The 72,089-nt window shown below is 39.6% G+C and overlaps 1 protein-coding gene and 1 long non-coding RNA gene across 3 annotated transcripts in view; both read left to right on the top strand.

Annotated features, from left to right (window-relative positions):
• Window positions 1-5,531: 5,531 nt before the first annotated feature.
• On the top strand, window positions 5,532-50,909 carry RWDD3 (RWD domain containing 3). Of its 2 annotated transcripts, XM_058177761.1 has the most exons (5): window positions 5,550-5,690; window positions 27,484-27,971; window positions 32,663-32,778; window positions 32,881-32,966; window positions 50,773-50,909. In XM_058177761.1, exons 1-5 carry the CDS (start codon window positions 5,684-5,686, stop codon window positions 50,838-50,840), a joined length of 765 nt encoding a protein of 254 aa, XP_058033744.1. In that variant the 5' UTR covers window positions 5,550-5,683; the 3' UTR covers window positions 50,841-50,909. The 2 variants fall into 2 exon arrangements, with proteins under 2 accessions (XP_058033743.1, XP_058033744.1); XM_058177760.1 differs by lacking the exon at window positions 50,773-50,909 and having other exon boundaries at window positions 5,532-5,706; window positions 32,881-36,558.
• An 8,246-nt stretch (window positions 50,910-59,155) lies between these two features.
• Window positions 59,156-72,089, top strand: part of LOC131195667 (uncharacterized) — a 15,914-nt gene continuing 2,980 nt past the window's right edge. The window contains exons 1-2 of the long non-coding RNA XR_009154524.1: window positions 59,156-59,290; window positions 66,287-66,368. This is a non-coding gene — a long non-coding RNA (uncharacterized LOC131195667). The remainder of the gene's footprint in view (window positions 59,291-66,286; window positions 66,369-72,089) is intronic.

A 72,089-nucleotide genomic window follows, 5' to 3' on the forward strand; every position in this document is an offset into this window, starting at 1 on the left:
TAGACTTCAAAGGATAGGTGCAATGCTGGGATCCAGGTTAAACGAAACTGGGAACCCGTATATCTCCCAGCTGATCACTGAAGACATCGGCGAATTCCCGGGTGATGACTTCCCAAGAACAGGGGGTAGTGGAGTGGACCCCTAGGACATTAAGTTTGTGGGCGTCAAACCAATCCAACCCCAAAAGAGTGGGCAGGCGCCCCCTAACCACAATGAGAGGCAGATACCCCGAGAACTCCCCATGGTGAATATGGAACTCGCAGCACCCCAAAACCGGAATAGCCCCCCCCCCCGATAATCATTTAGGGTGATGGGGCATGGCCACAATTGAGATTTCGAGAAATTTGGCAAAAGTCGTTTGACGGTGGACCAGGAAATTAAGGACTTGGAGGACCCAGTGTCCACTTCCAGCTTGCAAGGAGAGCCTTCCAGATTTACAGTGAGGTAAATCTTATTACCATGAGGGGCCGCCGATGCATGGCCAATGGTAAAACAGTCTTCCCGGCGGGAGGCGGTCTTCCAAGTCATCTTCTTACGGGTTGCAGGTTCCGCTGGAGGGTCAGAAACCGGCAATGCGGCACGGCAGACGCGGGCGAGATGGCCCTTCTTCCCACACCGCAGCAAGTGGCAGCCTTGAACGGCAATCAGATCTGCCGTGGCTCCTCCGCATCCCAAACAACCAGCGGGGACGGTTTGGGCAGAGGCCACCCTTCTTGAAGTGGCCTTAAGACGGCGGACACCGCTGTCATCGCCAGAGGAATCTGATGGGTCCGGCGACCTGAAGGACAGCTGAGCCTTTCCCGGAAATAGCGGGGGAAGGTTGGAATTTATGGATCTCCGTCGCAGACTTCTCAGCCATCTCAGCTGCTCGGGCTTCATCAATTGCCGCGGCCAAAGTCACATCTGCGCGCGCCAGCAGCCGCCTTTGCAACCGCAGGTCGGCAACACCGCTCACCAGCTGCTCCAGGAGGGCCTCGTCTAGATCGTGGAACTCGCACTCTAAGGCGGCCGTGCGCAAAGAAGCCATATAGGCGTTAATCGATTCGCCCGGTTGCTGAAACCTTCGCCGAAACGCGTGCCTTCGGGCAATACGGGAGGGAGTGGGGGAGTAGTGGCTCCGCAGCTTGCCTAGTAGAGTGTCCCAAGGCACCTCAAACACAGGAATGGGAGCGGCCAGAGCTCTGGCCGTCCCAAACATGTCTCTTCCACAAAGGCTGAGGAAATAGCCACGCTTCCTTTCAGCTGACAGCTCAGCGTAATCATTTGCCCGCAGGAAACATTTGAAACGGTCGAGGAATGCTTGCCAAGTTTCAGCGTGAGGCTCGAAAGGAGCGAAAAACGGCTGAGTTGCCATCTATGAATTAATTCAATTGCAGGAGACAACCTTGCAGGTCCGACTTGACCCTCGTCGCCAGTATTAAGTCTGGTGTCCGATACCAGGAAGAGTCCAGTCAGGAACTGCTTTTACAACTTTATTAACCAACGGAATAACAACAAGAGAACTCTGACTAAAAAACTAGGAAACCCTTGACAGCTCTTATATACCGGCTGCCAGAGGGGCTGCACCAATGACAGGGCTCCAAATCTCCCGCCTTTCTTGTGGCGCGTCTCATCCAATCAGCGGACGCCTGGCTGTTGCCAGGCTAGAGACGCGTCGTAACTCTGAGGACTTTACAGACTTACTTACTAATAATTCAGTATGAAGATCAAGAATAGATATTCATCTCAAATTTAAATATTTAACATTTTCACAAGTTGGTGGCTACAAGAAAATGCATTACATTTAGATGGGATTTAATCTTTGACACGAAGCTGATATTTGCATAGGGTGACAAATATCAAACTGACATTATGCTGTCTCATTTGATGACTTCCAAATGTCATAGTGCAGGAACTTACGCATGGGGACCTCGGTATTTTTAGATAGTGTCAGTTTAAAAGACATTTACATTGACTGGGTTTAAAAAATATTGAAATGTATTAAAGAAAAGAAACCCAAAGGACAGAAAGGAAAAGCAGGAATGCAACAGTAAAAAAAGTTTTTTGTGAAAGTTTCAATTCTTTTTTATACAGAAGATGAATACTTTTAGCGCTTGGGTTACCTGTTGTTTTACAAACTTAATTCTCCTTCTCCTACATCAACTTCTGAATTGTTCATCTGACATTAAAAGAACTTCTGTTATCTCTACCTTCTCCCTGCCCAAGCAGTCCATACTGATGTTTCACTCTTACCTTTAAACAGGATTTAAGTTCTCCAGTTACTGCATATTTTTATCTATATACAATGCAACCCCCCCATCCTTTTCCTTTTGAATAATTGTAATTTTACAGTGTTATGTGCCAATAGTGATAGTCATTTCACCAAGTTTCAGTGGTGTCTGTATCATCGTATTGTAAGTACATGCCAGTTGCCTGAATTTTAATCATGTGACCACATTGATGCTGTTAAAGTCAAATGTGCAAAGACCTTAAGTCACATTTTTCAGTGCCATTGTAATTTTGAATGGTCACCAACTGAATGGTTTTGAATTTTGAATGGTCACCAACTGAAGGTTTGTGAGTTGAGGTATATACATTTCTTTCAGAACGAAAGAAAAGGAATAATTGGTTTTTGTGGTCTCTGGGCAAACTCATTGCTGAGTTCTACATTTGTGAAAATATCTTTCAAGCCCAATCTTTGTTAACTGTCCCGGCTGAATTATCCAAGATGGATGCCCTGAGAACATCTTTATGATCGTTTCCAACAATTAATAATTTAACAACAACACAACACGTTGTTCAAGGATTCTTACACAGTTTGAAATATAAAATAAGGCAGAGATTGTTAATGTATCAACTTTACTCGGATTGTTAGCATTGAACTATTCTAGCATATTTCAAGATGCCTCATATGACTATTTATTTTTATCTTGCCTTTATTATTTTTATAAATAACTCAGGGTGAGAAACATACCGGTACATAATCCTTCTACCGCATCCTACTTTTCCCACAACAACAACCCTGTGAGGTGGATTTGGTTGAGAAAGAGTGACTTTATGCAGAGATAGATTTATTTACTTGAACAACATTTCATGAACATTATCCTTGTAATTTCCTGTCTCCTCTCAACAACAGGTTCTGCCTGCTTCTTCTCCTCTTCATTCAACAGAATGAGGATAGTTTTCAGCAACAGCCGTTAGGTAGATGTGGACCAGGGAAAGCCAGGTTTTGAAGAAAGACCGCCCACTTTGCATAACTGAAATCTGAACATATCTCATGTACTAATCCTATTATTTTAAGCACTGTTCCAGCCTCCCCTCCCCCAAAGATGGGTAGGATTACAATATCCATAATCCAGCTGCATTGGACTTCCAAAATGTTATGGAGTGTGTTGTCCAACACCTCTCAAGGATCTCGTGTTAGGAGATGATAAAATAAAGAATCCAGGTAGTTCTCGATTTATAACCACAATTGAGGCCAAAAATTTTGTTAAGAAATTTGTTGTGAGTTTTCCCCCCTTTTACGACCTTTCTTGCCACAGGTTTTAAGTGAACCACTGCAGTTGTTAAGTTAGTAACACAGTTGTTTAGTGAATCTGGCTTCCCCATTGACTGCTTGTCTCAAAAGGGGATCACACAAGGGTGAAATCTAAAAACTTTCCCTACTGGTTCTGTGGGTGTGGCTTAATTGGTGGGTGTGGCTTGTTGGTCAGGTGACTGAATGGGCATGGTCAATAATAATAAATAATAAAAATAATAAAGTATATAAAACTTGGGAGGCCCCGGTCTACCAGTTGCCTTTTACTGAGAGGCACCAGTCTACCAAGTGCCTTTTTTTGGCAGGCACCGGTCTACCTTCTTTAAAAATAGAGGCACCTGTCTACCAGCCACCTAAAGTGCTGATCAACTGTAGTGCGGCCCTTTGAAGCGCCGCGGCAGTCATTTAAGGCCGTTTGCAGCTATATCACCACTGAGAGCTTCAGGGACAGAGAAGAGGAACAGCAAGGCGTGGGCGATGGGGGTGCAGGGATTTTTGCTACCGGTTCTCCGAACTACCTGCCCCCATCGCTACCAGATCGCGGGATCCTGTCCGAACTGAGAGCATTTCACCCCTGGGATCACATGACCTCAGGACACTGCAATCGTCATAAATATGAACCAGTGGCCAAGCGTCCGAATTTTGATCACGTAGCGGTGAGGATGCTGCCACAGTCGTAAGTGTGAAAAACAGTCATAAGTCACTTTTTTCAGCACTGTTGTAACTTGAATGGTCACAAACTGTTGAGTCGAGGACTTACTGTACTGATACCGATGCACTAAAGCAGTGTTTCTCAAACTTTTTTTTTTACTTATTTATTCATTTATTTATACCTTGCCTTTATTATGCTTACTAATAACTCAAGGTGGAAAACACATACAATACTCCTTTCTCTTCCTATTTTCCCTACAACTATAACAATAACAACAATTCTGTGGGCTGGGTTGGGTTGAGTTGAGACAGTGGGGCTGGCCCAAAAAAATCACCTAGCCCACTTTCGTGGCTTAAGGCAAACCTTGAAATCACAAGTCTCCCACTCTCTTGCCTGATGGTGCCACTAGACAAAAACTTTAGGCTCGGTAGACTTCTGCAAAACATATAATTCATCATTCCTCTCATCTCTTCCCTGAGAACATCATCAATGGGGGGATTAACATGTTCCGGTTGCAATCTGTGGCTGTTAGTGAACGTATCTTTATTTTATTTTATTTATTTTATTTTGTCACAACAATATATGTAGGTATCATACAAAAGATTATATAGTATATAAACACATATATGAGAAAATATAAGGAGGTATAAGCATATATATAGGAAGAAGAAAAAAATAGGACAGGAACGGTAGGCACGTTTGTGCGCTTATGCACGCCCCTTATGGTCCTCTTAGGAATGGGGTGAGGTCAATAGTAGAAAGTTTTTGGATAAAACTTTTAGGATTGTGGGAAGAGACCACAGAGTCAGGTAAAGTATTCCAAGCACGGATGATTCTGTTACAGAAGTCATATTTTCTGCAATCTAGATTAAAGCGGTTGACATTAAGTTTCAATCTATTAGTTGCTCTAGTATTTTTGCAATTAAAGCTGAAGTAGTCTTTAACAGGAAGGACATTACAAGAGATGATTCTGTGAGTTAAGCTTAGGTCATGTCGAAGACAACGGAGTTCCAAGTTTTCTAAGCCTAGGATTTCAAGTCTGGTGGGATAGGGTATTCTATTGTTTTCAGAGGAATGGATTTTCTTTTATGTACACTGAAAACATATGCACCAAAGACAAATTCCTTGTGTGTCCAATCACACTTGGCCAATAAAAAAATTCTATTCTATTCTATTCTATTCTATTCTATTCTATTCTATTCTATTCTATTCTATTCTATTCTATTCTATTCTATTCTATTTTGCAACGTGAGGCTCGGTCCTCAGCTTCAAGACATTTGAAACACCCTCCTCCCGTTCGGGCTGGCGAGCGTTGAAAGCCAGCGCAGCGACCCCTGCTGGGGAATACGTTTAATTTCTGGTTTTTCCCCGCGGGCGGAAGTGGAGGCGCTGCTCTCGCCTGGTGGTTTGGCGGCCGGAGCGGGGCGACAGCGAGAAAGTCGCTTTGCTGCCATGTCGGCGTTAGCTTTGGAGGAGCTGTCTGCCATCGCTGCTATTTACTGTGGGCGAGAAGAATGCGAGGTGCTGGAAGTGTCAGGTGATTGCTTTGCCCCGGTGGCTGCCCTCTGCGGCGATTTGGTCGCCGCCTTTACCTGGATCCTTCCTAATCGTGACGTGCTTTTTGTCTCGAGGAAAAAAGAGCTCCCCCCAAAAAAAAACAAGGCTCACCATCGGGACCCTCCCAGATGTTTGGGCTGCTGATATTCCTGCCCCATCTGCAACCCGGAATGGGGATATTGGGAGGTCCAGTTAGGGCAGGGATCTCCAACCTTGGTCCCTTGAAGACTTGTGGACTTCAACTCCCAGAGTTCCTCAGCCAGCTTTGCTGGCTGAGGGACTCTGGGAGTTGAAGTCCACAAGTCTTCAAGGGACCAAGGTTGGAGACCCCTGAGTTAGGGTAAACCTCCCTACAAGAGCCCACATCAGTAGCTGCCTCCAGTTTTGCACTTACAAATATAGTTTGTTTTCTTTTTTCAATCCCAAACGGGCTCCTCGTTTCTCCCTCTAATTGGCATGCGATTCTTTGTGTGGTGGGGTGGTTTACTATTAATCTACTATTAATACTACTATTTATTTATAATTTATTTATAATTTATTTATAAATTATATAAATTTATAATTTATTAATACTTATTATTATTATTAATAAATAATTATTTATAATTATTAATAAATTATTAATAATTATCAATAATTAATAAATTATTAATAAATATAATTTATTAATTTATTAAAATTATATAAATTTATAAATTTATAATTTATTAATACTACTATTAATCGTCTCATCGTTCCCATCACCAATCTCTTTCCACTTATGACTGTATGACTATAACTTGTTGCTGGCAATCCTTATGATTTATATTGATATATTGACCATCATTTGTGTTGTAAATGTTGTACCTTGATGAACGTATCTTTTCTTTTATGTACACTGAGACCATATGCACCAAGACAAATTCCTTGTGTGTCCAATCACACTTGGCCAATAATAAAAAATTCTATTCTATAAAAAAAAATTCTATTCTATTGAATTCCCTCTGAAGAATCAGTGATTTGAAGCTGAAGGGGATCCAGTTTTTAGCCAGGTTCTTTGCCTTGTCCCTGACTCTCACTCACCCATTTAGAAAGGAAAGAGTTTAAATTATATAGGTTCAGTCAGAACAGCGCTGGAAAGGGCCTTGGAGGTCTTCTAGTCCAACCCCGTGCTCAAGCAAGAGATCCTGAACCATTTCAGATAGGTGGCTCTCCAGTTTTTTTTTTTCTTAAAAACCTCCAGTGATAAAGCACCTAAAACATCTGAAGGCAAGAGTTCAATAGAAACTTTAGGTCTAGGACATATCGTATTACACTGATCCTAATTCAAGGACTCTAGACAGATCCTAATATACTCTGTCTTGAAGGAATTCCCAGGTAGAGAGATTTCTATTTAATGGTGCTACTATCAGACAAGGACTAGAAAATAACCTTGAAGTTTCCCAATTCTCGGCTACCATTTGTATTTATTTATTTATTTATTTATTTATTTATTTGATTTTTATACCGCCCTTCTCCCGAAGGACTCAGGGCGGTGTACAGGCAGAAGTAAAAAAGACAATAACAATGTACAATTTAAAATGCAAATTTAAAAAACTTATTATAATTAGCCTGAAAACTTTAAAATATATAAAAACTAAAATCCCATTTAAAATTAATAATAAGAATTTAAGAAATTTAAAAAACCGATAAAATTTTAAGCCAGCCCCGCGCGAATGAAAAGATGTGTCTTCAGTTCGCGGCGGAAGGTCCGAAGGTCAGGTACTTGGCGTAAACCCGGGGGAAGCTCGTTCCAGAGTGTGGGAGCCCCCACAGAGAAGGACCTTCCCCTGGAGGCCGCCAGCCGACATTGCTTGGCGGACGGCACCCTGAGAAGTCCCTCTCTATGGGAGCGTACGGGTCGGTGGGAGGCGTGTGGTAACCTGATGTACAGTACCATTACTTAGGATTGGAAGTTCTTTTAAGAGTATTTTATTTGGATTTATTTTAATAACTATTGTATGCTCTTAATTATTTTTACACTCAATTATATCTATTGTTTTTCTTTTACACATGTACACATATATTCTCTTTGTCTGTCTATCTGTCTATATCTATCTGTCATACTACTTTTATTCAATATTTTGTTTGTATCTGGCGTTAGGGCTGTAAAAATTTAATTTAATTTAATTATATAGAGAAGGTCACAATCTCTCCATGGATAGCAGGATTGCCTTTTGGGGTGGAAGGAGTAAGATTTCTAAAAGCAGTAAAGCTGTTTTCTCTGCTCTTGCACTCTCCTAGTCAATGGCTTTTTAAAATTGGAATTACTGTTGCTACAGTTTGCCACTGATGGATTTGCAGTGTTTTCTGCAAATTGGAAAGCACCATTGGAAAGACTGTGTGTGTGTGAACAACTATTATTGCCCTTATTTAGTGAGTACAGTTGGGACCAGCAACTCGGCCATTAAGCAAAAAGGTTTCTAAGTGAAAGTGTGACTATAGTTATGATCTTACTTCAGTTTCTATACAGACCTGTGAAGGTCACAATCTGAGGACAGGTTGCAAAGTTACTTTTTCATCATGGTTGTAACTGCAAACAGTTGCTAAACAAGATGATCAATAAATGTGGACTATTTGTGTCGTGTTTTTTAAATATTTATGGTGGTGGTGCTCTTAGAGTTACAACATAAGAGATAAATAATCTGTACAGTATTATATTTTATGAGGAATGACTGGCATTGTAAAACCTCATTTAGCTGTTTTAGACCAGCTCACTCTTTGATCAGAAGGCTAAATTCCAAAACAGCTCCTTCATTTTTTGTTGTTTTTGTTTCCCCTCTTTAGCTATATACAGGGGATATAAAAAAGTCTACACACCCCTGTTAAAATGCCAGGTTTTTGAAATGTAACATGATTCTAATTTTTTATTCATTTTTTCCTCTAAAAGATTTCAATTTGTCTTTCAATTGAATTGTACAGCTTATATGTTATATTAAAAGAGGAAAAGAATTCTGAAGTGATTCATTTTAGTCTGACTTTTTTTTTTACATCTCAAAACCCTGGAATTTTAACAGGGGTGTGAGGACTTTTTATATCCCCTGTAGCATGCATCTTTTATGTCAAGCAAGAGGTAATACCAGTTTCCTCTGATATGTGTTTTCTCACTGTTTCCCCCCCCTCTCTCTTTGGCATGGGGATAAATTACTCGATGTAAACTTTATTTATTTATTTCCCCTGCTCTCAGCTCAAGCGTCCGTAAACATGTAAAATGTTCCCATCGCATTCCCTTTCCTCTTGTAAGCATTGCCCTTCCACCTTGTCTATCTGTCAACACCTGCTGGTAAGCTGAACCAAACAGTCTCCTCTGCTGCCAGTAGCCAATGAAAGCCCCAGTACAGCTCTACAAGAGTTTACCATCAGACTGCTAAATATCGCTAATGCCAATTAAATATGCATTCCGGTATGTTGCAAAAAAACAAAACAAAACACTTTAGCTTCTCCAGTCTGGGATGCTATTGGTGTATACTCTCTGTCAGAGTTTTGTTTGCATGGTACAGTGGTTTTAAAAAATACATTTGTGGGAACTGGGGGTTGCTTTAAGGCAGTGATTAAAACACACTTATTTAATTGCGCAGGACTGAGCTAGATTTTAAATTTATGGGTTTTAAATTGGGTTTTATTTTATATTTTAATTTTTGGGGCTTTAGAATAAGTTTTTTAATTGTTTTTATATTGTATTTATGTGTTCATGTGTTTTTTAAGTGCCTGTAAACCGCCCTGAGTCCTTCGGGAGATAGGGCGGTATATAAATACGATTAAATAAATAAATAAATAAATAAATAGTGATGGCTAATCTTTTTGCTGTCACGTGCAAAAAGAGGGGGGAGCGCGGGTGGTGGTGGTCAGTGTGCGTTTGCCCACACCCATAATTCAATGCCCCTCTGCACCCCCTGCCCCCCACATGACCTTCCTGCGCTCCCCCCACTTTTGGCACATGATGGCAAAAAGATTACCGCTGGGCCTGGTAGGCTCGTTTTTCACCCTCCCCAGGCTCCAGAGGCTTTCTTGGAACCTGGGAAGGACGGAAACAGCCTCCCCCATCCCCCTGAGGCCCTCCAGAGGCCAGAGCCAGTGTGCCCGGAAGGCCCGAAAATCAGCTGGCTGGCGCATGCATGCGTGATGGAGCTGAGTAACGCTTGCGTGCCCACAGATATGGCTCCACGTGCCACATGTGGCACGCGTGCCATAGGTTCGCCATCATGGCTCTAAGGCAGGGGTGTCCAAACTTTTTTGAGTGAGGGCCAAATACAGAAAAATAAGCAAAGGCCCGGGCCACGGGGGGGGGGGGGAATGGGCGTGGCTTATTTTGGGATGTGGCTTGGTGGTCATGTGACTGGTGGGCGTGGCTAACTGCTCATGTGACTGAGTGGATGTGGCTATGGGCATAGAAACTACTCAGAGGGCTAAAAAAAGTAATTTTGACCAGTCCTCACACTTATGACCATCCTCACATTTATGCCCATTGCAGCATTTTTAACAACCATATCACTCATTTCACAACTGCTTCTCTTCACCACGGTTACAAGATAGGGTGCAAAATGTAAAGATAGTTGTACGTGTGAGGACCAGTCAAAAGTGTGAGAACCTGTCAGAAATCACTTTTTTCAGCCGTCTGGGTAGTCCCTATGCACAGTTTAGGCTTAAGTATACTATATGTGTGTGAGTTATATATATGTGCATGTGTATCTCTATGTTTGTGTACGTGTGTTTGTGTTATGTTGATTTTAATGTAATATTTTTAAATATAATTATTCAGAAAGGCATGCGCCTGAAAACCTGGGACATTACAATACAGATGGATACAGTCAGTCTACTAAAAGCAACAATATGTGGATATCATCTTCATTTAAGGGGAAAATGTTTCATATTCATTCATCTTGGCCAGGGTGTCAAACTTGGTCCCTTAAGACTTGTGGACTTCAACTCCCAGAGTCCCTCAGCCAGCAACGCTGGCTGAGGAACTCTGGGAACTGAAGTCCACAAGTCTTAAAGAGACCAAGTTTGGACACCCTGATCTTGGCTTTGTTTTGTATTTGGTATGAACTTGAAACTCCTTCGTTATTCCTGCCCAAGGGGTGGAGGCGCGAGGAGCCTCACCAGGCGGCCCGAGGAAGGCGAGATAGAACTGCTGGGCCGGGCACGGCCAGCAGCCTCTTTGCGCTTGCCGCCGCCTCCTCCCCTCCTTCGTTATTCCTGCCCGAGGCGAGATAGAACTGCTGGGCCGGGCACGGCCAGCAGCCTCTTCGCGCTTGCCGCCGCCTCCTCCCCTCCTTCGTTATTCCCTGCCCGAGGAAGGCGAGGATAGAACTGCTGGGCCGGGCACGGCCAGCAGCCTCTTCGCGCTTGCCGCCTCCTCCTCCCTCCCTTCGTTATTCCGTGCCGAGGAAGGCGAGGATAGAACTGCTGGGCCGGGCACGGCCAGCAGCCTCTTCGCGCTTGCCGCCGCCTCCCCTCCCTTCGTTATTCCCTGCCCGAGGAAGGCGAGGATAGAACTGCTGGGCCGGCCACGCCAGCAGCCTCTTCGCGCTTGCCGCGCCTCCTCCCCTCCCTTCGCTATTCCTGCCCGAGGAAGGCGAGGATAGAACTGCTGGGCCGGGCACGCCAGCAGCCTCTTCGCGCTTGCCGCCGCCTCCCCTCCCTTCGCTATTCCCTGCCCGAGGAAGGCGAGATAGAACTGCTGGGCCGGGCACGCCAGCAGCCTTTCGCGCTTGCCGCCGCCTCCTCCCTTCGCTATTCCCTGCCCGAGGAAGGCGAGATAGAACTGCTGGGCCGGGCACGGCCAGCAGCCTCTTTCGCGCTTGCCGCCGCCTCCTCCCCCCCTCCCTTCGTTATTCCCTGCCCGAGGAAGGCGAGGATAGAACTGCTGGGCCGGCCACGGCCAGCAGCCTCTTTCGCGCTTGCCGCCGCCTCCTCCCCCCCTCCCTTCGTTATTCCCTGCCCGAGGAAGGCGAGGATAGAACTGCTGGGCCGGCCACGGCCAGCAGCCTCTTTTGCGCTTGCCGCCTCCTCACCTGTTTCTCGATGGCTGTCACTGCCGCGACGCGTGTCCGACATGGGGAGGCGCGAGGAGCCTCGCCAGGCGGCCCGAGGAAGGCGAGGGTAGAACTGCTGGGGGCAGGCACGGCCAGCAGCCTCTTTCCCGCTCGCCGCCTCCTCTGCCCCCTCCCTTCATTATTCCCCGCCCATGGGGAGGAGCCGCGAGCCTCGCAGCGCGAAAAGGGCCATATTAAATTATACTTCCAGAATTTGCTGCGGGCCAATAAAAACTGACCCGCGGGCCGCAGTTGGCCCGCGGGCCGTAGTTTGGACACCCCTGCTCTAAGGCCTGTTGTAGGTTCCAGTGAAACAGTAGATAAACTTCTTTAACAACAGGATCATAAAAATAGCTTAATTTCTAGGGGAGGGTGAGAAAAAATGATCATTGCCACACTGGCCTCAGCAAATGGCAGTGGCTGGTTGATGTTGTCTGGATTTTGAAGCTAAGCAGGATCTTTGATTAGTATTTGGATAGGAGGCAACCAGGTACTTACCAGGGCCACAGGTTAGCTCTGAACATCAAAAACTAATTCAGAAGGTGGCAGTGGTAAAACCACCTCCATCCTGCTGCTAAGATGAGAGCATGGATTCATTCATTCTAGAAGTCAAACTTGACTTGAAGGATATTTTATTTTCTTGAGGGCATTTTCTCTATTTGAGACCCTAGCACAGGGGTCTCCAACCTTGGCAACTTTAAGCCTGGCGGACTTCAACTCCCAGAATTCCCCAGCCAGCAAAGCTGGCTAGGGAATTCTGGGAGTTGAAGTCCTCCAGGCTTAAAGTTGCCAAGGTTGGAGACCCCTGCCCTAGCAGAACTAGGTTTGGTGCTTTCCAGGAAGTGAAAGTTCTCCATTGTGGTTTTGAATGGATAATGAAGAACATGAGAAAATGATCTCTGGGATCTCCAGGCATTTGTACTTGGCCTGAAATCCCCCAATGCTATAAATTGAAAACGACCCACAGATAGGAATGTAAACTTCTTCAGATGCTCTCTTTAGCTACTAAAATAGAGAATTGATGGTGTCAAATCTTCAGAGGAGGCTTAAACACCACCAGCTGTTTTCTAACATCTCTTTTTCTGACAGAAGCTATCGAATCAGATCCGCCAAGGATATTTTGGTGCCAGCGTTACATTGCAATAGACCCAGAAAAATTGGTTTCATCCAAGCGTGCTGGAGTAGAATAACAGCCCTTAAGTATCCTGTCTAACTCCTCAAGCTTTATTTATTAAAGATAATCTCATGCAACTGGATCAGAAAGCGTTTTTGGATGCTTCAGTAGAAACCACTCTTAATGTTGATTCCACTGTCAGCAAATATGAGTGAATTTATCAAAGAGGCTAACAAATTAAGCATGGAAAGTTCCAGACTGTTCTGATGCCTCTCTCTTGAGGTTTAGTTAAGATAAATCTTTTATCATTGAAAGGGCTCCACTGAATGGTTACTTGATGCAGGGGTGTAGAGAATGAATTTCGTACGTGTAGGAAAACTGTCCCTGAAAACAGTTTGAAAACCACTGATGTGCAACATATTGTGACAGTTTATCTAGGTGTGCCTCTCTGGATTGCACGCACTCGTACACTCCTCACCAGTTATTCTTCAGTATCTAATTTTATTCTGTTTGCATTTGTATTAGCAGGGGCAAATTCCATTCAGCATCTTTTTCCTGACAGTTGTAGAAAGTCCTACATCTTTACCGTTGGCAGCTTTTGACACAGCAGATTCTAATGGGTATCATATTTCCATCACTGTTTTTTTAACCTCCTTCAACTGAAGATGGGGAATTATGATGGGTGAATGAATGATGGTAGTCAGAAGAACTGGCTTGCTAAAAGAGACCTGGAAATCTGCAATAGCAATTCTTTCTTCCGAGCGTAAGTTCTAAAGATTGAAAAAGAAAGAAAAAGTAATAATGTAGTGTTCATTTTTCTACCCTGGTGATCTGATTATTAAAATGAGGCGTTACTTTATACTGATTGTGTCTCATGTTTCTTAGCTTGTCAAAACACATTTTGTAAATGGTCCTTTGTATTGTTAGAGTCTAGCTCCATGTGATACTAACCGTATGGTGAGCAATCATGTCACTTAGAAAAATATATATTTCATTATTAATTTAATTGAATAATATAGCCACCTTTTTCTTTCCAAGCAAACAATTTAAACTGGTACCTAATTTTTTACTAAGATGGTAGCTGGGAGAAAGTACTGCAGTGCTGTTGATTCTCCCAATCCAGCATCTCTATTTTTGGCACGTACATGATGTGACTATTCATTTATATCCTGTTTACAGGTAGACCTCGACTTACAACCACAATTGGGCCCAAAATTAAAGTTGCTAAGCAAGGCAGTTAAGTGAATCATGCCCCATTTTATGACCTTTTTAAAATCGTGGTCATTAAGTGAATTACACAGTTGTTAAGCAAATCTGATTTCCCCATGGACTTGCTTGTCAGAAGCCAGCTGGGAAGTCACAAATGGCATTCACTTGACCATGGGACACTGGAACTATTGTGAATACATACCAGTTATCAAGTACCTGACTTTTGATAATGTGGCCATGGGGCTGCTCTGACAGTTATAGCAATAGCACTTATATACCACTTTACAGTGCTTTTATAGCCCTCTCTAAGTGGTTTACAGAGTCAGGATATTGCCCCCAACAGTCCTGGCCTTCAATTTACTGAACTCGGAAGGATGAAAGGCTGAGTCAACCTTGAGCCTGGTGAGATTCGATCTGCCAAACTGCAGTCAGCCAGCAGTCAGCAGAAGTAGCCTGCAGTACTGCACTCTAACCACTGTGCCACCACAGCTCATAGAAGTGTGACGACCAGTCATAAGTCATTTTTCAGTGTTGTTGTAACTTTGAACGGTTACCAAATGAATGGTTGTAAGTCAAGGACTACCTATATAGTGGAAAAGGACTTAAAAGTAGTGTTTGCCAACCTGGGGTTCCTCCAGATTTGTGGACTTCAATCCTGAATCCATATTGTAGACTAAACCCACATTAATCCCTATGGTGGATTGGGATATAGGTAATGTGATCCTCCTGTCATGTTTGATCTCTCAATGACCTTCTTCTGAACTACCTATAATTGTGGGAATGGGGGTGTTGCTGTAGTTCTGGGGTACCACAAAAACCAGTATTCTCTCTCTTATTATATAACATTTGTGTTCTGACCTAGGCTTCCTGAGAAAGCATAAATCACAATCTTAGTCCCAAAAAAACCTCTTTTATTGAGATGGTTGTGAATTATGGTCATTCACAGCCTGTAATGATTCACAAACTGTCTGTGAAGATTCAGACAGATGTCTGCTCGAGTTAACACATCTTTCAGGGTAATGTCGATAAGCACCCACCTTTATCTCCCTTGAAACACTGCCAAAGACCTAACTGTCAATTAGTTTTGCAAGGCCAAATAGAGCACAGAGTCAAGCGGACTTCTCAGAGCTTGAATTGACTATATGAACGAATTGCTTCCTGCAAAGGCTCACATCCGTTTGCTCCTCTTTTATATCTTATGGGAGGGGGCCAATCATCTCCAAGCCTTACTCCCAAGTCACACTTTTTTTCTTAATTGTTCTTGCCTTCTGGCAGCTCTATGCATGCACATAGTGGGAACAGGCTCACATTGTTCTTTTGCCTCGCTGATGTCAGATTCCGGAGGCAGCACATAACTACCAGATGGCCCTGGCCCCCTCTCTGCCTCCGATGCAGAGCCCTTGTCCGAGCCTTCCCCGGACTCCAGGACTGGCCCACGTTCCTTACCAACCTCCTCACTGTCAGAATCTGCTGCCAGCTCTGCTGACTGCTGGCGGGCCACAACAATTTGCATGAAGTTACTTGGGAAGGTCATTCACCACTGTGGAATCAAGTAGCATCAATGTACCAATGATAATCACCCATATGTCTTCATTTCAAATGGGGCAGAGACAAGGTTGGGATTGTGTTTTGGTGCCTGGAAAGTGTTAGGTTAATGGGAAGAAATATGCTCAGCTCAATTCCACCAAAACAGAGGATACAAAACCCCTCTAGTTCCAGAGATGGTTGTAGTGTCATGGGAGTATGTGTGTCATGTGATCCCTTTATGCGGCCTTCTGACAAGCAAAGTCAATGGGGAAACTAGCTTCACCTAACAACCGTATTGTTAACAATTTAAGGGTTTCATTTAACAGTTGTGGCAAGAAAGGTTGTAAAATATCACTTAACCACGTAAGTTTTGAGCTCAGTTGTAGTCCTAAATTGAGGACTGTCTCTAAATATTCATCGAACTTGGATTTCTCTGGATAACTCTGAAAAATGTAAAATGAGTGTTTGACATAAAGAGTTTGTAGAAAGTGTTTTATGAATAATCATGCTCACCATGGCAATCATGTTCTGAAAGCACTTAATGATGTGCTCTCAAAATGCCCAACCACCCAAATAGTTGTTTACCTCTGTCTTTCGCTATCAGGATTTTGACTGTCCATCTGTGTGCCCCCAAGTGCTACAAATCCAGTTATGAGGTATGTTTCAGTGCATAAACAAGTTTGTGGAAGCAGATTCAAATATTGCAAATATATGCAATTATGATATATATTTCAGTTTTGCAAAACAAAACAATAATTTTGTAGCGGTAGATCCCAGAAGCATCTTTGTAGTATCTCAATTAGATGTGAATAATTTATGAAACGATTTTCTCTTAAAATGCAATTTAGTTAGAACAATGTTCATTCATGTTTAGGACTGGGGGGAAAAAATCACAAATACCTGTACATTTAGAAACCTAAAATCTATTACATTTGTCCCATTTCTAAATATTATGCCCACTAGGGCATATCCAGATTATTCCCTTGGGGTTAATTATTGCCCGTTTAGAAAGAATCACTGATGGAAGAGTTAAAATCTTGCTATAAAGCCCAATCATGAGATCTAGAAACATGAAGCACATTCCAACCAATTTAATTTGGGTGCATTTTGGACCTGATGACTGTAAATTGGAATTATATGGGCAATTTGATTGTTTTCTTAGATTTTTGTTTTTAATTGGTGTACAGGTGAAAGGGGCTGGTAATCTTCTTAAAGCAGCAGTACAGTACAGTTCAGTATATTTAGTCATCTCCCTCAGGCAAAATTGTTGTTCCACTAAGTTGTTGTGACATGCAGGGGAAAATATGTCATTCCTCCAAATAAGGAATAGTTAGCTAATTTGCTGGTGTGTATGTGTATATGTATTTATGGGTGGATGGATGGACAGATAGATACAGATATAGAAATAGAAACATATAGATAAGGACACATGGCATCAGGAAGGGCATCCACTCCATCCAATCGTCCCGACTCTACCCCGAAATTAAGGGATTAGAAAGTCGTAAAAAGGGAGATAGAACAGAATATTTATAGCTCAGGGTTTAACTGTGGAGTCCTTGAGTCCCTGAGCGTGGTTGTTTTCTTCCAGACATTTCATTACCCAACAATGTAATATCTTTCTAGCACCGATGATGTTATCTAGTTGGGTAATGAAACATCTACAAGAAAAAAACCTGAGCTCAGGGAGCACCAAGGACCTCATGAATAAGTAAGAAATGGCATAAGGAGTTGATTCCCGAAGAGCGTCTGCCTCCAGTATTGTCTGAACCAATTTGGCAATTGGCTGGGCTACATTGAGAGGGAGGGAGATGGTAGAACAGGAATGATTGCTTGCACTTTGGCTATTTAGGTGCCTGTGATATTTTTCTTGAAGCTCTCCAGGTTTTCTGTCCCCACTGGATTTTTAAAGATTTGTGTAATTAAAGCATTAAATTAAAACATGAATGAGTGGGAAGACAGCATGTTGCTAAGGAGCAGTCTTAAGCATAGCCCACCTTATTCATGTTTTAATAGCGCTATGGGATCAGAGGCCTTCTTAGAAACTAAAATACTGGTGATGTAGCTTGGTGCTGTGTCCACTAGCTCAGAACTGCTGCACCCCCCAAAACCCTCCAAAATGAGAGAGAACATCCCAGAAGCTAAAGAGGATGGTAGAGATCAGCTTCTTTAATTTTCCTGCTGGTAAAAAAGGTTATTTTATGACCAGCCAATTAGATTAAAATGTTTGTATGTTGAAAATGAGAAATGGAAATTGACTTTCTGGAAAGGGATCTCTGTTCTAATCTCTTTAGATCCCCATATTGCCAATTGCCCTGAAACTGGTATCTTGAAAACAGTGCTGAAATCCAATTTTTTTTTATTATTGGTTCTGTGGGCGTAGCTTGGTGGGTGTGGCAGGGGAAGGATACTGCAAAATCTCTATTCCCATCCCACTCCAGGGGGAAGGATGCTGCAAAATCTCCATTCCCACCCAACTCTGGGGCCAGACAGAGGTGGTATTTGCCGGTTCTCTGAACTATTCAAAATTTCCACTACCGGTTCTCCGAACTGCTCAAAATTTCCACTACCGGTTCTCCAGAACCTGTCAGAACCTACTTGGATTTCACCCCTGCTTGAAAACCATTTTTATTTAAAAGTCAGCTTATGTTTGGCAGATACTTTTCTAAAAGATGGCTGAGTTAAATAAAGAGACCTTGGAAAACCAGAAGACAGATGTCTTGAGGACTGGTGACTTGGGAGGGGATGTGAGGGGCTTTCCCTCTTCCACTCGTGGTATATAAAAACAAAGCTTAGAATTACATGGTTAACATTCAGAAGAAGATTTATTGAAAACGATGTCTGTATGAATTTAAATAAGCTAATTAACGAAAACTTGTTTTTCTTTATTTGCCTAGTCCCCAAAATTAATGCTGCAGATAGAATGACATAATTTACTTATTAATCTGTTCTCTTCTCTGCTAGGGTTTGCTCATCCAGCTTGTCATATATGTAAATGTTCATCAAAACTTGGATTTCTGTGGAGCAATGCAGAATGAATACATGACACAGAAAGTTTGCAGATGTGGAATCAGAAGCCGACACCAAACATGGGAAACCATTTTAAGTGTGCAGGCACTATTTGCTGGGATAAGCATGCGTTTGCAGCAGTGTGAAAGCGTGTGCAAGAATTCAGCTTATTAGCACCCTAAATGTCAACAATATGATAATATACTGCTCTCTATCTCAGATAGCACTTCTGCTGACAGAGCAGGCCGATATAATGTGTTATTAAAGTGAAATACATTTCTGTCAGGCCCAAAACCAAGAATGACACGCAGGGGTGATTCTTCCAAGCTGAGTTCTTTATTGTTTTCACACTTATAGACAAGATCTTGCCAGACTGAGGCCTTTACATCTACAATATAGTTTTGTGAACTATTAGGGAGGGGTATTTCTTCACCCGCTGAGCTGAAGAAGCTTCTTGAATGAGAAGTGAAATGTCTTCAAGGAAAACAAACAAACAAAGGCTTTTTGAAAAGCACTTTTGGGACAAAAGGAACTAAGAATAATAAATTCAATTGTCAAGGTCAAGCAGGAGTCAAGATGTTTTAATGGATCATCATGATAATAATATGTGTTGAATGACTTTGTTTATGAAATAAGTAAAAAAAGCACAATGCTTTTTCTTCATTCAGACTCTGCTTATATACCTGTAGGATGCACATAAAAGTCTGATAACATTCAGTGACAAAGAAATACAAAACTACAAAACACCTAAAAGGAAGCAATGTTTTTTTTCTTAGAACCTTAAATATTACTCATATATATACACCTTAAAATGAAATAGTTGTTCATGTTTGCAAGGGAAAAATAAACTAATGAGTTGTGATAAGAACATGGAAGCATCTTGTATCATCTTAAAGATGGCCCAAAGAATATGCCTACATAGATTAGAGATTATGTCATCCAAGGCACTTAACAAATGCTTATATTATTAAGTTTTAGTTTTTAAGGTGCAATGCATTTTTTTTTCCATTTTGGGCCACCATAACTTCAGTAGGTATTGCTGCTGTAGTGTCTTCTAATCTTCCTCTCCCTCCCTCTCTCCCTCTCTCTTTCTGGAAGTTTTTTATTGGCAAGGTTTTTCAGAAGTAGTTTGTCATTGCCTCCTTCCTAGGGCTGACAGAAATTGATTGGCCTCAGGTACTCAGCTGGATTCGCACCTAAGGTGGGACTAGAACTCATAGTCTCCAGGTTTCTAATCCGATGCCTTAACCACTATAAGTGGACTGTAATGACTTCTTAGCTTCACTTAATTTATTTGCTGCCTACAGTAATGGGATTGTGGTACCATCATCATTGGTACAGAAAAAAACAAAACAACAAACAACCTCATAGGCACAGCTGGTCATCTTGATTTCTTAAAGACCATAGAATTATTTGGTTTCCCAGGGACCCAGTGGCATCGAAACTTAATGATGCTGGATGTGCTGAGTAATTAATTGCCAGCACTCCGGTAGTTTGAGTCCTGCTTTGTAGGACAGGGTGAGCTCCCCTCTCTGAAAAATACTGCACTTTAATACTACATTGTGTGATAAACTGTATAGAGTTGGACAACCTTGCTGCTGTGAAAAAGGCAATCTTGATACCATTTCTGAGACGTTAATCAGCAAATCAGCAAAGTTATTTCCAATTCTCTATATTAGTAGACCTGTATATAATCAGAAGGAGTGAATATGGACAGAGGACAGTTTCCTTCCAGGTCCATGCCTGTGAACCCCATCTTGCCTTACTAAGATCAGATCTATGGCTACATCACTGTGTAGATGCAGTCTTCTACCTCTTCCTGGTGTAGAACTGAAAATGGACCTCCTGGTGAGTTAGATCCTGTTCTTAGGGAGCATTGAAAGATAGTCAAAAGTTAGTTGACCCAATCCCTTTGGACAAACCAAGTATCTAAGATGAATATGCTTCCACCATAATGCTTGAAGCAGTCTTCTGCAGCCTGGGTGGAGATTTGGAGACTGGTTGTTCAAAGATATCTGTAGTGTATGAAGAATAAGGAAGACTGGTTGATAGATCAGTGGACTTTTTTCATTGGCGGTATCGCTCCCCTATATAATATATAAAGGTATGCCTGTGAAGGCTGTTTGAAAACGTTGCCTTGCCTTCCATTAGTCATTCTCAGAGCTGCCTAAATCATTTCAGTTTGTGTCACTCATTAAATAGCTTTGTCTGTTGTTTTATAGAGGGCACTGAAGGTCGTGAAGCTGTTGCAGTCATGGTGGGGGGGCGGGGAGCGGGGGGGGGCTGAGATCAGTGGAAAAAGGATAAAACTTGGGAGGTAGGGCAGAGACAAGCCACTTCAAAAGAACTCATCTGAAGCTTGGGACAGCTCCACTGAATCTTTCAAATCTGTCTTCTCCCCGAAGAATGAATCAACTTGACATTTTAGCAACTTTTTGAAGAAATGGGGTGAAGTAGTTGAAAAAACATCAAAGAGCGAAAAACAGCAAGGATCTGAAAAAAGAGCATCTTTCATCTTGCTCCCTAATTATTTTTCTCTTTTTAGTCAGAAGCAGATGAGGTCCCTTGTCCTCTTTTAATTTCACAAAAGGACTCTTATGGTATTGTTTTACGTTAGCTACATCCCTGTCAGGAAACGGTACATTACAAATCTTGTACTGTGATCTGCTTTTAAAAAGTTGTCTCTTGCTTATATGGATTTATCTTGATTGTTGCCTACTTTTGAAGTCATTTTTAAATATCCCCACAGGTTTCTCTAAAGTAGTCAATATGGACCCCAAAGATCAATGGGATTGGTTCATTCCATATAACAACAAATTATCTATCTATCTATCCCTCTCTCTATATCTATCTATCTATCTATCTATCTATCTATCTATCTATCTATCTATCTATCTATCTATCTATCTATCTATCTATCTATCTATCTATCTACCTACCTACCTACCTACCTACCTACCTACCTACCTACCTACCTACCTACCTACCTACCTATCTAATATTAATCCATTATTGTTTGTGGAATAATTAGCCAGATGTTTAGACTGGATTTGGCATTTTTATTCATTTATAGTCCTTTAAAAGCTGTGGGTGGTGTGGTGGTTAAAATGCAGTATTCCAGGCTAATTTTACTCAGTGCCAGCAGTTCGATCCTAACCGGCGGAAGGTTGACTCAGCCTTTCATCCTTCTGAGGTGGGTAAAATGAGGACCCAGATTGTTGGGGGAAATATGCTGACTGCAAACAGCTTAGTGAGGGCTGTAAAGCACTGTGAAGCAGTATATAAGTCTAACTCAGTAGTTCCCAACCATTTTTTGGGCCATGCCCCACCTAAGCATCTCTAAAATCCTGATGGCCCCCTCCCCGGTGACATATAATTCTTACTATTCAAAAAGTGAAGTCCTACTCACACGGAGGAAGCCTAAAAGGCCATTAACTTGGTTTAAACAAGGCTCCAATTGCCCCCATTAAAAATCAAACTGCCCTCCTGTGGGGCGTGGGCCCCACGTTGGGAACCACTGGTCTAAGTGCTATTGCTACACTGAAAAAAAGTGACTTATGACCGTTTTTCACATGACAACTATTGTAGCATCCCCATGGTCACATGATCAAAATTTAGACGCTTGGCAACTGACTCGTGTTTATGACGGTTGCAGTGTCCCGGGGGTCCTGTGATCACCTTTTGCAACCTTCTGACAAGCTAAGTCAATGCGCAAGCCAGATTCATTTAACAACTGTGTTACAAACTGCAACCATGGTACAGCTTAATAACTACAGTGACTCACTTAAGAACTGTGGCAAGAAAAGTCGTAACGGGGGCAAAATTCACTTAACAACTGCCTCGCTTAGCAACATAAATGTTGAGCTCAATTGGGATCATAAGTCAAGAACTACCTGTATAGTACTTAGGTTTTTTTTTAGTTGCAGCAAACTCTCATGGAAGTGTGATCTGGGCAACCTATTTACTACAGCTAATATGTGACCTAATACAGGGGTTCAAATATGCTCCTAGCATGGAAGGTTCTGCTTAATTTTGTAGCCTATACAGGTAGTCTTTGACATACGACCATAATTGGTCAAACATAAGACATATGATCAAAATTTCTGTTAAGTGAGCTTTGCCCCATTTTACGACTTTTCTTCCCATAGTTATTAAGTGAATCACTGCAGTTGATACCATGTTTCCCCGAAAATAAGACTCTGTCTTATATTTTTTTGAACCCCAAAATAAGCACTTGGCCTTATTTTCGAGGAGGTCTTATTATTTTGGGGTGCATGGGGCAAGACAGGGTACCTCTTGCCATCTTGGCTGATTTCCAGCTCTGTCTCCCTAACCCTACCCAGAGGAAATGGTGGGGACCAGCTGCAAATGCGTTTAAATATTTTCGGGGAGGGCTTATTTTCGGGGAAACAGGGTATATTAGTAAGCCGGATGTTAAATGAATCTGGCTTCCCCATTGACTTTGCTTGTCAGACAGTTGCAAAAGGGAATCACATGACCCTGGGACACAGCAAAAGTCATAAATATGAATCGGTTGACCATGGGATGCTGTAAAGATTGTAACTATGAAAAAGGGTCATACGTCACATTTTTTCAGTGCCGTTTTTAACTTTGAACGGTCACTAAATAAACGGTTGTTAGTCAAGGACTAGCTGTACCAACAGAGAGGGTACGCAACGGGCGTTCTCCTGGATGGATGGCTGTCGTTTGAAGACCACCTGGCGGCCGTCTCCAGGAGAGCCTTTTACCAGGTTCGCCTGGTTCGCCAGTTGCGCCCCTTTCTGGACCGGGATGCCTTATGCACGGTCACTCATGCTCTCGTCACTTCTCGTCTGGATTATTGCAATGCTCTCTACATGGGGCTACCCCTGAAGTGCACTCGGAGACTCCAGTTAGTCCAGAATGCAGCTGCGCAGGTGATTGAGGGAGCTTCACGTTGCTCTCGGGTAACACCACTCCTGCGCAGTCTGCACTGGCTACCTGTGGTCTTTCGGGTGCGCTTCAAGGTCCTGGTTACCACCTTTAAAGCGCTCCATGGCTTAGGGCCCGGGTACTTACGGGACCGCCTGCTGTTACCTTATGCCTCCCACCGACCTGTACGCTCTCACAGAGACGGTCTTCTCAGGGTGCCGTCCGCCAAGCAATGTCGGCTGGTGGCCCCCAGGGGAAGGGCCTTCTCTGTTGGAGCACCTACCCTCTGGAACGAACTTCCCCCCGGTTTGCGCCAACTACCTGACCTTCGGACCTTTCGCCGTGAATTGAAAACTTGTTTGTTTATCCAAGCGGGACTGGCTTGATTTTTAAATTTTCAAATTTTGAATTTTTAATAATTTTATATGGAGTATTTTAGTTTGGGTCAATTTGACGGTTTTAATTTGGCCATTATTGAATATGTATTTTAACTGATATTTTAATCTTGTATATTTAATTGTTTTAATCTTGGCTGTACACCGCCCTGAGTCCTTCGGGAGAAGGGCGGTATAAAAATTTAAATAATAAATAAATAAATAAATAAACTTAACTTACCTCACAAGACTGCTCATCTGAGGATAAAAACGAATGGAAATTCTCATATAAGCTACTTCAAATTCCTGGAGAAAAAGTGGAATAAGCCTGGCAAACTAATAATAAGAAATAAGTCTTGTATTAGAATCATGGCTGTTATTTTGACAAGCTATTTATTGTTGTAGAAAAAACTCACATATAGTAGTATCTCTAGACCAGGCAGCATAAAAATCCCATTTTTCGATTTCATTATCTCTTGTCCCATCTGAGACCATTCTTCATGCAACAGGACAAGCACCAACTCTTCCCTCTAGTATATCTCCCTGTACAAAAATTCAGGGTTATTCCTATCTGTATATACAGAATTTCCATTTAACTGGCTGGATGAGATACCCTGACTGTGGCCAAGTATAAAATTGGCCTCTTGTTTTAAGTGTCACGTAGACAGCAATAGCAATAGCACTTAGACTTATATGCCACTTCACAGTGCTTTTACAGCCCTCTCTAAGCAGTTTACAGAATCAGCATATTGCCCCCAACAATCTAGGTCCTCATTTTACCCATCTCGGAAGGATGGAAGGCTGAATCAACCTTGAGCCTGGTTAGATTCGAACTGCTCAACTGGAGGCAGCTGGCAGTCAGCAGAAGTAGCCTGCAGTACTTCATTCTAACCACTGCGCCACCACTAATTAAGACTCTGCAGAGTAGGCATACCTGCCTATTAGTGAGAACTATATAAAAAGTGAATTGGTTAGGCAATGGAGGAAGTTGCTGGACACTGTGGATGTCATATTTCTGCTGTGTACTGTAGACTGGAGGCGCTATATAAATCCAGACATGGTTAGAGGAGGAGCTGAGCACCCAGCGGGAGCATGCAGGATGAGTAAGAGATATCTGTGGCACGGAATAGCAGGTAGAAGAAACAACTGGTTTGGAAAGAGCAGCCCAGACGTCAGAAAGGACAGCTTGACAAAGGTGAAGGACTTCTCAAAAGTTGGAGAAAGAGTGATCTTTTTTTACCTCTTGGTCCTTCTTCCTCACTAGGCTGAAAGCACATCCAAGAAGTGGAAGTTCTGAAACTCTCTAATGGAGTTCTGTGAATCAGGGAAGTTCTGATCAAAGTTCTGATGAGGAAAACCTGCTTGAATCAAGGAAGGAGGGATTGACGTGGTTAAGAAACCATAAAATGCTTCAATGAGAAATATCTGTGTGTAGATAGCAAGTGGGGGGGGGGGTTTAAGCTAAAGCCATGCTATCTAAGAGAAATAAAAATATTTACTTCAAAAGCATTGTCTTTACTTAAGAAACGTCGTAATTTGGAGAAGAACCATGTGTGTTTGTGTGTGGGTGCATGCATACCGCACCTGGAAAGTTCCCATCCCTTTCTTAACTTTGACATGACTATTAATCATTGCTAGATTGTTCTCCGTGACGTTGTCTGATTGTCCTTTGAAACCTTCACTCTGTTTGATGACAGCATTTGCATGCATATGTTGTGTGAAGGTACGCTTACTTTATCTGTCAGAAATGTGTCAGTCAGTTTCACTGGATGATGTCAGGTTCTAACATTTTGAGTGGGATAACTCTTGATTCATACTCTGAATATTTATCAACATTTTTCTGCACAATCATTTTCAAAGTATGAACAAAATTAATAGTTTCTTCACAGCTACCCATCCCTGCATATTCTCACTGTTGGTCTCCATGCAACTCTAGGATTTTGGTTTTACTTTAGATGTTTAATAATCTATACTTATTTCTTTATTTTCCTAACTCCTTACCATCTTTAAAATAAAAATACGAGGTGGGTCTGACTGTTTGTTGATGTCTGACAACTAAAAGAACAGTTGATAAAAACACAAGCACATCTAAGTATATAAAGACATCAAGAGTTGTTCAAGTGAGCCTTATTTAATCTCACACTGTTTATTATTTTTAACATGTACAGTAGTTGGCTTCTTGGTTGTTGCTTAAAACAGACATTTGAAAATGCAGAGACCTAAATTAATCATAGTTAGATGCAATGCAACTTGCAGTTTTCTATATTTATATTGCTTTATTATTTCTACCCAAAGTGGGTGATATGGTATTTGGGGAAGTTAATTTAAAAAAAAAGGATGAAACAATTAAAATCCTGTAAAGAATTCTTAATCCAACTCATAAAGCTTTGGATGAAGAAGAAATTTTGATTTTTAATGGTGGAAAGTGTATGAACTAAGTGTGACTCCTAATGGAAGATAGTCTATTTCAGGGGTCTCCAACCTTGGCCACTTTAAGACTTGTGGACGTCAACTCCCAGAATTCTGGGAGTTGAAGTCCACAAGTCTTAAAGTGGCCAAGGTTGGAGACCCCTGGTCTATTTGAGGTTCACACAGCTGTTTCTCTCTCTTGAATAAGTTCACATTAAGACAAGCAGGTTGTTTGAAACCAAATTTTAAACTAATTAAAATTTCAGAGTTAAGACCAAAAAGGATGACTGAGTTATGCCCAGAAACCAGTTGGCAACCAGTAATTTTATTTCGCTGCCTTCCCAACAAATACTTGGGTACTTTAGTATTATTTCCTGGTTTGGTACTTGTCATAGTAGGCCAAGAATTTTATGTTATCTACTTAAATTTACTCAGAGACAAAACTCACTGAATTCAAAGGGTTTATAGACAAGTCCTTGACTTGTGACTGTAATGGAGCTTGCCTATCATGGTTGTAATTCACGACAGTTATGAAGTAGATCAATCATGTGACTGACCTGATTTTACAATCTTTTTTGTGATGGTTCTTAAGTGAACTCCACAGTCGCAAAGTGGCATTAAGTGAATGCTGGGATTATTAAGTGAATCCATGGTTTGCTATGAGTCAGTTTTGCTAAAAATTGGAATTAAATGCTGGTTTATGACAAAAAGTCGTAAAATGCAATCACATGGCCATGGGATATTGGAAACAACCATAAATGTGCCTGGTTGCCAAGCACCCAAAGTGCAGTCACATGACCATGGGGAGTGGTCTGACCATCAGAACTTCAAAACCAAGTTGTAAGTACCCTCTAGGTGGGTCCATGGGAATTTTGAATAGTTGCAAAGCAATCGTTTGTAAGTCAAGGACTACCTGTATTTTTATATTAACTTTAGCTATTGTAACAGATCATTTAGCTATGATGCATTAATTGTTATGTATCATTACCCCTGAATCCCCAAATCTGAAATAAAACATGGCCCTACACAAAAGAATCCATAATTGCATAAAGTATTGATTACTATTTGAGTTTTCCTAACAACAGATAACTAACAAATTGTTGAGAATATTTCATCTGATCCTCAATCGATTACTGCTTTTGAATTCTTTTCAGAAACAAACGGAATCTCATTCAGGATCCAGACCAGCGTGAAAGGACCTTCGGGCACAGACATATTGTTAAAGTTGTTGTTTCATCTACCAGTCAGCTACCCATCAAGCTTGCCAAACATTTCTCTTAATTCTGAACAACTTACAAGGACACAGTGTCTGGCTGTGAGAGCAAGATTGCTCGAAGAAGCAGCAAGTCATCTGTCTCAGCCCATGGTACATGAGTTGGTCCTCTGGATAGAGCAGAATTTTCAATCTGTTATTGAAGAAGCTGAAATTCCAGCCTGTGGTGGGCAAAGTACTCTGTCAGTGAAAACACCTGAGGATGATGAGGTCTGGAATGTCCTTTTGCATTTAGACCATATGAGAGCCAAAGGAAAATATATCAAAATGGTTGAAAAATGGTGTAAAGAACTTGACTTGGCGGGAAGACTGATGTTTATGGGCAAGATGATTCTCATACTACTTCAAGGAGACAAGCGGAACATTAAGGTGCAGGGGTTGCTCTTTGTAGCTGGTTATGTGGCTGGCAGACCATTGAACGAGAATGAATATTTGAGAATTTTGCTCGGTAGCATTAACCATCGGAGATACCCTGGTTGGTTGCTCCCTCAACACAAAATTTCCACACAAATCTCAACCTTCCTCTGGTTGTTTTCTCCCTCTGTCCCGTGGGTTCCCCTTCCATAAAAGTTACATCCACAGCAATGATTAATGTTGGGTTTGCAAGGCTAGCCACAGTTTGCACCAAGAAAGGGTCAGCCATCACCAACTTCACCACCGTCCCTTCCGCTCCGGTGAAGAACTCCAATATGCTCAGTCACAGCAGATTAGACAGAATTTTCTCCTCTTGCTTATATTAGCCTCGCATGAGGGTGAGCAGATAACACGATAAGAGAAAGTTGGGTTTAGCTTTGCGACTGTTCACTCTATGGGGAGTCTAGATTAGTGTTTCTCAAACTTGGCAACTTGAAGATGTGTGGACTTCAACGCCCAGAATTCCCCAGCCAACATGAGCGTTGAAGTCTTCAAGTTGCTAAAGTCAAGAAACGGATTTAGATGGTCTAGATATGTGAAAGACCACACATCTTCCAGCTGCCAAGATTGAGAAACATTGGGTCAAGACAATGGCTATTTGAGATACAGTGGTAAATGGGCTTTTTTTCTAGTTAATACGGCAGCCTCGCCACCCAAGTGCCCTTCACACTTTCTAGCAGTAAACTAAATACTAATGCATTAATTAATCATGAAAAAATTGCTGCCCTTTTATGACACCCCATTTGTGCTACCATAGGCAGCTACTTCACTCGAACTAATGGATGCTATTCCTGTAACCAAGAATGGATGATTATACATAGGCCAACACGTATCTTCCATTGTGATATATGGAATTATGGATGAATCATGACAAATTTAGTATTCTGTCATGCCTTCATGGCCAATGAAATGTAACTGGTAGAAATTTGTGTTCAGAAATGGATTATATTATTTAGATCTGGATAATAATTACAGTCCTATGAGTCAGTTGGAATTTTATATGGAAATATATATGCGAACTGACAGATGGGAAAATTGAACAACTCCTAAATGTGAATTATTCCTAAATGTCAAAGTGGAACTTTCTGTTTTTTAGTTTAATGCCATTTTGTGAGCAATTTGCATTCACAAAAGCCTTCAGTTACCACAGTTTTGGTTTCACTATTTTGTTCTCCAGTCAACTCTGTAGTATACTCAGTCCTCATGGCAAATCTTAATGAGAATGGATGCCATTGTTCTTTTTTTATGCTTTCTTAGCAGGGGTATAAATTTGCACCGCTCAAGTCTTATTAATCTGATCACTAGATAATACATGAATAGAATAGAATGTCAGAGTTGGAAGGGACCTTGGAGGTCTTCTAGCCCAACCCCCTGCTCAAGTAGGAGGCCTTATATGATTTCAGAGAAGTGATGGAGCATCCACTGGTTGATTGTTCTCGCTGTCAGGAAATGTCATAAGGATGCAATCCTGTTTTACTTAAAATGAAGTATGGCTATTTTAAACCTCCTGGATCTGCCTCCTAAGTAAACATGAAGAAGTCAGTATTGGTTACGTAGTCTTTATCTGTAATTTATCTGTAATTAGCAGATTTTCAGAGAATTCCAGATTGTAGGCTCGAAAGTCAAATATAAAAAAAAAAACAAGCCAGTGGTAAACCTGTTTCAGATTATTTTATTTCCAAGAAAATTGCATGGAAGTATCTATAAAATCACCAAGAGCTGAACTTGGCTTGAAAGAGAGCAGATTTATTTTTAGTTGCCACAATTTAATGCATGGATGTATCGATTAAGTCACCAAGAGCTGAACTTGACTTCAGATAAACTTCCTTCCTTCCTTCCTTCCTTCCTTCCTTCCTTCCTTCCTTCCTTCCTTCCTTCCTTCCTTCCTTCCTTCCTTCCTTCCCTCCCTCCGTCCCTTTCCCCATATATATGTACTGTATTTTTTGGAGTATAAGACGCACCTTAGTTTTTGGGGAGGAAAATAAGAAAAAAGCTGATTGGCAGATGGATCTTCCTCCAGGAGTACCCCCAATCAGCTGTTTCCAGAGGTGAATCTTAGCAACAGGTTCTTTGGTTGTGAGCTCTGTGCCTTCCTTTTTTTTTTTTTTTTTTGCTTTTTTTTCTGCCTCTGAAAGTTCCTTTCAGAAATTTTTTTTTGTTTCTGCCTCTGAAAGCCTCCAAAACAGCTTCAGAAAAAAAGCCTCTGAAGCTCTTTTCGGGGGCTTCTTTTCTGAAGCTGCTTTTCTGAAGCTTCGTTTCTGATGCTTTTTTCAGCCTCTGAAACCTCCGTTTGAGAAGCTGGGCGGGGCTACATTTGGAGTATAAGACGCACCCAGATTTTCACCCTCTTTTTTGGGAAAAAAAGATGCATCTTATACTCCGAAAAATACCGTATCTTATTTCTATCCTGCGATCACAAAGGTTCTCTGCAAATTACACAGACTAAATAATATAGTTAAAACGTAGGGTACAAAACAAACAATACTAAAACAAATGTTTTAAAATACCCTTAGTGACATGTGTAGTCTCAGTTTACTGTGGTAACACAAGTAGTCCTTGATTTATGATTGTGATTTTACGACCTTATTTTATGTCCTTTTTGTGTCAATTGTTAAGTCAATCACCATAGCTGTTAAGTGAATCCACACTCATTAAGCAAATTCCCTGGTTGTTAAGCTATGGGGCGTTTTTACCAAAAAATGGAAGTAAACCCTGGCTTTCAAAAAAAATATATGACTGTAAATGACTATTAAATGCAGGCCGGTTGTTGAGCAGACAAAATGCAGTTGTGGGACTGTGGGGCAGGGCCCAGTTGTTGAAAGTTCGGTACTGGATGGTAAATGCCTTTTGGGGAGGGTCCAGTGGAACTTCAAATGAACATTAAGCACTGACTGTAAATCGAGGACTACATATAAACATGCTTGATTTTTAATTTCTATACATTTATAGTGGTGAAAATTTATTTTATTTGTAGAGGTTTTTTTTTGTTATTATTTGTGACCTGTTTTTGTTCTCAGGCTATAAAAGCAACGCTCACTAAATGGACCCCCATTCTAAAAACTTTGGCAAGTTTGAATTTGTATGTGTGTGAGATCTAAATTTGGAAGGACTTTGTTGTTTGATAATAAATTAAAGTCATTCTGGGCTCTTCATTATTTCAGAATTGAATACAGTAGCTCTGAGCTGAAGGACTTGCTATAAGAGCTTTGTTGCCTTTTTTGTTAGTCTTGTTTGTGAAAAAGATGAAATCACGTGGCCAAACCATGCAACATGGTTTGCGCCGAGTATTAAATGAAAGGGCCTTGCGTTGTTAGAGCAGATGAATGGGAAGAGCTTTTATGTCATAGCAAAATAAACCCCACATCTTTTCTCTAGGCCCTAGAGCTAATCTTTAACAAAACACAAGGAAAAACCGAGTGTGTTAATATTCAAGTAGATTTAATTCATATAAGAAGAAAACAAACACTTGAAGCAGAAAAAAATTAAGCTGACATCACTACTACACCCACTTGGGTGTACTAGGGGAAAATGTGCATTGGGGAAAAAATCTTTGTGTGTGTGTGTGTTTACACAAGTTGCCTATCCTTGCTCTGGGAGTATAAGTATATGAAATACATCTGTGGCTTTGTGAAGAGACATTTTAAATATTCACTGCAGCAGACTGTGGGGAGTGTAACTCAGAAATTAGTTATATAAAACTGTTTATTTTTCACGTGAGTTAACGTATGAACTAGGATAAATTGGAAGAGAACTGCATCAGGTGTAATTCTGCTGATAAAGATGCTCAGGGAAGCTGTTTTGGAAATCTTGGTGCAGTTGTTCATAAGCTTGTACAACTCAAGTGTGTGCCTTTCACACATCACATGAAAATGTAAGTGCAATGTTGCCATACTTTGCACTGGTAGGGTTATTTACTGGCAAGAGTGATCCTGCCTTTAATAAAATGCGAAGAGTTGGCTTACAGGTTTCAGCCTGTAAGAAATCCTGTGAAAATATTTACAGATCCCTCACATCCTGGACATAAACTGTTTCAACTCCTACCCTCAAAACGACGCTATAGAGCATTGCACACCAGAACAACTAGACACAAGAACAGTTTTTTCTCCGAACGCCATCACTCTGCTAAACAAATAATTCCCTCAACACTGTCAAACTATTTACTAAATCTGCTCTACTATTAATCATAAATAAATAAATAAATAAAATAAATAAAATAAATAATCTTCTCATCGTTCCCATCACTCATCTCCTTCCACTTATGACTGTATGACTGTAACTTTGTTGCTTGTAACCTTACGATTTATATTGATAATTTCCTGATTGCTTATTTGTACCCAAGACTATCATTAAGTGTTGTACCTTATGATTCTTGATAAAGGTATCTTTTCTTTTATGTACATTGAGAGCATACGCACCAAGACAAATTCCTTGTGTGTCCAATCACACTTGGCCAATAAAAAATTCTATTCTATTCTATTCTATTCTATTCTATTCTATTCTATTCTATTCTATTCTATTCTATTCTATTCTATTCTATTCTATTCTATTCTTTCTGTTTTTTCCTGTCAGTAATATTTGTCCTTGGGCTATTGTGGATGATGTTATATTAATGTTGTTGAATTCTTCTTCTTCTTTTTCTGATTTAGGAATACCTTATCCTCCAAAAAACTAGCAAAGTGGATGTGGATTCGAGCGGAAAGAAGTGTAAAGAAAAAATGATGAGCGTACTCTTTGAAACAAAAGTACAGGCTGAACACAGAAGGTATGATTTAGTTGTGTTCAGCTAGAAAACCAGCTTTGAATTGATAATTATATTCTGACAAAGAAGTTGGCATATTCACAAAGTTTCTTTGGTACAATATAGGTTTCAGGCATTTGAAGTCAAAGAATATTCAACGTTGGATGAGCTACAACATGAATTTGAGGCCGCAGGACTTGCCAAACTGTTCAGTGAGTTTGTGTCAGCTCAGTTGAAGTAATTTTGAAGCAAGCCCACAGGACTGTGACTTAAACTGTCACTGAATGTATCAAATGGAAGAGGAAGATAACACGGAAGGTTTGGTGATGAACAGGTCCTAAAGGTTTTCTGAAGCAAACTGTCACAAAAAAAAGCCATCTCCTTACAGAAAGCGCAAGGCACTTTTCACAGTAGAACAGATGTTACTTTGCTGTGTGCCCTGACAGCATTTTGCTAGTAACTGTTGAAAGTTTCAGCAGTTGATGTTTAAGAACTGTAGGTCAGGTGTGAAGGGATTGCTATTGTCCTTGGGATTTGAAAACCTAATTTTGCATATTTTTATATATATTTTTTCTGGCTATTAAAGTTTTTTTTGCATCATATTTTCAAAAAGTAATGCTTATATGGTTTAGAGTTTGCATTATAATTTATTAATTGAAAAATATAAGGGATGAGACATAATTTTAAACTTTGCTCTTTTTTTAAAATTTTAGGAAAGTGAAATAAAATAACTGTAGCATTATTTCCCAGAGGTCAGTTTTGCCCTTTCATAAAAGTAGAGTTTCACCTTCTACTTATAAATTGGATTTAAAATTCACCTTACTTCAGAAGTTAATTTTCAGTATCGTGCTCTGGAAATAGCATCTAGTGTGGCTAAAAAGGCCAATTTGAGAGTAGCAATCCCTTCCACACTGAGGGCAGATACATTATGTTCCCTGCCCAGCCCCCAGTTTTCGCTGGTTTCGGGACTGCCTCTTTGCCTCAGCCTGCCAAACAAGTGTCTCTTCGAATTGGAGAAGGTTATGCTGCGTCTTTAGCCTCCAAGCTAACGGATGGGAGGTGAAGGTTTCCCAGTTGTTAATGTCCATTCCCAGGGCCTTTAGGTCCCTCTTGCAGATATCCTTATATCGCAGCTGTGGTCTCCCTCTGAGGTGCTTTCACAGCACTAATTCTCCATACAAGAGATCTTTCGGAATCCGACCATCAGCCATTCTCACGACATATAAAATATATAAAATATAAGATAATAAAATTCATAAAGTTCTTTTTAAAATGTGAATGTGGTAGACTCACACAACCACTTCTGTTTTTTTCTATATGACCATTGGTTCAGTATAATGTCTGCTTACTGGCTTATGAATATCCTGCAGGTTTCTTAAGCTGAATAAAAGCCCCATTGCCTTTCACCAAAATTATTTCTTTTTAGCTGTTTGTTGAGTTTTGTATATATAATCATTGTAGAGATGTCTGAAAAAGATGTCATACCTTTGATTAGGAATCTATTTTTTTTCAGTTCCTATTAATGAGGACGGTAGTAACTTTCTCAGTACTGTGGAAATTGGGAAGAATACCATTCTCCTAAAGATAGGGATGAGTAATTTGTATTTCTCCAGATGTTACTGAATAACAACTTCCAGCTTACTGAGTAAGGCTACTGGGATTTGTTCTTCAGCAAGATTTGAAAAAAAACTGCATCCTTGTTTTATATTTTCATCTTGTTGACAACGGAAATTAAGAATTGATCCCTTTAATGTAGAGTTTTCTACTTTAATGTATAATATTTAACAAAAGTAGATACCAAATGCCACCGTTCAGGAGTTGAGCTTTATTCTGTGTTCCATATTTAGGCCTGGTATGCTTGCTTTTTTTTGCACTAATATTATTACTCTTATTTACCAAACTTGGATAGAATAAGTTGATTGGAACAACTTATTCTAGAAGCCTCATGCTACCATTTCTTAGGTAAGTGCATCAAAGCTAGAAAAGCCAGAGGACTATGTTGTTAAGATTTTTGTCTATACTTGGCAAGCTTCTTCCTGCCTGGTTGGCAGTGGTGAAATTCGATTTTTTTTTACTACTGGTTCTGTGGGCGTGGCTTGGTGGGTGTGGTGTGGCTTGGGTGTAGGAGGGGAAGGATACTGCAAAATCTACATTCCCTCTCCACTCCTGGGGGAGGGATATTGCAAAATCTCCATTCCCACCCCACTCTGGGGCCAGCCAGAGTTGGTATTTGCAGGTTCTCTGAACTACTCAAAATTTTTGCTACCGGTTCTCAAAACTACTCAAAAGTCCCGCTACCGGTTCTCCAGAACCTGTCAGAACCTGCTGGATTTCACCCCTGCTGGTTGGCATCCAGTGAATGAGGAAAGTGAGTTTATTGAGGAATGTCGCCAAATGTCCTTTCTGGGCTTCCTTACTAGAGGGGGATAGATTTTGGGTCACAGTTACTTGTATGACCTCCACTTTAATAAGGACTCTATGGGCTTAATGGGTTAAAGATGCTTGTCATGTTCCCCAATGCTTGCCTGCTACCTGCCTATTTATTTATTTATTTATTTATTTATTTATTTATTGACTGACTGACCTTATATGGTCCCATATAATAACTCTAGGTGGCTCTCACAACAATCCCTAAAAATATGGTTGAAAACAACAGAATCCTTCCCTCCAGGTTCCAGATCAAGCATCCTTGCAGCTCAACCCCATCTTGGCCCAGTGCTTGGGGGAAGAGCAAGGTCTTCATGATCTCAGGTGGGAGGTCATTCCAAAGGACTGGATTGGTCTCCAAGAAGGCAGGTCTCTGAGCTCCCATCAGGTGGCAACTTGGAGCACACTCACCCTATTTGATGTAGTAGGACAAACAGGAGAGACGATCCCTGGTACCTTGTGCATGGAAATCTTTCATTTGGTTAGTGGGCATTTCCAAATTTGAGGACCCATTCTCCTCTGTAGTGCAAAGCATAACCAAACTTATGTGGAGTGTGTTCAGTTTTAATGAGCTCCCTCCCGCTAAAAACATCATAGCTGTCGTTTCAATACACACTTGGTAATATCATAAGATGACAGTAAACTTTGTGCGCTTTGGCATTTTGTCAACCGAAGTGTATGATTTTTTTTTTTTAAACTACTTTCTGCATCCAATTTTTACTTGTATATTTTGGATGGCAACATCTGCCTTTATGTCATCTAAGAAGAAACAGTTGTAAAAAAAAAAATCTGTAAAGGAAAGAGTTCATGCTTGCTATCGTAAATGAGGATACATCAGTCAAATCAAGGTGCAATAGTTTCTTCAAAACATTTGCCATATGGGGCAAATTATGTCACATCAAATAGTTGACATGGTCATATTAGACTTCAGAAGGTATCCCAGAATGTCATTGTTACCTGATCTAGAGCACATTGTCAAAGCCTGTACAAGATGAACATATCCAATAGTTTCATGCCTGAAAAACAACACTGTGTCTTCATTCTGTACAAAAATACTATGGGAAGAGCATGGACCGTGTTCTGTGGTACATGAGATTATATCTTCTGCTTCACTTCAAGTTTGCTAGATATGGATTTTGGGTCCCTGTATGCCTTGTGGATGCACACCCTTAAACAAAAGAAAGGAAAAATTGTCCTGGAAAACACTATGCTTTTCATGATATACCGTATATACTCGAATATAAGCCGATCCGAGTATAAGCCGAGGTCCCCAATTTTACCCCAAAAACTGGGGTAAACTGGGGACTCGAGTATAAGCCGAGGGTGGGAAATGAGGCACCTACCGGTTGGGGAAACCCTCCCTCCCTCAGCTGAGAAGGCTGGCGGCTCCCCGCCCGCCTCTCACTGCACCGGCAGGGCTTCCCAGCGTCCGGTAAAATGTGAAAAAGAAAAACAAAACTCGAGTATAAGCGAGGGTGGAAATGAGGCACCTACCGGTTGAAACCCTCCTCCCTCAGCTGAGAAGGCTGGCGGCTCCCCGCCCGCCTCTCACTGCACCGGCAGGGCTTCCCCGCGCCGTCCGGTAAAATGTGAAAAAAAGAAAAAAAAAACAAAACTCGAGTATAAGCCGTATATACTCGAGTATAAGCCGAGGGGCTTAAAAAAAAAAAAAACTCGAATATAAGCCGTATAGACCCGAGTATAAGCCGAGGGGACGTTTTTCAGCACAAAAAACGTGCTGAAAAACTCGGCTTATACTCGAGTATATACGGTACTCTTTAAGGAAACATGTCCCTAAATCCAGGGGTGAAATCTAAAAATTTTCCCTACCGGTTCTGTGGGTGTGGCTTAATTGGTGGGCGTGGCTTTGTGGTCTGATGGCTGGGTGGGCGTGGCCAATAACAATAAATAATAAAAATAATAAACAAAGTATAAAAAACAATAAGAGGTACCAAAAACCAACTTTCACACTTTACACACACACAACACAATACAACTGACTCACACAGTGTAAAAGCAGCTGCATTTCACACTTCACACAGCCTCAAAAAGCTCAAAAACCAACTTTCACACTTTACACACACACAACACAACACAACACAACTGACTCACACACAATGTAAAAGCAGCGTACTTCACACTTCACACAGCCACAAAAAGCTCAAAAACCAACTTTCACACTTTACACACACACAACACAACTGACACACACACACATACACACACACAAAATACCACATACAGCTTTCTGAGATTTTGTGTGTTTGTGTAGTTAGAGTTAAACACTACAGAAACACACCAAATCTTAGAAAGCTGAACAAATATTTTATTTTATTATTTTATTTTATTGTGGACTTCATTTCCCAGAGTTCCTCAGCAAGGAAAGCCAGACAGCATTAATCACTCAGTGATGAAATAGATTAGCTAAGTTTAGATTAGTTCTGTCTGGTGCTAAAAGCGAAACGGGGGCTTTCCGGCTGGGAAAAAAGCCATGAGGTCATCAGTAATCAGGTAAGTGCCTTAGAATCTCTTAAAAGGAGGTTTTCTACATGTTTTCTACAGAAAACATGTTTTTTAAGGTTCTGCTGATGAGGAACTCAGGTGAGATCCCCAGAGTAGCCTTTAAATTTTTTTTTTAAGTTTAAAGGCTCTGCCGATCTCAGCTGAGGGGCGGGATCCTCAAAGGCTTTTTTTTTACTTTGAAAGGCATGTTTCAGCTGAAGCAAAACCTTCTTTTAAAAGTAAAAAAAACACCCTCTGCTGATGGTGGGGCTCAGCAGAGGCAGGGGGGCGGGGCCAGGGATTTTTGCTACCAGTCCTCTGAACCAGCAGCCGCCATTGCTACCGGATCGCGCGAGCCGGTCCGATCCGGAAGCATTTCACCCCTGCCTAAATCCTGTAATCTGTGGGAATAGGTGTTGATATGAATCCTTATTAATAATAATCAGCTAATTTATTAGTTTTGATATTTTAATTATTTTCCTACTCGTCTTTTATAATCTACGACTGTCCAGAGTTGCATTATAGGGGAGATGGACATCATAACATTTTATAAATTAATCAATATGAACAGTATGATTTATCCAGATACTGTTGTTACTGTCTCTTAATACCTACTGGGAGTAGCAATTAGTAGTCAGCTTATACCCAACATTGACAGCTCATTGTGAAATCCAATATATGAATATAGTGTCTTCATTATCTATCGGAAAACATCAAGATAATCTTATATTAATATACCAAATACTTATATATGCTTAACTGGATACTTCGGGGAAGTTCTCAAGCAAATCCTGAATGTTACAGAATGTTTACTGTCACCCAGCAATAGGTGTCTCTGATAGCATGATTGACTATCTTAATTTTTTCTGTTTTAAAAAGTTACCGAGATTTTTTCTGCCCCAGTTCACCACCACTTAGTTTTATTGGAATGCCCAGATTTTGGCATCATGAAAAAGGCTCACCTCTTCATGGACAGCTTTATATATCTCTATGAAGTTTTCCATTTGCCTTTTTTAAAGCGGAGGACTTAACAAGATACGAACCATTTCTAAATGCTGCCAAATTTTATTTTATTTTTTTCAGAAGTGGTGGACGGTCTTCCAAGTATGGCCACTTCTCCATGGATTTGTGTAAAAGCAAATATTTCTTTCTCTTTTTTATTTTTGAGAAATCTGTGTCCTACTGATGTCCAACATGGAATTTCTTCCTTTTTTAAAACAATGGGCACATGTAGTCTTTTTTTTTTTTAACTGGGTTGCTTACCACTAAACCCAAGATTCTTTTCTTGATTAGCTACTGTCAATTCAGATTCCAACAGCGTGCATGTGAGATTAAGATTCCCGCTTTGTGCTTTTGTGCTTGCTTGATATTCTTTCTGGAATGTTTCTTACAGCAGTTCTTTTTGTCCATATGATAAAACATACAAAATAATTTAGTTTGCCAGCCACCTAGTTAAGTTTTCAGCTAACTATTGATGCCTCGTAACTCATTTATAAACAAGTGGTGCTGATATATTACAATGTTCGTATTCTATCGTGAGAATAGGATTCTGATCTTTAACTAGTTATTAAAAATACAAGAGCACCTCACCTTTTATCTCATTCTGCTAAATTTGTTTTCAGAGAGATGTCAGCAAAGCTGCTTAAAAACCTAAACAAACCACTGTCCGCATCCATGTTGCTACTCAAGAACGCTTAAAAAGAAGTCTTATCTTGAAAGGAATATTGCTGGCTCTTGTCATCCTATATGTGCTTATCAATCAATCTTTAATAACATTTTCTACCAATTTGAGTGGAATAGCTGTTAAACCAACTAGCTATAATATCCTGAATTCCCCTGGATTCTTTTTTTTTTCAATTGGCCCGTACATTATCTATCTTATAATCTTCCGATAGATAAGTTGACCTTTAGGGCATGGTACAATTAACAGATGGTTAAGATCAGTTTGTTTTTCATATAATACTGTCCTTTGAAGATTTGTTTTTTGTTAAAAGATAAATGTGACAGGATTGGCTCATGTCAGGAAAAATTAACATACAAATATATTAAAACCCCCAATAGATGTTACAGTAGGTCCTGATCATCATTCAGAATTAAGAGCAAAGTCATCTTTCTTCTGGTTGGTTCCATGATAAATGTTACTAGGTAGATTATTCCACTTCGTGCTATTTTTTTCTCTCTTTTCATTATGACTAAAGTAACTATTACTTAATTCTGTGTATGGATCATTAAAACCACCAATTTGAAAGTCTCTCTAATTTCATCCTCAAATGTAAGATCATCTGTAATTTTGATTGGGGAAGGATATACATCTCAGTTCCTTTGGGTAGATTTGTTGATGTAAAGTGTCAAAACTTTGTACCTAATAATATGAGCTCAGGTGTGCTCTCAGGTTTTTCACTACCTCTCTGTTCATTTTGTCATGCACAATTATTCACATTTCAACCAGTTTAAAGAAATATAGGGCTGACTCATACATTTTCCCAACTTCTGATTGATGTTTTGGCTTTCCCCAGAATGGTACTGTTGTCTTGAGTGGCAGATGCCCCGTTGTGTTCCTCAGAATAGTTTTGGAAAACCTCAAAATGAGTAAACCTCTAGCTTTGTAGCGTATGCATCTGAAATACAATATCTCATTACTTACTGGCAAAAGGCTTCTCAACATATATTGATATTGGAGGATACATGCATGTGCATGCTGCACTTTTTCATTTCAGAACCACCTGCACTACAGATATATCTATCTGTAGACAACAAGAAGTGCAAGTGCAACCAGAACCACTCATGAATAGTCTGAAATAGAAGCGTTATTGTTAAGTCACCTATCCCAGATTGACCTATCACCTATCCCCAGATTGACTAAGTTCCCTCGGGAATGGTCAGATAAGGCTTCAGGGATTCTGGGGCGGTCAGGCCTGTGTTGCTTTCTTCAATGGAAGGACTCTAAATTCAGCCCTCTCTTAACACCTTCCTGTAGTCCAGAGGTCTCCAACCTTGGCAACTTTAAGACTTGTGGACTTCAACTCCCAGAGTTCCTCAGTCAGCTTTGCAGAATTCTGGGAGTTGAAGCCCACAAGTCTTAAAGTTGCCAAGGTTGGAGACCCCTGCTCTAGTTTATCTGAGATTCTATGACAAGAAAAAAGAATTCATGTTAACTGCTATTCAGAATAACAATGCTAAACAGAAAACAACTCTTTGTATTCTGTGCTAACTGTTTGATGTGCTCCTCAGAAGAGTCCAGTCTTCTCTGAAAAGGAAACTGGGGTCAAATCATGACAACTTCTTTGAATTAAGGCTGCAAATTTAAATACAGCCATCATTTGGAAAACTAATCTTATGGGAGTCACACAGATCACTTTGAAATCTCATTCCTGTTCACATCCTGTTGTATAAATGGCAGCAGCCAAAGTGGATGGCATTCGTGACAACTTGCCCTTGACTCCTGACTGAAGCCAGAAAACCAATGAAAGATGGTTAGTATATGGGATGCGGCATTTATAAATGATCCACGATGCAAAAATTCTGGGACTTGTTGCAACCCCCATAAAGCATCTTTCTACTCACTAGGCAAGAAGTCTGATTATCTGTCAAGCCCACAGATAATAACAGATGCTTTGTCCATTGATCTTCTATCACCTGCTTAATTTGTTACTCACTATTGTTAAATAGCCTTAATCGACAGATCCATTCAGCATAAGAAATGACTTGAGTTTTTCTGCTTAATTTGAAATACTTTAAGGGTACATGATGCTGCTCAGACATCTGTAGGGAAGCATCAGAGTAGAGGTCAACCCAGTTTTGTCCTAGCAAATGTCCTTTCCATTTATCATCTGTCAACATTAAAAAGAAAGTAAATGCCTGGTTTTTATACAAGCCATAGTAACTCTTAAAGGTAGCATCTCTTTCTGTTTCGTAGCCAAGATGGGCAAATTTGAATATGTAATGTTTTATTGCAACTTTCCTTTTCTCACTTATGTTTCTTGGGTTCTGTTCTACTGTTCCATTTGATTATTGAGGCCGCCTAATAGGGATGACATTTCTTAACACTTATTTATCCAGATTATCGTATTTTTCGGAGTATAAGATGCACCGGAGTATAAGATGTAGCTTAGTTTTTAGGGAGGAAAATAGTAAAAAAAAAATCTGCTTACCAGGTATTCATCTGGCTAGCGTCCTTAGCCTGGTCAGCTTCAGCACATTAGTTTGCTGGTTTTTATCCCCTGCTTTGAGATAAAAAACAGCTTCTAAAGCACAGCTGATCTTTGGAGAGAGAAGGAATGAGAAAAGCAGGCAAACCATGGAGATCGCTTCACTCGCTAATGCCTCGTTAGGGCTGAAAAAAAACTTCACAGCTGAGAGTGAGAGGGAGCAGGCAAAGCACAGAGATCGCTTCACCCGCTAGCGCCTCCTTAGGGCTGACAAAAAGCTTTGAAAAAGCTACATTTGGAGTATAAGACACCCCCAAATTTTCAGCCTCTTAGGAGGGAAAAAAGGGAGTCTTATACTCTGAAAAATAGGGTACATGTTGAATTTAGGGAGTCTGTGATTTTTTTTAAAAAAATGCAATACTTCTTGAAAATGTAACACTAAAACATCATAAGAAGTAAAAGATAAAAAGATAGCCACCTCTTCACATGAAAAACAAATTAGAACCTGAATGTTAGTCTCTCCTTTTTTTCCTGAATAGCTCAGTAAGGAGAAGGTCCTGAATAGCTCAGTAAGGAGAAGGCAAACAGGGCATTTTAAGTTTTTGTACAGGTAAAGTAAAAACTGACAGAAAATAGTGGTACCTGGTAAATTATATCCAAGCTTGGGGCTGGTTAGTACTTGGATTATTAAAAGATATTAAGGCTATAAACTATAGTCTGGGAAGTCAAAAAGAATGAAGCCATCAAAAGTCAAACACAACTCCATGGCATTGTTACATTTCTTGAGAGACCTCAAAAATGCAGATGTAGTGCTAAAACCTAGTCCGGTAGTGATATTATCAGCAACATAGAGTGATTTCACCAGTATATTTTAAAAAAAGTGCAACAGAAACCGATTCGCCACATTAAAATGTGGGCAGAGGTTTTGTGGAATTGAAAGCAATAAGCACACAGATAAAAGCTGAAAGGGTCTATTAAGCAAAACAATAGTAAAATAATTTATGCAAAACATAATCTAGATGGGATGCAGATCCTTAGATAAGACAATAAAAGGAGACATTGCAATTTTACATAGAGGAGTATAAATACAGGATAAAATTGCACCTGTCTTTTGTAGCTATAAATGTTCCTCTGGTTATACGTACTCCAGATAAATTTCTGAAAGCTCGTATTAGGTTGAAATTACTCATTCTCCTAATTATTTACATGTATAATTTATACTTCTTGCCTAATAGTTAGCAGTACCAGCTCGTTGTCTGGCCCTTGCTGCTAGATACAAAGGGGTGGCATTTTTCAGCAAAAATGCATGAGAAAATGACCATTTTATGGAAGAAAAGTTATGGATGTCTGTTTAAGAGTTGCAACTTAACTACTATACCTGTGATGGTGAACCTTTGACGTTCCCACGTGCCGGCCTGCGTGCCAGAAGTAGCACACAAAACCATCCCACGAGGTATGCGCGGCCCTGCTGGCCTTCACATGCATGGAAGCGCCGATACCTGGAACAGCGGCGGTCCATCGTGCATGTGCGAGCCAGCACCCAAACACCTGGATACCGGCATGGAAGCATGCTCGATGAATAGCTGGCCACCGTGCATGCGCGCAATGTCAACCCGGAAGGTTGGGTGCTGGCCTGTGCATGTGTGCCAGAGTGCCGCTCTTCCAGGTTCTGCCACTCCCGGGTGCGCAACGGCCAGCTGTTCAGCGAGCGTATGATCATAGGAATGCGGAAGAGGAGCCAGCGAAGCCGTGCATTCTTCGTGGGATGGTTTCGCGTGCTGTTCCCGGCACTGTACTATACCATACCAAGTATGCAGAAAAAAAGCCATTTTACACACAAAAACACCAGGAAAAATGTGGCAGAGCTCTTAAACCCCCTCAGCATTATGGTAGATTCAATAGCACAATAAAAGCTAGCTTGGTTTTGTTTTTAATTGAATATATAAGAATTTATGGTCTTATCCATTGTTTACTGGGCCATTTCAATCCAAATATTTCTAGTAGAAGAAATTAGAACCAAATGATTGCTCTGAAATTATTTTCTATATTAAAATCTGACAAATTGGCAATAATTCCTTCTGTTTTCTAATACTTGGAGAAGTCACATTTGCTATGCATATGCAGGTTTAGGGGAAAAACAATTGAAGAAGAAAGTGCAAAAGCCAAAAAAGCAAAATCTGGCCCAATCTACGGTAAAATACAACCATACTACTTAATTACTACTTAATAAGATTAATACTGCTTTCAAAATTAAAATAGTACAAAGATATTGTTTTGAAGACTGATTGGTTGTAAGGCCTGTGTTTGTGAATTTGTGAACCTGTAATTGATTTCATGACAATAAACTGTAATGATTGGAATAATCTCATATATTTCGTAGAATTGCAATGGATTTTATGTCTTTTTAATGTTTTGTGTGAATAGCATTCTTGCCTTCTTGGAGTTTATGCTTAATTCTATGTTATCTTCTGCAAGAAATACCTATTATGTAATTTAATTACAATATTTATAGACATAAATTGAAGCTTCAATGAAAAATATGGTAATTACATTTTAAAGTTATTGCTGTTTTGTTAGTTATGTGCTTTTGAATCAATATTTTGCTTGTCTAGCCTTGTTCATGGTCATATTTCTAATAAAGATTTTTATTTCAGTTCATGTTACCCCTTTTTGAAGAGAGAAAAAAATAAAGAGAAAGAAATTATTTCTTTTTAAAAGCAGTGTTGATATTAAATTATGATATTCTTTGAATAACATAAGAATAACATTCTTTTGGGTATAGAATAGTTTTATATTCATTAAACTTAACTTTAAGATAAGAGAATAAAGCTTTCATTTTTGCCTTTGTTTGTAATTTTTGAACATAATTTAATGCAAACATTGGTTCACATGGGATATTAATGTTCTAGTGATCAGTTCCGCAACCTTGATTTGTAAGTATTTCTAATTGGGAGCTCAAGATCAAGATAAATTGTAGGGCTGAGTTTAATGTGCTCCGAAGCTGCAGTAGCAGTTGTGCCATCCATTCCATTCCTATCAAATACCGAGATAGATAGTACTCTGGTTTTTTAAAATCCAGATTTAAATGTTCTTGCCTCCTGTACTGATTAGTATAAAAATCATTTCCTTAATGATTGGAATTTTAAGAATAGACCAACTATTAATATTCATGAGAGTTGGAGTGACTGGACTGGGGATAGGTGAGAATGTAGCAAATGTAGCAAATGATCAAAATTTGAATTAGTCTTCCTTTTTCCTAATCTGGAGAAACATTGTTCTGAAGAAAAAATGATGTGCAATGTGTAATTTGATAGACCTGAGTCATCCAAATGGTTGGTACATGCCTCCATTTTCTTTGTTGTGTTTAGTGGGGGGTTTTCTCTCTACATTTTGAATGACAGAAAGGTGGGATATAAATTAATGAATAACAAATAAATAAATGTGCCTGAGAATCTGCCCCTCAAACTGAATAATCTTTCCCAACATGCAATCTTCAGGCAAAATGCTGAGATAACTCTGGTTTCAGTCTTCCGTCTACTGCAAGGGTGTCAAACTTGATTTCATTGAGGGCCACATCAGGGTTGTGTTTGACCTTGGGTGGGGGGAGGAGCGGGAGGGTATGGCCAGGGTGGGTGTTGCCAGGATGGGTGTGGTGAGCTCGACATCACTTGTGTCGGGGGTTCCCTGCGGTGGCCTGAGCGCACAGCCCTCCCGAACTCCATTTTTGCTGGCAGAGGCACTGCAGGCCGGTCCTTTGCTGTTTCCAGATCTAATTACCCTGTGGGCCAAATCTGGCCTGTGAACCTTGAGTTTGATCTACTGCTAAGACATTTAGCAAAATAGGAGTAGAATTAAGCCCATTAAGAATAGCTGGAGTCAGCTGCTTAAATTCAGTAGAACAAATCAAGTTTATGAAGGAAGTGACATGCTCCAATGAGTACCACTGTGCTAATGGTGGACAAACAGGAACAAAAAAGGAAGGAACTATTTATTGCTTTTGTAGGCAGTGGGATAAAAACAACAGTAAAGATTCACCTTGGCAAATGGAAGGTTCCTATGTCTCCTACTGGGCAGTATAAGACAGCCTTAAGAATAACATTTTTCTGTTGAGTATTTCACTTCAGCTTCGGTTTCTACATCTCTTACCATGAATTCCTGCCTTGACCACTGCAGCTGCCTTAACTCTCCTGCTATATGGATGCTTGGTCAATTGTCAGGTACTTTATTTGCATTTCCTTTGTCCTCCCTATCAAAGTATGTCGCATTGTAGTGTATATCTTGATTGCTTCTGTGGCAACTTCCAGGATTCTGAATCCTTACAGCCATGTACATATTCAGCAAGCACTTCTTTACCTCTGAGGCTCACTTTGACCCTTTGTATGTTTGGGTATATATACTGTACACATACTTTGGATCTAGGCATTCCGATTTGGCCCATACTGGATGACATTAATTATATCTCCTTGCTTATTAATCCAGGAGAGTTGTAAGTGGTAAGTATTTCTCAGACCTATGAATAAGATCCATTAGCAAATTAACCTTCGACTGCTAGTTCTCTTTGCTCAAAGGTATTCTTCTGTGGTACTTACTATTCCCTTTTCTCATGTATCTTGTTATATCACTTACCAAGTATTCCATTTTTTCCTCAAGAATTTATCGCTGAGTGTTTCAACAACCTCTTTAAATTCCTCTAACATTTCCTCAGCAATCAAGTAAGAAAATCTATATCTGGAGAAGTCATCAATAAATATTAATAGGTATTTGTTCCCTGATGGGGTTTTAGCCTTCATAAGTCCACAAATATAACAGTGAATTATCTCTAGAGACTACCGTTTCTCTTTTACTCTGAAGAAAAATAGGTCTGATTCCCTTTGTCATTACACAGTATTATATATTTAGATTTTACTTTGCACAATTCTTTCTTCAGACTTCTTAAATACCTCTTTTTTTTAACTGAGACATTGCATTCAGGTTTCTATGACCTAGTCACTTATTCAGCTATGATTTGAAATGGTTCTTTTGTGGGTATTATTTTCCATCTGCAGAGTTCACTTCAAATAGGCCCCTGTCTTTGAGAGACCCTTTTCATAAGTAACACATCTCCATCTGTACAAAATTGTGCTTTCTTTTCAATTGTATTTCGTATCTTCCTTCCGGGGCATATTTTACCAGCATCAAACTGCATTAGGATATTTTAAATCAGGAGTTATTTCCCCTTTCCAGTTTGCAGCAATTTTGCAAATTCCCTTGTCTTTGGCAAAAACTTGCCTTCTGTCAGATAGGAAGATGTGATTTTTGGTCTCTGATTCAGTGAATCTCTTCTTATTCTTTAATTAAATCACTGGTTGCAGCAGAACCACTGCAGATCTTTTTCATAATGTTTTTCAGAGCAAGCTTCCCCAAACTCTGTGAATGGGATAAAGTTTCTACTGCAGCTTCGATTCTATTGTTCTTTGACGAGTCATCCTCCATCAGCTATGAAGGTCATGTTAGGGTTTTTCTTTCTCAAACAGGTTGTTTATTAGAAATTATAACTGCACCAATTCATATTTCAATTTACTATTATATTATTATTACATTTAGTAGAATGTGTTTATACTTTTCTTTATAGGTAAGCCTGCATTTAATAACCCAATATTTGCAGCAAATAGATACTGTATACAGGTTGTTTATTATAAAGTATAACTGGACCAAGGTGCATTCTAGTCATTATTTTGTTAAGCTACAGGAAGGGAGGACTTCACTGGTGGGTTGCTACTGGTTCGCCCCAGATTGGGTGAACTGGTAGTGGCGGGAGGTTCTGCCCACCCACCCTGACGCTTCTGCGCATGCGCCCACGAGTGAACCGGTAGCAACGGGTTTTGAAACCGCCCCTGGAGGACTTGGTCATTTCTTTGTGTAAAGAGACAAAGTTTCAACTTTGTTGACCCTCTGAAGAAAAGTCTTATAGAGATTAAACTTTTTTTCTGTGATAATAAGCGGGGAATGGAAGAGCTTGGTGCAATGGTTAAGGCACCAGGCTAGAAACCAGAAGACTTTAACTCCTAGTTTTGCCTTAGTCACCAAGACAGCTATATGACCATGATTTGCTCAGGCAGTTGCCAAGAGTCAACAGTGACTTGAAGTACACACATAAAGTAAAGGTAAGGATTCCCCTCACACATATGTGTTAGTCGTTCCCAACTCTAGGGTGCGGTTCTCATCCCCATTTCAAAGCCAAAGAGCTAGTGCTGTCTGAAGACATTTCCGTAGTCATGTGGCCGGCATGACTAAACGCCAAAGGCGCACGGAACACTGTTACGTTCCCACCAAAGGTGGTCTCTATTTTTCTACTTGCATTTTTTATGTGCTTCCGAACTGTTAGGTTGGCAGAAGCTGGGACAAGTAACAGGAGCTCACCCTGTTACACGGCACTAGGGATTCGAACGGCTGAACTGCCGACCTTTCGATCGACAAGCTCAGCGTTTTAGCCACTGAGCCACTGTGCTACACACACACACACACACAAACAAACAAATAAAGGTTACAGCTTTATGAAATTGTAGAAGGTAGTAAAGATGCAGAAATGGTAAACGGTAAGTACATACAAGAGCTGATTATACTGCAGAAGTTTTAACGAGAGTGCCAGCTTTCACTTAACAAGGAATTTCCCAATCCCTGTGATACATTATCATAGAATTGGTCATTTAGGTTGACGTTCTGTTCAGGCTAAATTTAGGGCCAAGTCCTTGAAGAGTGACGTGTGAAATGTGCAATCTTAAATTGAGTGAAGTTAAGATGTAAAATCTATAACATGTAAGAGGTACTGTAGAAGCAAGGTCTAAAAAGACCTAGTTTCAGTGTGCCTAAATATTGCAAGTATTCATCAGCTGTATTTAATAATTTTTCAAAATAGCAAACCTATCCATTCTTTTCCATGCCACAATACAAGTAGCTTTTTCCATTATGGTAGCAGCATTGAAGATAATTAAAACCAGAAGCTCTCATCTATGGAACTAATTGCATTGCTTTGTATCCCACATTCTTTCTGGTGGTTTTTTTTTCCCAAGAGAAAAAAAACCCAACTTCTCTTGCTCCATCTCTCCATCTCCATTCTTATATTCTCTCAATCATTCCAGAAAAAGATGCATAGGGGAAGCAAGAAATCCCTTTTCCATAAATATGAACTTTTCTTCCATTCATGGAAGCTGGGATCAAAGCTATTGATCTTTGTATTAGGGCCAGATAAAGTGAAAATGAAACGAAAAGCTAAGCAAACAACAACAACATCAAGTCTGGCAAAATGGATGTGACAGGTGTGAAGGATTCAAATATAAAGTGCATTTAGGTTGTATTTATTGAATATCATACTCAAGAGGTAAGTAGTTTGCACTGCAATATCAAATAAGATTGCCTTATTTTGATCAAAGTTCAGATGGGAATGCTATCTTATGAGAAAGTGAGTAGCAAAATACAGAATTCCATTAAGAGCTATGAGAAAATATATTTCTCCGAAAAGTGATAAAAGATGAAAAGCAAGTTATGTGATAAAAAAAACCCTGAAAGTATTCAAACAGTCTATCTTGAAATAATATGGAAGGACTTTTCACATACTTTTTTGCGAATATCAGGAAGAAGAGAGAGAAATGTCAGAAGCATTTAGTATATCCTGTTGGGACAGGGTGCTTAAATTATAGAAAGATCTGTCTAGATTTAAAGCAACTATGATACTTTTTTCATTAATATATCAGTCATCCGACATTAGTTTTCAGACTTCCTTATGAAAAATAAATATCTTTACAAGAGTAATAATAGCCTTAAAGCTGCAGATCATTTATAGGAAATATCTGTAGTATGTCTTTGTAAAATAAAGTAAGGATTTGTGCATTGCAGGTAGATAAATGAGTGGCATTGATATATCTGAGTAATGACACTTCTTTGACAGATGTGATATAACTTTTAAAAAACCCAAGCCAAAATTTATGACTTTTAGAAATAACCAATTTAATCCTGGGATCTTTACAATAGAGGAAATGCTTGTTTATTGCATTATTAGCCTAAGAGAAAGATACATCCTGGAGGTAGTCGTGTTGGCAAATGTGCACGTCCATAATACAAAATACAGATATACAAGTTATAATTTGAGTTGTATTTCCAGTCTGAAGACTGGGAATACAATTCATATTTCAATTTCCTATTACATTATTATTACATTTAGTAGAATGTGTTTATACTTTTCTATATAGGTGAGCCTGCATTTAATAACCCAATATTTGCAGCAAACAGATATATTAGGTACAGCAACAAGGACCATAGCTTTAAAAATTATCAAAGACAGAAATGGTCAGGTTTGACAAGAGACGATGAAATAAATGTTTGCAAGTTTTGTATGGATGATGAAATACAGCAAGTAGATGAAGTACTTTGGTACATTGTTCACCACTGAATGGGAAAATGAAGGCAGGAATATTACAAGATACAAATCTTGGAATAAAGGTTTGTGTGATTTGCTACCAAAAAAAAAAAGAAAGAAATTTTCTTTGTCAAAAGAGGAGAAAGTGATTGTATATCAAAGCATGGTTTCACCCACTTGGTTTCTATGGAAGTGCTGAGTGTGTCAACATAAGTTGTATGGAGTACTTAAGAAGCCTGTGTGGTAAAAGATAAGTTAAAAACGAATTGGTACTGAATCCATGTCACTTGAATGCAAAATGGGTGACCAATACAGAAGTTTTGGATGGAGTAGATTAGACCTTGAACAAGGTAGATAGATAGATAGATAGATGATTGATAGATATGATAGAAGCAAGGTTGATGTCAGGTTCCAAGAGCCAAGAATGACACATTATTGTTGTTTGCTTGCAAACAGAATCTTGCCAGACTAAAGCAACTATCAGTATGACTATAGATATACTGTGAACTGCTAAGGAAGGTTCATTTTTCCCCTCTTCCTGCCTACCAGACATTCCAAGCTTCGCTGACTCTTTGTCCTCTGGGAAGCAGCCCCTCCCTCTTGTGACAACAGACTAGATTCTACCACAGTTGAGTTACAAGGACAGAACTATATCGAAAGCTTGTCCCTACTTGCATTTACCTAAGGTACAAATATGCACTAAAATCATGTTTAAGAAGTGGTCAAACAACAGTTGGCAGGCAGGAGGTGGCATTGTGCAGCTAAGCAGCAAAGAGAGACCAGTTCTTGCATCCCGCTCCCTGCCCATCAATTGTTGTTCAGCCTGTTTTTGAAGAGTGGCGTAGTGTTTTTCAAACATGAGTTCACAGTTATTCTGAAGAGAACCAAGCCTGGGTTCAGAAGCGGCTCCAACACAGCTGACTATTGTGCTGCGTTTGGCAGAAAGTTGCACCACCATTTAGTATTGCCTTGGAGATTGGGCGATTCACAACTCTTTCTTTGCCCACCGCTCCCAACCCTGGCAGTAGAATCCCGAGGGAGGTGGCGCAGAGGGGTAGTTCTGACAGATGTCTAAACATGTGGGCCTTGTCATTTGTCAAAATACCACCGGTCACAACGGTACTGAGTTTGATAGATAGTTTGCTCACCTTCTGGTGGCCTTACAATGGAAATGAGGACATCTCCTCCAGCTACAATCTGGAGGCGATTGTGATTGGCATTAGGGACAGAGGTGTATTAGTTTTTAGTTTTTATGGTATCTCACAGATGGCAAGTACCTTTTTTTCTGAGCTGTGGGGAAGAGGAGTAGTGAATGGGGTTGGTGTATATTTTATTGATTTCCTTCTTTCCTTCCTTCCTCCCTCCCTCCCTTCCTCCCTCCCTCCTTCCCTCCTTCCCTCCCTCTTTCTTTCTTTCTTTCTTTCTTTCTTTCTTTCTTTCTTTCTTTCTCTTTCTTTCTTTCTTTCTTCCCGCTTCTTGCCCTTTCTCTACTTTTTGTGTAACATTATTCACCTTGAAAGGGGATAGCGGGACGGGCATGTCTCCATGTATATCTCTTTTATCTCTTTTATCTCTTGCCAGGACCTGTTTCTAGCTTCCCAAGTGGATCTCCAGGAATTCGGTGGTTGCTCTGTTGAAGTCTGTTCCCTGCGGTTTGGGAAGACACCATTAATAGTACTAAAGATCTATAGGAAGATGATATCCATTGTCTTTAATTAAACTGGGAATTTCTACTTGCTGTGAGTACTCTAGTGATATATATGGATAAATAACTGTTAGTTGCTTGCCATAAATATTGTGTTTCAAAACAGCAGGATGCTTGAGCTTCCTGCTTCTTTTCAGAGAAATGAAAACAGTAATAATTTTTAACTAGAGTTGGCGTATCTGAATTAAATCCAGTAATGGTTGTTTTCTAAACAAGCATTATTAGTGCGCCCAGAATAAAGTGTTTGGTTCTGTGTAGTTTTCACAAAGTATGATTCTTTAGTTTCATTAGTTTATTTGCAGAATATTACAAAATGTTTGCAAAGTGAATTATTAATTGAATGTCTGCCGTGTATTTAAAGAGGACAAATCTATTTGCCAACATGATCAAGGGGAGAGTTTTAATGTGGTTTTTATCTGTCAAACACGTTTTACGTAACTGCTTCTGTTTCTAATCACAGAGGACAGTGTTTTATGAAAATCACCTAGTCGCTAATCGTTCTAGCATTCAGACAACGCTAAAAGACTGCTCAAGCTGGAGTTTTGCAGCTTGTTTTTAGCCTTGTAAAGTCTTTTGACTTACTGTAGAAAATGAGAGGCTTCAGGTTCAGGAATATAGCCCCTGAGTGCAAGGACTTCTTGTGATGGGACCAGTCAGTTCCAGCTCTGAGTAAAAGTTTTAGGGTATGGTCAAAAAAGATAAGGTAGGGACCATAATCCTGCACATGAAGTTCTGCATGGTTTTTTTTAATATGTAATATGTGATCAGATAGAATCTGATAAATCATACCATTGTGGTTATTGACCATATCCTGAAAATTAGCCTGAATGGTTTAATATTGATTGCTTGAGGATTCCACAGTGTATTTTTGTATCAGTATGGCTCTATAGTTCCCTTTGAATGTACACACAAGAAAGGTTGTAACATTTAGCACTTAAAGTATAGGGCTGTGTACCACTCGGGATTCAAATGGCAAAAAGTGCATTGGATTGAGGATGTGAAGATACTCATCTAGCGCCTACTGCAAAATCTTAAAGCAACCACAACTTACAACACTTTACTCCAGAAGTGCCTGGCTATCCTCTTGTAATAGTATGTGAGAATAACCTTGGGAGACGGGAGAAAAATCCAGAGCCAGGGCATTGAAGTTGTTTTTATTTATGCCTAAAGTTACCCATGTGTTCAAAGATTTTTAACTCAGGATAGCTGAGGATTTTTTGTAATATATAAACAGACATAAGTCAACCATTGTTTATGATGTGTGCCTGGACAACATGTCCTTTGTATCAGTGGTGAAATCCAATTTTTTTTACTACTGGTTCTGTGGGTGTGGTTTGGTGGGCGTGGCATGGAAAGGATACTGTAAAATCCCCATTCCCACCCCACTCCAGGGGAATGATACTGCAAAATCCCCATTCCCACCCCACTCCTGGGAGAAAGATATTGCAAAATCTCCATTCCCACCCCACTCTGGGACCAGCCAGAGATGTTTTTTGCCGGTTCTCCGAACGACTCACAATCTCTGCTACCGGTTCTCCAGAACCTCTCAGAACTTGTTGGATTTCACCCCTGCATTGAGACGTCCATACTGGATATTGGCAGCAATAATTACACTTCTGTCATATACTGAACCCCTCTAGTTTTGTGCGTTGCACACGGCAGTCTCTATGGTTAATTTGTAAGTTCAGTGTGATAGAAAGAGAACCGCTGAATGAAGAAGTTGACAGGAAAGACCATTCCATAGTTGACTTTACATGAGGAAGGGTAGAAACCATTCTTTCCTAATTATTTCTGGTTTCTTGTTCAGAGAAGTTCTGACATTATTAGTGATAATCTCATCTCTATTTTGTCTGCATATATAGCTTTACTGAAAAAGCAGGACTTTGGTTCTTGCTCTGCTCTTTGCCTTAGCCAGCTAAATTCACCCTGCCCTTGTTTCATCTTTTTGGTATACTGCAATAATCCCAAGCCAAGACTTTTTAGGTGCAGTTTGTTGAACAAGCCACAATAATTCTCATAAACACAGACAACACACACACGCACGCACACTCTCACACACAGAGTCCTTGCTTGCCAACTGCCTTGTTAATGACCTTTTGAAATGACAGTGAAAAAAAAAAAACCTTTGTGACCAATCCTCACATTTACAACTGATGCAGAATCCCATGGTCATGTGAACGCCATTCACAACCAGTGTACATTTACAATCGTTGCAGCATCCCATGGACACATGAACACCATTTGTGTACATCGCAACAATCCGAGTTCATGGAGAAGGCAGAAATGATATTGTAAGTTGGGGACACGGTGCGTTTTGTTTAACAGCTGAAGGGAAAGTAAGGTATAAGCCTGACTTGGTCACATGATGTTTTGCTTAGTGACTGCATCCCTTACAGTGGAATTGTGGGCTCCCAGTTGTGGTCGTTAATGAAGCATATCTCCACAAGGATAGTGTAAATGATTGTATGTCTGATAGCATCATCATACAAATGCCATAACTTACATGCTTCCACTAGCTAACAGGGTGCAAGTACATAGTGGCTTTAGTGATGATGTCATCATTCACATATTATTTCTGCATCCTTCTGATTTTCTGTGAACACTGTTGTGGCACAGCTGCGCAATATTAGAAGTACAATGGCCTTTACTTTTTACTGCACAGGCTGCTGATTTTTTTAAACAAAACTTTTCCCCAAACATTTATCTAGTATATAATTATATAAAAATTGAAGTTCTTTGAGTGGCTATTAAATAGTATTTTAATTGAGTTGACAAAATTGCTTTTGGCTTGCATTAAAAGTCATTAGTATCTTATTTCTGGTAACAAAATATAATCAATGTTAAATTCTAAAATGTAACCAAAGAAGGCTGTATTTTTATTAACTGCAGAAAGATAATGAATCTGCTCTATATAAAGATTTGGACTAAATCTTCTGAGATGTCGGGGATGGTGTTTTAATTAAGATAATCCTTATTTGCATCTAACAAACACTATTGCTACTTAGAAATTTAAGACTTTAGTGAGGCATATTAGTACATTACCTAAACAAATCTAATAGTGACTTAATACTTGTATTTGAAGTAGCAATCTGTCATAAATTAACCACATTTGCATAGTAAATGTACAGGTTGTTATTCCTTGTAGAGTTTTATATAATTAAGGGACAAGTAAGCCTTAACATTAATAATTTTAATAGTGGAAGGGAACTAAATTGTAGTGTTAAAATAGTCCTAACTTTAAACAGAAGTAATTTTTCAGACTTGGAGAATAATATTAGATGAAAAATCTGAGTCCATAAAGCTTAGCGTAGGTGAGAGAAAATATCTTTGTAAGATGAAACATCTCCATCTCTAATTATTTCATTGCCAGAATTGATAGAAGTCTGAGCTTTTTAACCATCCCTTTTGCATTTAGAATGAGAGTCACATTTAGAATGGGAGTTGCATTGTCCATTGGCCAAGTGTGTAACTTGTTTAGGGTTCTGTAAATCACTATTTCTATGTCACTGGCCTTCTGGACATCACCACAAATTAGATAGATTTTAGGGATCAGAGTATAGCAAAGTTATGATAATAGCTTCCATACTCTTCGTTTAGTGACCACAAATGGGACTGGCAACTTCATTCCTAACTAATGCAGTTGCTTAGCAAAACATTAAGTGACTGCAATAGATTCATGATTTTCTTTTTTCCCCCTTGAAGATGTTTTGCTTCTTATCCAAGAAGCTTCTTCAGTTCGGACTGAAGAAGCTTCTTGGTTGAGCAGTGAAACGTCTTCAAGAAAAAAACAAAGAAAGTCCAGTTGCCTTTTGAAAAAGCACTTTTGGGACAACCATCACCTGGATGACTGAGAATCTCCATAGACATTTACAATGTGACTTCCCATCTGGTCATTAAGCAAGATATCACAAGACCCCAATTTGTGATTTCTTTACTGGCTTCTCTATTGACTCTGCTTGTTGGAAGCTAGCTGTGAAGTGCATAAATGTTGATCATATAATCACAGTATGCTGCAGTAATCATAAATGCCTGCCAGTTGCAGAAGTCCTGAATGTTGTTCATGTGACTGTGGACACTGAAGGTCGTAAAAGTGAGGACTGGTTTGTAAGGTTACTTTTTTAACATCGTTGTGAACTTGGCAGTTGTTAAGCAAGGTTTACCTGTAGAAACTAGAATTTTCTTTACTTGATATTTGTAAGGATTTAAACATGCAGATTCTTGGACTCTCATATACACCTGAAATAATGTTGGAAGAAGCAACATATTCCCATTGAGCATTTCAGTATTTTAAAGGCATTCTTACAGTTTCTTCAGGATCTTCTTTTGAAATGGGAAATAGATTACAGATAGTCCTGGCTTAGTGACCACTCGTTCAATGACCATTTGAAGTTGCAGTGACATGCAATGCAGTCACACTGAGCGAGGAGACTTATGACTGGTCCTCATTGTTGTGATTGTCACAGCATCCCTGTGATCACATGATCACAATTCAGGTGCTTGACAACTGGCTTGCAATTACAACGGTTGCAGCATCCCATGGTTGCATGATGGCCATTTGCAATTTTCACTTCCAGCAAGCAAAGTCATTGGGGAAGCCAGCAGGAAGTTGCAAATGGTAACTATATGACATTGTATTAACAACTGTGTGGGGTTTGCTCATTGACTGCAACTGGAATCTCCACAACTATTATCGTAGTTGGCATGGTCATAAGATGCCATGCTTTATGACTGCATTACTTAGTCGAGTTGCTGGTCCCAATTTCCGTTGTTAACCAAGGGACTACTTGTTACTTTCTTTTTTAGTTAAGGATTTTACATTAAGTAAAAGAGAAATCTAAACAAAAAGAAAAAAGGAGGAAAGGAAAAAAATGCAAGAAAAGATATAAGCTAAAGTTATGTAATACAATGACTTTTGACCTTCCCTTCCCTTTCAGTATCAATGGAAGAGAATATTTATAGCTCAGGGTAAACCTGTGGGATTCTTGGTGCTCTCTGACCTTGGTTGTTCTCTTGCAGATATTTTATTACCCAGCTAGTTAGATAGTTACAGTTTCAATTGTACTTTTACACAACCTTACAGCACTTGCAAAGATGTTTTGCTAACACATAAACAGATCTGAAATACAATCTACTTCATCAATGCCCTGCTAATTGTAGGCCATGGAGAATGAATGGAAAATACAAGAAGCTTAGGGAGAAAGTTTTCTGCATTGTGGAGGTTTTTTATAAATGTATCATTGAGTGGTAGTAGCATGAAACAAATGTATAGTGAAATAGGCTTAGATTTAGGTTATCATCGTGCCGTTCTTAGTTAAGTAATACTGTTGTCTAGAAAGATCTTAAATATGCAGGTGAACAACTCCAGTTTTGCATTTCTTTTTTTCCAGGGCTCTAGCAACTTCATTGGTTATGAATTATGTGATGCACATTCATAATGATATATTAGCACTTTTTAAAAGATCCAAATGTAATCTCTGTAAAGTAACATTTTTAAATTTCATTTTATTACTCATGCTGCATCAATCAGAAATTGACTCCCCCTCCCGCCTCTCGGACAGTAATAAAAAGGAACACTTTCCATTATGAAGATCCAAGTTTTGTGCAATTCATGATTTACATTATATTGCTTTTCAAGATTTTAATTGCCAAATTAAAATATTCAATATGTTGACTACTTTGAGTGGAACAGAAAGTCTTACCTTTTTTTAAAAAAATAATAATTTAAAGGAATAAAGCAAACCAAAAGCTCATAGTTAATGGAAATTAAAAAAAGAAAGATCATTTTTTAATTTGTGCCTTGTAGGAAGACCTGAGCTGTCAAGGTCAGCAATTTGCAAAGTTTACGGAGTTACATGACAAATCCGTCTGTTGAGAGAAGTTGAAACAAGAGTTGCAAGTCTAATCATGTGAGTCAGAGGGTTAGGTCTCCGGGTCCATTCAGAATTTCTTTGAACTCTTGGCTGAATGCATTGACGGTTTTCCATTAGCAATGAATTATGGTTGTAATTTCATTAATTTCTTCACCTCTCTAAAGATATGTTAGTATGAGTTGCTTAACCGAGCATCAAAGGAACCATTGCATTTAACCTTTAGTCTTTTACTGTGTAACCAGGACCAGTTAAGAAGTAAATTAGTGTAACATCCTTAAAAAATTACTTTAGATAAGCAGTGAACATAATTTTTGTGTGTCTTTAATTTAATAGGGGTTTATGGTTCTGTGCAAAACCATTCACGTTACCTCTGACCCTAGGGAAATGGTTCCTACCCCCCCCTTTCTCAGTTTGTATAATTTGGTGTCTAATAATCTGCTGCCTGTTAAATTTAGCACAGTCTTGATTAATGAATTGTGATGAACCAATACATTCATTTATAAGTTGGGTCTAATACTTTGAAAGGCTCTATCAGTGCTTGTAGTTATTAATGCAAATGCTCCAGAGACAAGGGCTGTCAGTTGAGAAGAAAGAAACATACCTATAAAATATATCTTTATTCAAGCACTGACGGTTGACCAGCGGTGCACCTTGGCTGCTAATGGACAGGAGTTTCATGTAAAGAAATTTAAGTTGCAGATGGCATATTACATTACATTGAATGAAACAGAAACACCAACTTGCCTCTAGACCAGGAACAACTGATAAAAGGGGTAACTTCAAGCAGAAAATTTACAGCATAGGAGATGCTTCTCCTGATTTACAGTTTGAATATATTGGTAATTATGGTCCAAAACATCTGGATGCCAATTTCTGGGGTAAAGACACTGTTGGAGATTATTTTTATTTATTTATTTATTAAATTTGTATGCTGCTTATTTAGCCAAGGAACGACTCGAAGCAGCTTACAACCAAGTAAAACCAGCAAGATAAAACACGAAACTATTAAAATAATAAATATTAACATTAAAATTGACCAAAATCATCAAATGATGGAGAAGAAGGGAGCAAGAATGTGCATGGGTGGAAGTGGAGTTATGATCCAAAGTATCTGGAGGACATCTGGTGGTGGGTAAAGACAGTGTTGGAAATTATGTTCCAAAACATCTGGAGAACATCAAGTTGGGATAAAGATGGTGTTGGGTGTTATGTCTAAAACATCTGGAGGACATGTGGTTGGGACAAAGACAATGTGGTGACCCAAACAACTGAGCCTTGGAATAACTACAGGTGGTATGGTTTCAACTTGTTGCATTCTTCTTTCACCTTTCTTTTTCATATTCTAAATCAAGGTTCCATTTACTGCTACTTTCTCATTTCTTAGACACTCATTTTGTGCATCTGGACATTGCTGGAGAAAATCCATTGTGATGGGCAAATTATCTGCTTGATCATTTATCCTCCAGGAGTCCAAGAGTTTTTTAAGTGCAAGGTAAAAGTCACCGTTGACTCTCGTATGACTTGTACAAAATTTCCATGCAATTATATCATACAGCTTTAGTTTTCTTCTTAGTTTTCTTCTGAGAAGCCGGCTAATTTATGCTTACCTTTGGCAGCATTCAGAGTAGCAGATCTTACTAGATGTTGTAATTAATATTGTGGATTCTATGTAATGAATTGAATATGTTAATTGAGAGTATTGCAATTACTAAACTTTTACTAAATTCTGCTGCTGATTTGCCAGATACCTATGATAAATTCTAAATCCTAAATTCTAGTTCTCTGAAGATCTATTTCTGATTTTTTTTTCTATATTAAATTTCTGTCATGGAGAATGACAAGCCTGTTGGAAATGGATGAGATTAAAACTTGACAATAATGTTTACTAAGACTGACATGAGTCATAGAGTGATGTCATAAATCAGTACATCTATCAAATCCACCAAGATGAGGCATAATATCAAAGAAGACAAGTGAAAGCACAGAGGGTTTCATTTTCTACCCCCCCCCCAAAAAAAGCTCCTTCCATCTGCGTGCAAATATTGCTTTGCAGGAGAAGGAAATTTTGTGACAAGTATTTATGGGTAGCATGGCTACTTCTGTGTGTGGGAGTTGCTAGAACTCACTTCTGGGATTTAGAGTTAGAGCAATGGAGATGAAACTCTAGGTTAAAAACTCTTTTGTCCAATACTTTAAATGAGATGAGATCCCAAGAGCTATATCAGATGGAACAGTAAAAGTTTTGTCACTAAATATTATACTACAGGTAGTCCTCAACTTACAACAGTTTGTTTAGTGACCGTTCAAACAGGACTAAAAAATGGGACTGATGACTATTTTTCACAGTTACGACCTTTGCTGCATCCCCATGATCATGTGATCAAAATTCAGATGCTTGGCAGCTGGTTCATAGTTATGACTGTTGCTGTGTCCCAAGGTCGTGTGATCCCCTTTTGTGACCTTCTGACAAGCAAAGTCAATGGGGAAGCCAGATTCACATAACAACCGCCTTACTAACTTATCAACTCCAGTGATCCACTTAACAACTGTGGCAAGAAATGTCGTAAAATGGGGCAAGACTCACTTAAAACAAATGTCTGGCTTAACAACAGAATTTTTGGGCTTAATTGTGGTCATAACTGGAGGACTACATGTAGTCTTGAAACTTCCTTTTGTTTTTTTGAAACTTCCTTTTGTTTTATCAATATTTTGTCTTGGATTATAATGGGCAATCATTCAAGCCCTGGGCATGCAGAGCTAATCACCCACCACCGCATAGCAATATTTTAAAATAAACATTCAAATGTAGTAAATAGGTTACATTTCTATTTTTATATATATAAAAAAACCTGCCTGATTTTCGCTTATCGCTCCTGGCCCTATGAAGCCTTTCTCTTTCTGTAGGACAAATTACGCCGAGGCTCGAGTGAGGCGATTCCAGTAATTGATAAACCAGGATTCAAGATAGGGGCATCCCTGCTGGGAGTTTTATTGTATTTGGGCCAGAGCAAGAAGTATTCAAAGAGCAGAAGGAGAAAGAAGAACAGGAATGAATGGGAGATCACAAATAACACTTTGGCTTCAAAGTATCCATTTTAGATGCTGTGATACCAAGTCAGGCTTAACAATGTTATTTTTTTTTAAGTTGGCTAAATAGAGCTGTTTGAAATTCTAAGGACGGAACTTAGTCTTTTTAGTCAAATCTATTTAGCTTGTGTTCAGCAATTCCCTTTCCCCTCTCATTCATCTAATCCCCAGGTATACTAGCTTTAAAAGGCGTTATTAGGAGTGCCCCAATCTAGTTAGCACTCCCTCCCTCAGTGCTGAGGTAGCAGCTCTACCCAGACATTTATAACTTCTGATACTGAATTCCATTGAGTCATCTTTCATAGCATTTTTGCTTTCTTGTGTATTTCTTCTATACTGAACGCATAGGGAAATTAGGCATTTTTGAGCAAAAAATCTGTGCTGATAATGCCAAGCAAATGTATGTATTCAAGGCAGCACACAATGCCTTCGACATGACCTAAGCTTAACTCACAGAATCATCTATTGTAATGTCCTTCCTGTTAAAGACGACTTCAGCTTTAATTGCAATAATACTAGAGCAACTAATAGATTTAAACTTAATGTCAACTGCTTTAATTTAGATTGCAGAAAATATGACTTCTGTAACAGAATCATCAGTGCTTGGAATACTTTACCTGACTCTGTGGTCTCTTCCCATAATCCTAAAAGTTTTATCCAAAAACTTTCTACTATTGACCTCACCCCATTCCTAAGAGGACCATAAGGGGCGTGCATAAGCGCACAAACGTGCCTACCGTTCCTGTCCTATTGTTTTTCTTTTCTTCTTCCTATATATATATATGCTTATACCTCCTAATATTTACTCATATATATGTTTATATATTATATAATCTTTTTGTATGATACCTACATATATTGTTGTGACAAAATAAATAAATAAATAAATAAATAAATGTAAACTTCCTTCAAGGAGCATTCTTTTAATATTGTGCTATTCAGGGAGCCTTAATGGCATCCCGGAACGCAGCATGAAATATGCTACAACCAAGGTAGTTGTGCGTTTATTTAATCAAATCCTAAATCAAGAAACAAAAGTTCAGCATTGCATAATACAGAGTCAGCATTCACCATATTTAAAACATTGATGTAATATAAACATTGCACAATGGAAATGTTTAAGACATTTAAATCTGCTCATCAAAAGACAAACCTCCAAATGGATGTAAGTGCTTAGCTATAACCGTGCAGAAACTTGGAATGTTTTCAGAACCAACATGGATGATAAAGCATGACAACTAAGCCAAATCAATCAATCAATCAATCAATCAATCAATCAATGGCTTGGCAGACATTGTATATTAACAGTGGGATTTATGCCAAAGTTGTGCATAACATAGCACAAACTAGAGTGGGCTTGACCATGGATAGCTGTTACTAGTATTCATGAAAGTTCAAGCTTAGCTTCAAAGAGAAAATCTAGCATCTAAGATATAGATACAGTATATTATAGCAGCAATGGCTCAGAGCAATAATCAGTTGACCAAAACAATTCTTTTGCTACTTTCATTCTTTCAGTTCTGGTGCAGAAACTGCCCAAGATTTTCTGAGCCACTGGAGAAAACCCAAAATGTATTTCTAGAGCAATCATGACTCCATGGGACCTATGAAATGAACAGAGATAACTAAGTGGATGACTACTCTTAAAAGAAATGAGGAATTGACTCTGTCTTCTTCAAACTACAGGTACTCCACAACTTATGACCAGAATTTCTGTTGCTAAGCAAGGCATTTTTTGAGTGAGTTGCCTTGAATTTTACAATCTTTTTTTTTTTTTTGCCATGGTTGTTAAGCAAATCACTGCATTTGTTAAGGGAATCACATGATTGTTAATCAGATCCAGCTTCCCCCATTGACTCAGCTTGTTGAAAGTCAATTTGGAAAATGTCAAATGATGATCAAATGGCCCTGGGACATTGCAACCGTTGTAAATATATGCCGGTTGCCAAGCACCCGATTTCGATCATGTGACCGAAGTGAGCAGGCTACGATGGTTGTAAGTGCAAAGACCAGTCATAAGTCACTCGTTCCCAGTGCCGTTTCAACTTGGAAGAGTCACTAAGCAAATGATTGTAAACCGAGGACTACCTGCATTGCAATCAACAATACAGGTAGCCCTCAACTTACAACTGTTTGTGTGAACTAGGACCACACCAGCTACTTCTCTGGAGACATTGTTTGACTCCACTCAGAATGCATAAATCAGCTGGGATGAGCAAGGACTGAAAGAATACATGGTAGACAAAGGAAGCATAGATAGAAGTGGCTGATTAAAGTCCAGAATCTTAAAACCCGATTCCCGTACAATCAGGCCCCTTGGTACATTGGATGCCTCAACAGATTTTGTACTAAAAGCTGCCTTCAAGCTGGCAATGGAGAGTGAGTGATTTTATCCTCCGAGAGCTTTGCAAGCTTATCTCAGCAGTCTCCAACTTAAGATTTACCGGAAGAGTTGATAACAAACCCTGAACTATTCAGCCCCTGCTGCCACAAATACAATAACCTGGGTTGGAAACTAAGATTGCTCATTAAGAACCGCATTGCTTGGTTTATGACAGAAAATGGCTTTCCACGGGGTAAATTCAATGGCTCTTCTGAGGTTCCGGGAGAAATATAATGCTAGTAGATGAGGCTTTTGACAAGAAAAAAAAAATATTCCGGACTTTGTTTCCTCTTTGCATTCCTTTCATTGGAAATCTGGATGGAGTCATTTGCAATTTTTCATTCCCCCACCCTCCTGCTTTGCTCGGAAAGTCTCAGCCTTTAAGATTCCACCTGCACATAATGGTGAATATCATTTTCTTTAACACCTTCATGAAAAATGCTGAATTCTGGTCTGGCTATTCATAATCTGAAGAAGTCTCTCACACCCTCCCATCCCCATTGCTATAGCCATAAGCTCCAAAGGAAAATAACAGTAACCTCTGCAGGTTACTTGTTTGTTTCTTGATTCCCTAGGTATACATTTGAACTAGGTGATGTTCCTTTTCTTGGGGGGAGGGAGAGTTTTCCTCCTGCACAAAGGTTCTTTTGTGTTTTGATATCTGAAGAACTTCTAACCTACGACCCATCTTAATAATAGGTGCTCGGTTCATAGTAGGTGCTTGCTTCCTTATGCAAGCTCTTGCTTTGATTTGAGTGATACTGAATATTAGTCAGAAAGGCACCCCCTGTCATACTACTCAGGCAGTAATTATTAGTCTTCCTGAATAAAACGAAGGTGACAAAACAAGAGAGATGTATATTGTCGCCTGCCTGCATATCTTTCTTTCCGCCTTAGAGCAACAGCAACTGAATTTTCCATTGATTACCATGACAAAGGCTCATGCTTTCCGTGTCCTGCAGGTCTCTTTCTGATTGTAACAAGCTACGAGCTGCAGTTTGTAGGGGTGGAGGGAAAACAAGCAGAATTTCCCCTTTTAATGAAACCTCTCTAAAGTGCTTGGATTCGCAGTTGCCATTGGCTCCTGCAGTGCTCCCCCGTGTCCACTAGGGGCTGCTGTTGAACTTCCAAAGAAAAAAGGCTGGAGCAGCAATAATAATACTAATACTAATACTACTAATAACAATAATAGGAGGAACAATTGACAGATCAGATCATTCTGGCGTCAATAGAGCTTTTCTTCTAACCACCTCAGGTACAAATAATTGTTTCAGAAATCATGCCACAATTGGCTGAATGTCATGTCCAAAGAGGAGTTATTCTGAAATATTACTGGCAGTCTCTTTTTTGCTTAAAAATTATATCTGGCTGTTTGGATGTGTTGTATTGTCTCCGTGGATAAAATGTATCTTTCCCAAACAAATGAATGCAGGATTTTAATTAATTTCAAAGTGCCTCCCATGACGTCTTTTTAAAAAGTCTAATATAATAATACCATGATTTAAACTTGCATGATAAAGCCGACAAGCTGTTTTGAAAGCTTAGCTGGTGTTCAGACTTATCTTTAATCTGTACCTTATTGTGTTTACAGGAGACAAATAACATCAGTCTTTTTTTTTTTTTTCCTCCTCCCAAAGCTTTCCTCAGTGTGATTTAATCTGGGGATATATTAAGGATTGCCTTCTATTTTGTGGATTTTTGTGTCCTTACTGATGCAATGGGCTTGAGCGTTTTTAATTTTAAATTCAGGCTTTCAAAATATCACAAGGAAAATTAAAATAACATTGAAAAAGGCTTGAATATGTAAGCTGAAGCAAAGAGAAATGGCTATTAACCTGGTGTACAACGCAATGATGTTTAAAGCCTCAGTTTCTTTAAAGCCCAGTAATTACTGTTTAGTAACTGCTATGCTATAGTGTTTTAAGAATCTGATTTCTGATTGGGCTAAGACTGAAACCAGCAAGGCACACATTTCAAATATTTAAATCAAATGACTATTGAAAAACTAACTTACAGCAATTCGACGGAGCATTTTATGCAGTAGAAGACAAAGCCATAATTATCTTTCTTTTTTTTAAAAAATGCTCTCTCTAATATGGCGGTGTAAAATAAATTTTCTAATAATAAACAATTCGGCTTCAGCTTCCACTAGCCATGTCCTTCTGCTTGCAGAGCACTTAGGAGTGGTTGAGAGAATTACAATAGAACCATCTACATCAGGCCTGTCAAACTGGCGGCCCGTGGGCCAGATACGTCATGCGCAGGCCACGCCCACTCTGGCTCCACAAAGGCAAAAAACATCATGATATATCACGATCTGGCGCATGACACGATCAAGTTTGACACCCGTGTTCTACATGAAGACTTAGAGCCATGTCAAAACAGTTCCAGTCCTCTGTGGTCAACAGCTGGACTGATGCACTTCAAGGCGGAATGGGACAACTCGCCACCGCCAATTCGCCACTTGTCATGGCCAATTCGTCATAGCCAACTCACCATAGGACAGTTTACTATGGCCAACTTGCCACAGGACAACTTGTTGCGGGACAATTCAATTTAATTATTTAAGATAGTTAAAAATTATTTTAATTTTAATTTTTGTCATTCACATTTCATTTTTGTCTCTCCTTTGGCATTATTTCTTTAATGATTCTATTCCACTGTTTCTTCAATATTAGTGTAACTCTTGTCCCACAGCGAGTTTTCCCATGGCAAGTTGGCCATGGTGAATTGTCATAGAATATTATCTCATCCCTAACTTTAAGATTTGCTTCATCTTTTTGGAAGCTCCTGAACTTCGGGATTCTTAGATCACGGGTATCAAACTTGCGGTGTTACATTGCCGTCACATGATGTATCATGACTTTTTTCCCTTTGTGGAGCTGGGGTGGGCATGGCCTGCGCATGAAGCATCCGGCCCATGGGCCACCAGTTTGATACCCATTTTAGATGAATGTTGGCTGGACTTAATAGCAGTGACATTGACATGAATTCTATTTTTTACTTGTCTTTTGGCAGGGCAAGAGCCAGTTCAAATAGTCCTTGATTCATGACCACCATCGCAACTGGAATTTCTGTTGCCAAGCAAAGCAGTTGTTAAGTAAGTCACATCTGATCTTATGACCTCTTTTGCCCTGGTCGTTAAGTGAATCACTGCAGTTGTCAACTGAATCATGTGGTCATTAAGCAGATCTGTCTTCCCCTGTTGAGCTTGCTTGTTGGAAGCTGACTGGGAAGGTGGCAAATGGCAAGCCGGTGACCCCAGGGTGCTGCAACCATTGTAAACACTTGCTGGTTGCCAAGCACCTGAATTTTGATCATGTGACCGTGGGAATGTTATGATGGTTGTAAGTGCAAAGACTGGTCATAAGACACTTTTTTCAGCAGCCCTTTTAATGGTTGCTAAATGAATGGTTGTAAGTTATGGACTACCCATCCGTGAAACATGAGGTTATTTGAGGTTTTATTTTTATTTTTTTCTACTTTTGTGTGAAGTAGGGAGGGAGAGTTTGGATGCTCCAACAGACTGAACCTGTTCTCGGTTCCCCAAGGTTGGGAAAAGTTAAGAAAATAAGTAAATCCGCTTCAAACTGCTTTGGAAAGTTTGGGGAATGGGAATGGAGCCATAACTATTTGGGTCTGTCGCAATCACTAAGGTGAGAACAATGAAATATGTCATCAAGTTATCTTTGAAAATAGCCATATTAGAAGTTTGTTTCAGTTTGCAAAAAGATTCTGATATTATTTGAAATCATAAAATGCACATTTTTTTCCCATTATTCATTATGATTCCTTTTTGTTTGGTGGATCTGTAGCAAACTGGGAGTTTCATTCTGAAAATATGTTATTTTTTTTTTTGGAGAAAAAAGTCCTTATATTTTCTTTGTCATAATATTTGATTAACTGTTAGACCAAGTACCATACAGAATGCCCCATCCATTCATGGATCAAATTATAATCTTAGCGTGAAGTAGAAAGTGACTGAAGTGCTGATTTTCTAGGTTGAAGTAATTCAGGAAGCAGACAGTCTTTCCTCAAAAGAAGAGAAGAAAATTATGCTTCTGGTGAGGAAAAATGTATAAGTCCAGCACTGTCTGTTTCAAAAGAAAGTGTCATGTCCCACTCCTCCGCTGACGGCCGGGTCAGGGAAATCCGAATCAGGTTTGCCTCTGCAGCTCTGCCAAAGTCCTAGCAAAGTTCTCAAGGCAGGCAGGAGACCAGAAAGTGACTTCAGCAAGCTATGTTTAGACTTTGCCTGACTCAGAGAATGCCAGAAAGCAGGTCCTTTATATAGGCCATGGGGTGTGGCTCCATGACTCAGCACTTATCCAGGCTTGCCCCTCCCTTCCATCTGTTGCCTCCGTCTATCAAGTCTTCTGACGCGAGGGTCACTCCAGTTGGCAGCTGTTGGTAATTGACCTTCCTCAGGCTCACATGCTGTGGGGGAGGGGTCTAGTTGCTCCGTTTGCCTGGGCATGGAGCCAGAGCTGGGGGTTGGAGGTACTTCTTCCTCCTCAGCCTGTCTGGGCATGGAGCCAGGGCTGGGGCCGGGAGGCATACTAGGACATTCCTCAGCGTTCGGAAGCAGATAAGAAGGCCCCGGCTGCGGTGAAAGCGGACGAGACACAACAGAAAGAAAGAAAGAAAGAAAGAAAGAAAGAAAGAAAGAAAGAAAGAAAGAAAAAGAGAAAAAAGTAGCTAAGTCGATTGATTCTGTTGATTCTGTACATTAATCATGGAAGTTGGACATGAGCTGGCAATAGAATATGATCTGGTCTGTAGAGCATCTATTTCCTAATAAGAGCATGTGCGTTTCCTGCTTTTAACATGTTAACAAGATATAGTCTGCTTTCACTAGGATGCATCTTGATTCCAGCTTTGCAATTATAAACAGTTCTTCCATTTAGAGAGTTTGCTATTTTTTAACACATCACTTTGGCAAATGTTACATTTGCACTTGCATAGTCTTTGCGTTTGCCGAGGGCTGAACACTTGTCAACCTGTGTGTATGCATGTATTTGTGTTTGTGTCTCTGTGTGTACATGGGCCTGTGTCAATGAGTCACCCAAAATATCTTGCCAACTCGAATACAACATACAATATGTTCTGCTGTAAGTACATACCCACTTACACATTAGACTACATGTATCCTAGAAACGTATTTTTCATATTTCATACAGCAACTTCAATCTTGAAGTTTGTGTATTTACCAAAGCCTCAAAGGTGGAACTACATTTGGTTAGGAAGAAAAAGAAAGAAAGCTAAAGTCCCTCTTTTATCTTCACGCAATTTGTGATGGAGAGAAGGAATCGACACCAATTGGAATAGAAGTGTTATATCTTGATGAGAAAAATATGAACTATTTTAACAATATACACAGAAAAAAGGAAGGTAGATTTCTCCCATCAGCTGTTATTAGGGCAAAACTATAGTAGATTCATGATAGTTGAATGCCGACTACATATGTAATAAGGTTATAAAGCTGCGTGCTTCAAAAAGGTAGAAGTGATATACCAGCCAAGCTGGGTTTTTAGTTTCACTTCTCAGCCCCTACCTATCTTGTAACTTTGCAATGAAAGATTTGGAAATTGGAACCAATTACCATAATATGTGGTGGTTTGGTAAGAACATGTTCAACATCAGACAGTTAAAAGGTTTTATTGCTATTAGGAACATGTTAATGTCCTTGATAATGTCTTCGGTTGCTTTGTAATGTCTCTTGTTGAGGTATAGAATTCTTTTATCTTACTACATTATGCAGGAACTTAAATTCAAAAGATATTTGCGGGAACATTTAGAGGAGTGCATCAATCAGTTTCAAAGAAGAGAAAATGTTCTTAGAATAGCTTATAAAAGGATAACTGTCAGGTTTTGGGGGAGCTGAACAAAGGAACCAAGGTAAAAGGCATTTTACTGTAAAAGCACAGCACGCAATTCAATAAATATTCCATATAAATATAAAGGAGAAGAAAGTTCATAATTATCCAATGACTTACATATAATTTATGTAATACTTTCAAAAACATTAAGCCAGAAGAACATTTTCTTATATTATACTGTTCTTCGCCCTTGAAGAAATTGTCAGCAAATGATATCGCTCTAAGAATGACTTGAATAAAATCTATAGGATCTTTACCATTATGATTTTTTTATAGTGTGGAGACAAAAACATCGTCAGTAAATCAATAAATCTGAAGATGATAAGAGCAGCTGACCCCATTGTCACCCCAACTTGGCCTGGGTTTCTATCTGTCTATCTGTCAGATGCAAGCAACCAAAGCCACTCATGAATAACAAGTCAGTAACTTTAATGTCTACCACCTAGGTTACAAGAATCTCCCCAGGTTGCTTGCCTTCTGCTGAGAATGACCAGATAAAGCTTCATGGATCTTGCGGCAGGTCAAGCTTATGCCACTTGCAGCTGTGCAAGGATTCCAAGCTAGACCCTCACTTAACCCCTCCTTCCAGCCTAGCTGGCAACTTCCCAACACTACTGACTAGTTCTTATGATATCATTGGTTCTAGCACTCTTAACTCAAAAAGGAGTCAAGACTAGTACTATTGCTGTAATTATGAGCAAGAGAATCAGCAATGGAAGCTGGCATATGTGGACAGGATAGTCGTGATAGCCCATCACTTGGTCCCTTTTTTAACCCTTCTCTATCAGCCACTGCTTCCTCCTTTTCTGCCTCCTTCACAATTCATCACGTCCCCCCTCTTTCTGCCTCCCACTATTAAAATTCACTTTGTCTTTTGCTTTCCTGGTTATTAGCTTCTAATCAAGGGATAGTATTTAATCCATGAAATGTGTAGATTTCCCCTAACTATTCGAGCTTAGATCAGATGTAATATTAAACACATCACTGCATTTAGGATTTCACAGATCCAAATATAATCAGCAAATGGGAAAAGGGTACTAATAATTATCAGCATCCAGGTAGGGTGGGTGAAATGAAGCTCTTTCTCTGTTGCTATGTTATGGAGGAGAAACTGAAATGGGCTTGGCTTTGGGTGCAGAGCAACTGTTTTATCTAAGCGAAGTCTGATTTTTCCCCCAGGATATTTCCAAATCTGGCTGAAGGCTTATATTCATCTGCATGCATGTTTTTGATGCCTGTAATGATCACGGGTGTCCCCCACTTCAACTGATATTATTTGCACATTTCTGGTTGCTTCATCACTGGAGGTTTTAAGAAGAGACTGGACAGCCACTTGTCTGAAATGGATGGTATAGGGTTTCCTGCTTGAGCAGGGGGTTGGACTAGAAGACCTCCAAGGTCTCTTTCAGCTTTATTCCTGATTCAATTGCATTTTTAAAAACATCAGTGTGTCATATCTGGCTTCGTTTTCTCAATGTAAACCTGTGATTGTGTGTGTGTGTGTGTGTGTGTGTGTATATGTATATTTCATATTTCTAGATTGCCCATCTCATTCAGGAAGAGGCTCTGGGCAGTGTAAAGTGTAATATATTCAGTGATACTTTATCTATTTACTTCATTAGATTGCAATGTGACAACCTTTCTTGGAATGAGCCTTACTGAATATTGTGGGATTTGCCTTTGAGTAAATAGGTAGAACGGCACATTTCTGTATTTATAACCCACTTTTTGTCACTTAACTCTTACAAGGAATATCCATTGAAAAGCAAGAGAAAAAACAAACATTGTAAACGTTTTGTTTAAAAGCACATACACCAGTTAATTAAAAACAACTAAAATAGCAGCAACAGCAACAAAGATGCAATGATGAATCAATAATAATAGTAATTGTTTTAAAGCAACAACATTAGCAGACCTCAATTAAATTTTGATGGTTTAGACTGTACAGGGCAAAAAAGTAAACAAAACCCAAATTAGCTAGTTAGCTTTATGTAATGGCTGAAAACTAATACAAGCTGTTAAAGTATGAATAACAGTTTCAGGTGGTATAAAAGTCTATTCCTCAGAAGAGGCAAATTTGTGGCAACATAAAATTATTCCCACACCAAGTTTCTTCAGTCTTCTCCTATTTTTGGTCTTGAGGCCAAATGGACGTTACAGCACAGCCATTTTGTCTTCTCTTATCCCAGTCTGCCTGATCTAGAGATTTAAAAAATATGCATATTTTGGTGATCTTTGTTGGCCTAACGAAATACTGCTCTAAATGGAATTCAGAGACTTTTTCACAGCCCTCCAGCAGACATAAGACTTTGTGCCGATTCATAGTCTCAATCCATTAAGTAAATTTATCTAATTTCGTTTTTCTCTAGTATAGCATCTAAAATGTCTTCCACTTCATTAGCATCAAAACTGTCTAGCATCATTATATTTCTTGTGTTTAACTACTAGGAACATGTATTTCATCTGAGACGGAGAAGGCTTCCAATACAGGGGGCCTTATGTTTTAAAAAATGGAAGATGTTTGTTCTTTTCAGTTGTCTAAGAATCAGTTAATGTGTCAATTTGATTTATCTCAGAACGCTAATCATAAAAGTGACTGACCCTGTGTTTGAATCAATTAGAATGCAGAAATATACCTGTCTATATATACAATCTATTATATGCATGCTAGGCAAGTATAATGCATTTTTACAAATATACAAAATGCAAAATGCATTTTTCATAGAAATGGCTTTTAGGTACCCCTATTTTAATTGAAGAATCATAAAATTTGAAGAATGCAGATATTGAACGATAACTGTTTGTAGTGATCATATTAGATTGGTAGTATAACATTATATATGTTTGTATTAAAATATGAATCAAACCGATTTACCTCTACCCCCAACCCAATAGCAGTCTCAGGGGAGAGTGTTGGATGTAACCTTCACAGCATCAGATAA

The sequence above is a fragment of the Ahaetulla prasina genome, chromosome 3 (assembly GCF_028640845.1).
Source record: "Ahaetulla prasina isolate Xishuangbanna chromosome 3, ASM2864084v1, whole genome shotgun sequence".
Lineage (NCBI taxonomy): Eukaryota > Metazoa > Chordata > Lepidosauria > Squamata > Colubridae > Ahaetulla > Ahaetulla prasina.

Excerpts from the sequence above, each read along its gene's own strand:
- RWDD3 (XM_058177760.1), top strand. The coding sequence starts at position 5,622 with ATGTCGGCGTTAGCTTTGGAGGAGCTGTCTGCCATCGCTGCTATTTAC. Across the intron at positions 5,707-27,483 it reads CGAGGTGCTGGAAGTGTCAG|AAACAAACGGAATCTCATTC; the intron begins GTGATTGCTTTG and ends AATTCTTTTCAG. Across the intron at positions 32,779-32,880 it reads GTACAGGCTGAACACAGAAG|GTTTCAGGCATTTGAAGTCA; the intron begins GTATGATTTAGT and ends GGTACAATATAG.